General features: G+C 34.2%; 1 protein-coding gene across 1 annotated transcript; it reads right to left on the bottom strand.

Moving 5' to 3' along the window:
* Window positions 1-55,665: 55,665 nt before the first annotated feature.
* Window positions 55,666-60,311, bottom strand: LOC149802287 (uncharacterized). Its single transcript, XM_089954421.1, has 4 exons — window positions 60,037-60,311; window positions 58,634-59,039; window positions 56,733-57,833; window positions 55,666-56,512 (listed from the first exon to the last, which is right to left on the bottom strand). Exons 2-4 carry the CDS (start codon window positions 58,911-58,913, stop codon window positions 56,031-56,033), a joined length of 1,863 nt encoding a protein of 620 aa, XP_089810547.1. The 5' UTR covers window positions 58,914-59,039; window positions 60,037-60,311; the 3' UTR covers window positions 55,666-56,030.
* Between the last annotated feature and the right edge of the window lie 11,778 nt (window positions 60,312-72,089).

The raw sequence follows: 72,089 nt of genomic DNA, 5'->3' as shown, positions 1-72,089 counted from the left end.
AGGGAGTAAGTTGCTTTTAAGCTACATTTTCACACTAGTATTACAAACCCCTTATGTAGTCAGTTGGTATGTAAGATTGAACATTCATTTGTGTAAATACACTTGTCACACACTCTATGATGAAATCGCTGCCATTGATGGAAGATCCATTACTTTGGGTTTCTATAGACTGTTAATGACTTATTTTGCTTCACTTACTCTGATACTGTTATGTAAGGGCTCATCATGACCTGTATCATCTTGCAGGGCTTGACTTACTTCCTGCTTTATAAATGCATAAAGTATAAACGCATAAAGCGTTCGTCATAATTATTACTAACGTTTGGCTTGGGAATGTATTCAAAATATCTGACAAAGCCATTTCCAGTGCAATTGTTATCACTCATAGAAACTCCATCAATAGATATTTCCAGACAACAATTTCTAGTTTCACCTCTTTTAACATTGTTAATATTCCTGAAATGCTTCAAATCCCGTTTCTATGCTTTTCCAATTTCTTTATATACTTATCCCATTGCAGGATTATAGAGACTCTCTTCTTGGATGTATCTTCCCTGTAAGAATGATATTCACTACCCATTGGTCCTTCCAGATTTATTCAAATATGCCTTGCTTGTCTTTCAAGCCTATCTACTTCGTTCATTTCATCTGATCAATATGGTTTGCGTGATAATTGAATTTGGACTTTGGGAGCATAATGTCGATTGACTGCTGTATTGAAATAGTAATTAACCCATTTTATCAACATTGTCCGTAATAGTATCTCTATTCAATATTTTCACGTAGTGATCCGTTTATGTATGATAATTTCTCTACGTCTCGTAATCTCTTTTATTCAAAGCTATGCTATTTCTCTTCATGGGCTTTCTGAAGTCACTCCCACATGCAATTGGGTGAAGAGAAGTAAGTGTAGGTAGTTGGTCACATATTCGTGATCTTCGTGAACTGAAATACTGTGCGCACCATTCATCCTACTTATTCATCGATCCGAAAGTACCAAATCATCAATACATCACTTTCTCTGCCACGAATTTGTAACGGGACCAGTCCAAATTGTTGAATGTCTAGCACTTACTGGATTATTTATCTTAAGTACTCGTGAAATATAATATCCTTGACATTCCCAGTGAAAGACACGTTACCAAGCTGTGTGTACTAATTATGCAGATTTTCAATTATCTCAATTTGCGTCTTGTCACAATCTATGCCATAAAATATTGTCGACATATATACACAAAATTATATACAATTTGCTATCTGTAAAATTGAGTTACCTGCCTGTGACCTTGTCACTATTAATGTTATCTCAAAAGTTACCACATCTGATGAGAGAAATTTTGCAGAGGATTGCAACGCCTTCTTACCACATCTTTCAACCTACAATGAAAGGAAATATCCTCTGGCTGAGCACGGTAGTTGTTATCTTTGCGAATAGTATGCAAAACAGAAGTATGTGCTGAAATAGTCTATCTTCAATTATGCATGCAATATCAACGTCTCATTTATGCGGCTTTTGTATTAAGGCTAAAGGCAGGGAACATAATCCCTTCAACACTCCAACTCAGTGTATTAAGACTCATATGAACATGATACATATGCATCTTAATACTTATGCAAAGTGAAAGCAGGACAGAGATGACAAAACACATTAACTTATAAGAGAACAACAGGACAGATTTAAGAACAAACCAGCATCTCGCCTAGTCATGGAATATAACCAGTCTGAGACCGATCGCACTAGGGACATTTTCCCATACCACCACCTCACATCAACACCTCTTTGGTCATATTACATCGTTTTCAACGCTATGGCATTGTGAGATATATCCAGTCAGCTTGACTGATAGAAAATTATGTCTACTGTTGATAAAGTTTATGGAAATCGTATTCGTCCAAGAATCATCCTCTCAGTAAGAGATTTCACGCCGACTACGCCCAAATTAGAAATGTATATATCGAAACTAATTTTGTCAAATAAAGCTGAATAGTGGAAAATGACGAAAGGTCACATGACTAAACTTTAGAAGTGGTCTTCACGGTGAAATTAGTAGCAGGAGAAAGAAATATAATTGATGTTCAGACAGATTCTTTTAAATATGAATCTTCGATAACATAAAGGAAAACAAATTGAATCCATCAACCTATGGACAAGCGTAACACTATCTACGAATTACCATTACACCATAATTCCGCCAATAACAATCAGAATTTGCTATTCGGATTTACATGTTCATTGAATGATGTCATTTTCTACATTCGAATGTTTATCCTTACAGATCCCTGAATGTAATAGTGACGCGACTAGTTTGTTTTATCAGCAAACATTCACAGAAAATGATAACTACGATTCTTTTGAATGACTTCTGAAAAGTCATTGTTTTAAATTCTTCGATTGTGTCACTTTATTGTATAATACAGGATAAACGGAAAGAGTCCAATACATGGAATTTGTCTGTCAATTGGAGACAGGTTTTCAATTACCCCGTATAATCCAGTCATGAATATTGTGTGACGTACAAAACTTTTCGGCGAAGGTGTCACTAGAAAATAGTCAAATGGTACATTCTTTTGATAAAGATATCTTCACCCTTTGGAAATCTATTTAACAACTCTGGCATGTAATATTTGAATCTATCGCGTTGAAACTAGCTAGCGTTAGGAACGATCTTATGTGATCGAAATTATCTGCCAATATACATCTTTCAATTTTGTCTACTCCTACCGATCTTCCTAAGGTCTCTGCTTAGAATAGTATTCAGTCTGTTCATATATATATTGTAATAATTCTGGATAAAAAATAATAGACCTGAAATATTGATAATATCAAGAAAATATAATTACTTATTCCACGTAAAAGGCTTAAAAGAATTTTAAACATTTCTAACACTTAATATAGTTTCTGAAGTCTGCACCTGAGAAATGAGATAAACGCGACACAAGGGGTATTATTTACACTTTACTGGCACCCATATACTGAACTATGAAAAACGATACAGGTGACAGGTCAAACTTGCAAATAATTAATTTATTAAGTGTTGTGATTTCAAATTAGATTCAAAATTATCTCCTCGTGATGTTTCTGATGGTGTTGATGTCATTCCGTTGCAAACATATATATGTATATGTATATATATATATATATATATATATATATATATATATATATATATATATATATATATATATATATATATATATATAATATTGTCTGCTGGTGTGTGTGGGTGTGTGTTTGGACGAACAAATGCAAGATAACTAAATTAGATGGATAAATGAAGAATTTGGCTTCGAAGAAGCTACTACAGGTATCCTGACTAATATTCATGCCATAAAATACAAGTCATCCAAACGTTACAATTGACATTAATCTACCCCATCCGTCCTAGTTACTGACCTGTATGAGGGAAAGTCTCGGTTATTATTTGCTACATAACGGAAGCATATCTACAGGGTTGCCCTACACCGTAGATATCTTTATCCGTGTAGTTTCACAAAGTGGAGTAGTATAAAGTTCCGCAAATGCTAGGCAGGCTAAGGACCATGTAGGTATGGCTATCACTTGCATCATTCACCCTCTGACTCCCAAGGTGTGCAATCGGAAAGAATAATTGCAATACGACTGAAATAAATAAATTATTTATGCTCCCCGCGCGTCTCATTCGTGCAAAATACTCCTTGTTTTAGAACTGCAAGATAGGTAAAATTCAAAAGTATTAGTATTATACGCATTCTATCATTATTTTGTCCGCCGTAATTGATTATAACTTTCAAAGGAAATTATATTTCAACAATATTCTCCAGCACTCTGACGTCTGCTCATGGGAATCACTGGTATGATGGTGGGTGAAATTAATCAACCAAAGGGTGGGATGATTGAAAAATCAGCACGCTCCTGGCGCGATATAAAATAGAAGGCATATGTTTTGGAGCAGAAAACGTTTGACATCGGGCAGGGAAAGAAGAGTTTTGTCCAGGTATCACTTTTGAAGAACCCGAGAGAAAATCAAATAAGTCTAGTATGACACGGTTGCTGTTTATTACTTTTCTTGGCCTTGCTCTTGCAGACAATCTCTGTAAGAACAGCCTCTTCATGGAATGGAGAAGAGATCCCACAGACTGTTCCGTGTTTTACCTGTGTGTGGGAGACACTGCTATGAAGTATACATGTCCAGATGGAAAAGTAGCTGATGTCAAGGGCAAGGCGTGTGTTTCCAAGGGATCCATTCCTAATATATGTAAGTTATCACTTATTCCATAAGATCTAAATCCTTGGAAGAAAAGTTTTGTCCGTGTCAATGGTACAAAAATTCATAGCAATTATATTAATATTTCGTGCCACAGTTAATAAATATGTAGAAATATAAACAAACAAGGCAAAATAGCATATATCAATCTGCGGAAAAAATCATTTGCTACAATATGAAAATTATTCAGCACATATATAATTGATTCCAAATCATTAGGATCTTTAGCAGAAATGTTTGCAGTACATATATGTAGCATTCTATAAAAATGAAGATAATAATAACGATGATAACAATAAATCAATATCGATATCTATCCATCGCTCCAACATCCACTAGAATTGAATTTCCGAATCTTTGTCATTAAACAACATTGGAAGTAATTGATGTAGTATTACGAATGTATATGCCCCAAATGAAGACAAATGTCGGAGACAAAATATTTATATGTACAATATTAAGACGATGGGTTATAGAGTTGCTTTGCATACATAAATCATGAGCCTTTCTCACAAACATGCCTTGCTATTGTTCAACAGGTACAGAACTTGGATCCCAGTTGAAAGCAAGTGACCAAACGTTGGGATTAACAACTACATGTAAAATTGGCGAATCTGCAAGTCACCTTGGAAGCTGTGCTAAATTTCTGGAGTGCACAAAAGTAGAAAATGGATCACTTGTCATGCAAGAGCGCGAGTGTCCATATCCGCTTTTGTATGACGTTCATCAGGAAAATGCGTTAATTATCAACATGTTAATTGTGAAAACCGTCCTGAGCCCAAAGATCCCTGTAAGTATTTTTTAAAGCAATAGAAACGTTTAATCAAAATTTGAAATTCTACAAACTCATGTGCTAAGAAATTTTAATCCACTGGTTAAAGAAATTGTCACAGGCTTTAAAAATCTTCAAATTGTGCAGACAAATGTTTTAAAAATTCAAATCCTTTGGAGATGACAATTAGCTATAATTACAATAAAGGTGGTGGATAATTTTCATTTATTGGTGACTGGATAAATGGCAGCAGCGTTTGATATTTCGCATAAAGAAGGGGAAGGATATTTTGTGCCATGCTAAAGGTAATGGATAAATTTAACGTATGTTCATCGTGGCTTGAAATTATCATCAACACTACTGCATTTTCCACTCCTCCCAAATTAAATTATCCGATATCGTTAAAAATGTATACATCACAAACGTTGCATGGTCAATGAAATTGTATATCATGCAAAATGGATTACCCAAATGTTTTCTCGCTTCTGTATTGAACTCATGTCAATTTTAACAATATCTAAGCCATTTTAAAGATAAGATTCTAGACTAAAAGAATTTTAAATTTTTTTAATTCTTCTCTACCGAACACACACCGACATCAACAGTTATCACCCATACCACCACGACGTTCGAAGAAAAACCTTTTAAGTTTGAAAACTGTTTAGCACTGGTTCATTAATCTAGAACTGGAAATAAAATTGCTATGCAAGACTATACATGTACAAGTACATATATATATATATATATATATATATATATATATATATATATATATAGATAGATAGATAGATAGATAGATAGATATTTCTAACAACCTGTCGAACCTTTACTTTATAGGTGAACATGAGTCTAACCAATGCAGAAGCGTCATGTGCGTTCCATGTCACGTGCGATATCCCAGTTGTACCGACTTGCCTGATGGTAAGAATCCCTGGATTGGAAAAGAGTGGTCCCCATATTACATCGTTTGCCATCAGGGCCGTGTAACCTTCCAAGCACAATGTCCTCATGATGATACCGGCTACCAGATTTTCAACCCGTATAGTCGAGAATGTGTAGACTTTTATTTAAACAATCGTGCAAATTAATATTAGATTCAAATCCCATAATGTGATTACTTTATGTTTTACACTTAATATTTACTCGCCACATCTCCTTTCAGCATGAGATTGCATTCGTTTTCTGTCCTCAAAGTATTGTACCCATCTAATGTTGATATTTATTGTATTTAATTTAATATGCATTAATTTTATATCTGTCTGGTCTATTTCATTTCCATGAAATGTATTATGCATTAAAGTGATTTCACATGTATCATTGTTTTTCTGTCTTAAATATTGTTGGTTTTAACATTGTAAAATAAAATCAGATGCAAGATAATTTTTGAACAACACTTCCTTCCTTTTAGGAACTTGAGGGGCTATTTACTATATCTATCCAACTATCCATCTGATTACGTGATAGTCAATAATTTGAATAGTCATTAATTTGGACATGGATGTAAGATGTTGTTTAAATTACTATCAACTAGAGTTAAAGTCATATTTTTTAAGACTGGTAATTAAACGCATTCGATGTCACCTGTACATAACAAATGTCATATTTGGTTGAAATCCATAATCCTTGGTAAAGATGTAATGCAGAATCCAAAGTCATGAGGATGGACAATTAGTGGCCATACTATCTGTAAACGATGTTTTGGAAGACAAAGGTAGTTCAGAGTGGGATGAGTCAAACCTAGAGACTCTCAGGAGTTATCTCCCATGAACCATTCCTGTACTACAGCACTAGTGATAGATGTTTATAAAAGTAATAGCAGCAAAGAACAAAATTTTAACTAAATGCTTAAACGTTGAAATGACATACCTTTGGTTCTGTCTCTATTAGAAAGGATATGCAACTTTGAGATTTGTTCGGTAATTTGCATGCATGTTTCAGTTTAATAACTTAGAGGAGATACATCGTACAGGCGATTACCAGATACATTCTTACTAAAAGTCAGTAAGATTACACATACAAAACTTCTCACTTTCAGTGGGGTTTTCTGAATTGTTAGGTGAAACTCACAAAATACAGAATTAATGGAAACACTTGAATAACGAACTGAAGGAAATATATATAACCACCAAAAACAAACGCTTGCAGGTGTATACAAGATTAATTTGGATGTATGAACCACACGATTCAGTGCTTCTCTTTAGGATATATTGTTCAAAGACATAGACACTTTTCTATTTCTTATTTAATTTTCTTTACTTATGAAACGAGGACATACGTGCACGAAGCTATTGTTATTATATGAGCTTATCCGGGAAGGATGAGGGGTTGTGACCTCCGCCACTACAAAAAGCACAAACAAATACGCGCACAACAGTAAAGGCGTTTCCAGCGTAAGTTCTATTTACAGTTAGATGATTAACTGTTTGCCTTGCAACTCCTTGAACTGCAGGACCTTCTGGAAACATTCGCCCACTTTTCGCGCTTTGAGAATACCGTCTTACATACAACTTGCCTAATTATTTCCGTCCAATTAATATGATACTACAGAATATTACGTTGTTTCAGCGTGGTCAGTTTCTTCGTAAGTAGTAATGATTTTTCAAAACATTACATTCTGATTGACTGAAGATCTTAGTTTACTGGAGGAGGGTAGTTTTATCGATTATAGCTGTGAGTTTTAGTTGTCCTTTACACCAGCTGGTAACGTTTTACCTCAAGATCTTGTGGCTGCAGTTAAATAACGTTACATGTTGGCGCTGTGGAAAGTTTTCAGTCAAGACATCCCTGAAGGAGTTTCTCAAACTCGACATATAAGGACATGCACCATAAAAATGACGTATCAAGTTTATATAATTATCCCCACATCGAACACGCATACCGAGCTGTACTTGAAGAAGAACAGGACATAGTCTAGCAAGACAAGAAAATACCTTACTAAGATGTCCTACTTCAGCCAACCTTCATACTGGGGCAGGTGGCATAGCTAGTTTATCGAAGGGAATCTGTCAAAATCGGATTCATTAGGCATTAGAATTCTTCACGGGCTATTTTCAATACCAGTAATTGTAGACTTTATAATATATTTCCAATTTTGTTTATCTGGAATTTCCGATTTCTACAAATAATCAGTTACATACTAAAGGGATTTCAATGTTTCTAAGGTATCATATAGATTTGAAATTCAAAAATAGCTTCATTTGCATCCTTTAAAAATGAAGTGAATAAGGCAACGTTATACACATGTGTCTTATGTACATCATTACGCCTTAAACATAATCTCTGTAAACACATTAATTTCTCCTATCAGTCTTGATCTGCAAAGAAAGCCTAACCTAGCATTCCAGGGGCAACGACTGACCTTGAATGTGTTGGGAGCTCTCATTGTGAAATATTACACTCTAGTTCACTGCCATAAAACGCTCAAGGATATATTCACATTTATAGCAGCAACCAAAGGTTTAAAGCAATATATTATTTTATATTCTCATAAGTCTTGTACTTCATGCCGATTATTATAAAGCGTCACACTGTGACGCCATGCTGAAATCGACACCGGGTGATGAAGGTGTATGCGATATCTTTTACCATTTGCAGATTGTCAGGATAGGTAGACAGAAGTGAAATATCAACAGCTAGGTTGGATTTCCCAGAGCTATTGATCCAATCTTTGTTAGAAATCCACTATCATCTACATTGAGAATCAAGACATTAATAAATATGGTATACATCAATATCGTTAAAACGCTTCTTTGTCTCACTTTGTGTCCTGCCAATCAGAATAATGCCCATTGGTGAGTACTTGGCTCTCTAAATTCATGTACGTATTAACAAATATCCAAAATAATTTACCCGCAATTCCCAAAAGGTGAATAATATAAAAATTAATCCTTTGTGCCACACGGTATCGAACGCTTTTTATGTATCCCAAAAACAAGTAGTAAACAAGTGAACCCATACTTACGTCATATTGTAATTATTGCAACAGCACAAAACTCGCTGTTGTGTAACCTAAACCGTTTGGTAACCAGATTTCTGTGAAATAGGAATGTTAGAATTAATATCTTTGATCAATGTGATCAAACCGAAATGAATACTTATCTCAGGTGTTTTACATATATCATTTAGTAAAGTAACAAGCATGTAACTTTGGAGAGAGTAAGTTGCTTTTATGATATCTTTTCACACTACTAGTACAAACCTTTTATGCAGTCAGTTGGCACGTAAGATCGATCACTCATCATAGTAAATAAATTTGTCACACACTCTATGATGAAATCACTGCCATAGATAGAATGTCCATTGCTTGGGGTTTCTATAGACTGTTAATGACTTATTTTGCTTCACTTACTCTGAAACTATTATGTAAGGGCTCATGATGACCTGTATCATCTTGCAGGGCTTGACTTACTTCCTGCTTTATAAATGCATAAAGTGTTCGTCATAATTATAAGACGTTTTGCTTGGGAATGTATTCAAAATATCTGACAGAACCATTTCCAGTGGAAGTGTTATCGCTAACAGAACCTCCATCAATCGATATTTCTTTAAAGCAACTTGTATTTTAACATCAATTCACATTTTTTACATTCCTTAAAGGCTTCAAATCACGTTTCTATGCTTTTTCAATTTCTGTATATACTTCCATCATAAACATTTCCATTTTTATATTATGCAGGATTCAAAAGACTCTCATCTTAGATTTATCGTCCCTGTAAGATGATATTCACTACCCATTGGTCTTCCTAAAGTTAATCAAATGTGCCTCGTTTGTCTTTGAGCCTATCTGCTTCTTTAAGTTCATCTGTATGGCTTGGCGTGATAATTGAATTTGGACTTTGGGAGCGTAATGCTGGATTGTAGTAAAAAGCCACACATAAAATCTATCAACATTGTCTGAAATAATATCTCTTCTAAACATTTCAGGCGATCGCCCGTTTCCGTTTGATATTTTTTTCTACGTCGCGTTATCTCGTTTATTTCAAGCTATGTTATTTCTCTTCATAGGCTTTCTGAAGTCTTTCCTACATGTAATTTCGTAAAGAGAAGTAGGTATAGGGAGGTTGTAAGATCTCCCCTGATCTTCGTGATCTGAAATAATGTGCATACAGTTTCTGCTACTTATACGTTTATCCCAAAATACAAAATCATCAATCATCGTTTTCGATACCTTGGATATATAACGGATCCAGTCCAAATTGTTGAATGTCTAGTAATTGCGAGATTGTTATATCTTAAAAACTTGTGAAATATCATATTCTTTTCATCCCCAGTAAAAGACACGTTACCAAACTGTGTGAACTGATCATGCAAAGTTTTAATTATCTCAATTTATGTTCTCTAACATTCTATGCCGTACAATAGTGTCGACATATATACACAAAATTATATACATTTTGCTATCTTGAAAATTGAATCCTTTGCCTACAATACTGTTGCTGTTAGTGTTTTCTATAAAGATAGCACATCTGAGGAGAGAGGTTTGAAAGAAAATTGCAACGCTTTCTTTACCGCATGTTTCAACGTACAATTAAAGAAAATATCCCCTGGCTGAGTACTGTGCTTGTAATCTTTGCGAATAGAATCGCAAAACGGAAGTATGTGCTGAAATAGTTTGTGCTCAGTTGTGCATGCAGCATCAACGTCACATTTGTCCAAACTTGTGCAAAGGCATGGAACATAATTCCTTTAACATTCTAGCTCAGTGTATTAAGATTCATATGAACTTGATATATGTGCATCTTTTAATACCTATGCAAGATGAATGCATAACAGAGATGACAAAACACATTAACTTATAACAGTACAACAGGACACCTTTAAGAACAAACGACTATGTCGCCTAGTCATGGGTTATTACCAGTCTGAAACTTCTTTTACCTCTTTTTAGAGATTGGTTAAAACGATCACGTTAGGATTCATTCCCATACCACCACCTCACATCAACACCTTTTTAGTCATATTACATCAACTTCAACGGTTTAGCATTTTGTTTTCTATACAGTCAGATTGGCTGCTAGACAATTAGGTCTGCCGTGGATAAAGTTTATGCAACACGGCTCTATATCGTATTGTTCCCAGCATCTATCGAGTCGCTCACTAAGAGATATGACGCCATATCCGCCCACATAAAAGCCGTATCATATTAAAGATCAAATTAGAAATGTATATATTGAACCTAACTTGTCAAATAAAGTTGAATAGAGGAAACCAATAAAAGGTCTGATGACTTTTCGTCAAAAGTGGTCTTCAGGGTGAAAAATTAGTAACAAGAGAAAGATTGATAATCGAAGTTCAACTAGAATTGCTTAATATGAATCTTCCATAAAAAAATGAAATACAAATTTAATACATCAACCTACGGATAAGCGTAACACTATCTACGAATTACCATTACATTGTAATTAACATTCAGCTAATAACAATCAGAGTGCGTTATTCGGACTTACTTGTTCATTCCATGGATGATGTGATTTACCTCATTCGAATGTTTATCCTTACAAATCCCTAAATGTGTTCTATCAGCAAACATTCACAGTAAATGTTGCCTACCATTTATTTGAATGGTTTCTGAAAACTCATTTTAATAAATTCTTCAATTGTGCCACGTTAGTATATAATGAACAAAAATAGTCGAATACACTGAACTTTTCGGTTTATTGGAATCAGAGTAGCAATTAGCAATATAATTATTATTATGTTTATCCTTACAAATCCCTAAATGTGATAGTATTCTATCAGCAAACATTCACAGTAAATGTTGCCTACCATTTATTTGAATGGTTTCTAAAAACTCATTTTAATAAATTCTTCAATTGTGCCACGTTAGTATATAATGAACAAAAATAGTCGAATACACTGAACTTTTCGGTTTATTGGAATCAGTGTAGCAATTATCCAGAGCGATCCACTCATGAATATTGCGTCGAGTACAAAACCTTGGGCAGAAATGTCACTAGAAAATAAACAAACGGTACATTCTATTGATAGTCATATCTCTTTCTTTTCGAAATCTATTTAAATCGTCATCATGCAGTGATCTAGTCTATAGCGTGGAAATTTGCTTCAAGAACGAATTTATTTAATGAAACATTTTCTGCCAATGTATTTATCCTTCTAGTTATTTATAAATATTTATGCGTCTATAAAGTTTCTCCAGTCCTACCGATTTTCATAAGGCCTCTGCCTAGAACCCTATTCAGTCTGGTCATCAATATATTGCCATAATTCTGGAGAGAAAATAAATGTTATATAATATATACAATATGAAGGGAATATAATTAATTATGCATATTAAATATGCTTCAAATAATTCCCATCATTTCTAACACCTTATATAACTGACGACGTCTTCGCATGCAAAATGAGATAACTCCGCACAAAGTGCATTATTTACATTCTACTAGCACCCGTATGTTGAAGCATGAAAACCAATACAGGAGACAAGTACAGTTTGCAGCTAATTAATTAGTAAGTGTTGGTGTTTCAAATTAGACTATACAATCATATCCACGTGATGTTTTTGACGGTGCGGAAATCATTCCAGGCAGATAAACTCACACTGTTGCAAATATATAAATTATATTATGTTTTCTGCTGGTGTGTGTGTGTGTGTGTGTTTGTGTGTGTGTCTTTGTGGGGAGTGTGAGGTGAGGGATTGGTGTGGGTGAATAAAGACGAAATAAGTTACTTAGCTTCTAAGCGTTTCCTGGCTCATATGCATACGATGAAACGCAAGTCATTCAAGCGTTTTAGCTGACATTAATCATTCCCTTCCGTCCTTTTTACTGACCTGCATGAGGTAAAGTCTCGTCTATTATTTGCTACCCAACGGAAGCATATCTAGACGGTTAATCCACACCTTGGGTGACTTTAACCGTGTAGTTTCACAATGTGGCATTGTAAAATGTTCCCAAATGCTAGGCAGGCTAGTATCACATAAAATATGAATGCCACTTGCGTAATTCACGCTCGGACTCCGACGGTGTGCAGTTGGAAATAATAATTGCGATACGGAGACCCAAAGAAAGAAATCGTTTCTTCCTCCCTCACCTCTCCTTCGTGCAAAATTTTTCTTCTTTTAGAACTGCAAGACAGGTCAAATTCAAAAATATTACTATTATATGCATTCTCTGAAAATGTCAAATGTTGTAGTTGATTACAACTTTCAAAGGAAATGATATTTTAACAATATTCGTCAGCAGTCTGACGTCTGCAGATTGTAAATTATTGTAAATTCAAAGGAATCACTGGTATGCTTTGTGGTTGAAATTTTCAGCCAAGAGACGGGATGATTACAAAATCAGCCCGCTCCTGGCACTATATAAAGTAAGAAAACGCCAGATACACGGCATAGGTTTTGTACCACAGAACTCTAGACATCAGGCAAAGAAAGAAAAATCTTGTCTAGTTATCAGCTTTGAAGAACATGAGAGTAAACCTAATAAAACTATTATGATAAGGTTGTGTCTAACGTATCATATAGATTTGAAATTAAAATATATCTCACTTCCATCCGCTAAAAATGAAGTGAATAAAGCAACATTATACACATGTGTCGTATGTACATCATCAGGCCTTAATTATAATCTGTGTAAACACATCAATGACTCCTATCAATCTCGAACAGTACAGATGTCTAATCTAGTATTCAACGTACGGTGCGTGACCTTGAATGTGTTGCTAATCCGTGATAATGTTTCACAAATACCTCTGAGATTTTGTCATTGAAGGGAGGTCTCATTGTGAAACATTACACAGTAAAACACTGAAGTAAATATTCACATTTACGGCAACCAAAAACGTAAACCAATATACCATTTATATTTACATGTCTTGTATTTCAGGCCGAATATAACAACATGTTACATTGTGACACTAAGCTAAAATCAGCATTTCTTATTAAAGGTGTGTGCGATATCTTTTACCATTTGCAGATTGTTAGGATAGGTACACAGAAGTGAAATATCATCAACTAGGTTGGATTTCCCAGAGCTATTGATCCAATCTTTGTTAGAAATCAACTATTATCTACATTGAGAATCAAGTGATTAATAAATATTGTATACATCAAGATTGCAAAAACTCATCCTTTTCTCACTCCGTGGCCAACTGGAAACCAGTCTGAATAATGTACATTGATGAGGACTTTGCTGTCTAAATTAATTAATCCTTTGTGCCACAGGGTATTCAATGCCGTTTATGTATCGAGAAAACCAGTAGCAAACATGTGATTCCATGCCTATATTAAACTGTAATCATTGCTGGTGTGTAACCTAAACCGTTTGGTAACCACGTTTCTGTGAAATAGGAATGTTAGAATTAATATCTTTGATCCATAATTATTTCAGGTGTTTTACACATAACATGTAGTAAAGCAACAGTCATATAACTTTCGAGGGAGTAAGTTGCTTTTAAGCTACATTTTCACACTAGTATTACAAACCCCTTACGCAGTCAGTTGGTATGTAAGATTGAACATTCATTTGTGTAAATAAACTTGTCACACACTCTATGATGAAATCGCTGCCATAGATAGAAGATCCATTACTTTGGGTTTCTATAGACTGTTAATGACTTATTTTGCTTCACTTACTCTGATACTATTATGTAAGGGCTCATCATAACCTGTATCATCTTGCAGTGCTTGACTTACTTCCTGCTTTATAAATGCATAAAGTATAAATGCTTAAAGCGTTCGTCATAATTATTACTAACGTTTGGCTTGGGAATGTATTCAAAATATCTGACAAAGCCATTTCCAGTGCAATTGTTATCACTTATAGAAACTCCATCAACAGATACTTCCAGACAACAATTTCTAGTTTCACCTCTTTTAACATTGTTAATATTCCTGAAATGCTTCAAATCCCGTTTCTATGCTTTTCCAATTTCTTTATATACTTATCCCATTGCAGGATTATAGAGACTCTCTTCTTAGATGTATCTTCCTTGTAAGAATGATATTCACTACCCATTGGTCCTTCCAGATTTATTCAAATATGCCTTGCTTGTTTTTCAAGCCTATCTACTTCGTTCATTTCATCTGATCAATAGGGTTTGCGTGATAATTGAATTTGGACTTTGGGAGCATAATGTCGATTGACTGCTGTATTGCAGTAGTAATTAACATATTTATCAACATTGTCCGAAATAGTATCTCTATTCAATAATTTCACGTAGTGATTCGTTTGTGTATGATAATTTCTCTACGTCTCGTAATCTCTTTTATTCAAAGCTATGTTATCTCTCTTCATGGGATTTCTGAAGACACTGGCACATGCAATTGGATGAAGAGAAGTAAGTGTAGGTAGGTGGTCACATATTCGTGATCTTCGTGATCTGAAATACTGTGCGCACCATTCATCCTACTTATTCATCGATCCGAAAGTACCAAATCATCAATACATCACTTTCTCTGCCACGAATTTGTAACGGGACCAGTCCAAATTGTTGAATGTCTAGCACTTACTGGATTATTTATCTTAAGTACTCGTGAAATAACATATCCTTGACATTCCCAGTAAAAGACACGTTACCAAGCTGTGTGTACTAATTATGCAGATTTTCAATTATCTCAATTTGCGTCCTGTCACAATCTATGCCATAAAATATTGTCGACATATATACACAAAATTATATACAATTTGCTATCTGGAAAATTGAGTTACCTGCCTGTGACCTTGTCACTATTAATGTTATCTAAAAAGTTACCACATCTGATGAGAGACATTTTGCAGAGGATTGCAACGCCTTCTTACCACATCTTTCAACGTACAATGAAAGGAAATATCCTCTGGCTGAGCACGGTAGTTGTTATCTTTGCAAATAGTATGGCAAACCAGAAGTATGTGCTGAAATAGTCTATCTTTAATTATGCATGCAATATCAACGTCTCATTTATCCAGCTTTTGTATTAAGGCTAAAGGCAGGGAACATAATCCCTTCAACACTCCAACTCAGTGTATTAAGACTCATATGAACATGATACATATGTGTCTTAATACTTATGCAAAGTGAAAGCAGGACAGAGATGACAAAACACATTAACTTATAAGAGTACAACAGGACAGATTTAAGAACAAACCAGCATCTCGCCTAGTCATGGAATATAACCAGTCTGAGACCGATCTCACTAGGGACATTTTCCCATACCACCACCTCACATCAACACCTCTTTGGTCATATTACATCGTTTTCAACGCTATGTCATTGTGAGATATATCCAATCAGCTTGACTGATAGAAAATTATGTCTACTGTTGATAAAGTTTATGGAAATCGTATTCGTCCAAGAACCAGCCTCTCAGTAAGAGATTTCACGTAGACTCCGCCCAAAATAGAAATGTATGTGTCGAAACTAATTTTGTCAAATAAAGCTGAATAGTGGAAAATGACGAAAGGTCACATGACTGAACTTTAGATGTGGTCTTCACGGTGAAATTAGCAGCAGGAGAAAGAAATATAATTGATGTTCAGACACATTCTTTTAAATATGAATCTTCGATAACATAAAGGAAAACAAATTGAATCCATCAACCTATGGACAAGCGTAACACTATCTACGAATTACTATTACACCATAATTCCGCCAATATCAATCAGAATTTGCTATTCGGATTTACATGTTCATTGAATGATGTCATTTTCTACATTCGAATGTTTATCCTTACTGATCCCTGAATGTAATAGTGACGCGACTAGTTTGTTTTATCAGCAAACATTCACAGAAAATGATAACTACGATTCTTTTGAATGACTTCTGAAAAGTCATTGTTTTAAATTCTTCGATTGTGTCACTTTATTGTATAATACAGGATAAACGGAAAGAGTCCAATACATGGAATTTGTCTGTCAATTGGAGACAGGTTTTCAATTACCCCGTAAAATCCAGTAATGAATATTGTGTCACGTACAAAACTTTTCGGCGAAGGTGTCACTAGAAAATAGTCAAATGGTACATTCTTTTGATAAAGATATCTTCACCATTTGAAAATCTATTTAACAACTCTGGCATGTAATATTTGAATCTATCGCGTTGAAACTAGCTAGCGTTAGGAACGATCTTATGTGATCGAAATTATCTGCCAATATACATCTTTCAATTTTGTCCACTTCTACCGATCTTCCTAAGGCCTCTGCTTAGAATAGTATTCAGTCTGTTCATATATATATATATATTGTAATAATTCTGGATAAAAAATAATAGACGTGAAATATTGATAATATCAAGAAAATATAATTACTTATTCCACGTAAAAGGATTAAAAGAATTTTAAACATTTCTAACACTTAATATAGTTTATGAAGTCTGCACCTGAGAAATGAGATAAACTCGACACAAGGGGTATTATTTACACTTTACTGGCACCCATATACTGAACTATGAGAAACGATACAGGTGACAGGTCAAATTTGCAACTAATTAATTATTAAGTGTTGTGATTTCAAATTAGATTCAAAATGATCTCCTCGTGATGTTTCTGATGGTGTTGATATTATTCCGTTGTATATATATATATATATATATATATATATATATATATATATATATATATATATATATTATGATGTCTGCTGGTGTGTGTGGGGGTGTGTTTGGACGAACAAATGCAAGATAATTAACTTAGATGAATAAATGAAGAATTTGGCTTCGAAGAAGCTACTACAGGTATCCTGACTAATATTCATGCCATAAAATACAAGTCATCCAAACGTTACAATTGACATTAATCTACCCCTTCCGTCCTAGTTACTGACCTGTATGAGGGAAAGTCTCGGTTATTATTTGCTACATAACGGAAGCATATCTACAGGGTTGCCCTACACCGTAGATATCTTTATCCGCGTAGTTTCACAAAGTGGAGTAGTATAAAGTTCCGCAAATGCTAGGCAGGCTAAGGACCATGTAGGTATGACTATCACTTGCATCATTCACCCTCTGACTCCCAAGGTGTGCAATCGGAAAGAATAATTGCAATACGACTGAAATAAATAAATTATTTCTGCCCCCCTCGCGTCTCATTCGTGCAAAATACCCCTTGTTTTAGAACTGCAAGATAGGTAAAATACAAAAGTATTAGTATTATACGCATTCTATCAAAATTTTGTCCGCCGTAATTGGTTATAACTTTCAAAGGAAATTATATTTCAACAATATTCTCCAGCACTCTGACGTCTGCTCATGGGAATCACTGGTATGATGGTGGGTGAAATTAATCAGCCAAAGGGCGGAATGATTGAAAAATCAGCACGCTCCTGGCGCGATATAAAATAGAAGGCATATGTTTTGGAGCAGAAAACGTTTGACATCAGGCAGGGAAAGAAGAGTTTTGTCCAGGTATCACTTTTGAAGAACCCGAGAGAAAATCAAATAAGTCTAGTATGACACGGTTGCTGTTTATTACTTTTCTTGGCCTTGCTCTTGCAGACAATCTTTGTAAGAACAGCCTCTTCATGGAATGGAGAAGAGATCCCACAGACTGTTCCGTGTTTTACATGTGTGTGGGAGACACTCCTACGAAGTATACATGTCCAGATGGAAAAGTAGCTGATGTCAAGGGCAAGGCGTGTGTTCCCAAGGGATCCATTCCTAATATATGTAAGTTATCACTTATTCTATAAGATCTAAATCCTTGGAAGAAAAGTTTTGTCCGTGTCAATCGTACAAAAATTCATAGCAATTATATTGATATTTCGTGCCACAGTTAATAAATAAGTAGAAACATAAACAAAAAAGGCAAAATAGCATATATCAATCTGCGGAAAAATCATTTGCTACAATATGAAAATTATTCAGCACATATATAATTGATTCCAAATCATTAGGATCTTTAGCACAAATATTTGCAGTACATATATGTACCATTCTATAATAATGAATATAATAATAACGTTCATAACAATAAATCAATATCGATATCTATCCATCGCTCCAACTTCCACTTGAATTGAATTTTTCCGAATCTTTTTCATTAAACAATATTGGAAGTAATTGATCTAGTATTACGAAAGTATATGCCCCAAATGAAGACAAATGTCGGAGACAAAATATTTATATGTACAATATTATGACGATGGGTTATAGAGTTGCTTTGCATACATAAATCATGAGCCTTTCTCACAAACATGCCTTGCTATTGTTCAACAGGTACAGAACTTGGATCCCAGTTGAAAGCAAGTGACCAAACGTTGGGATTAACAACTACATGTAAAATTGGCGAATCTGCAAGTCACCTTGGAAGCTGTGCTAAATTTCTGGAGTGCACAAAAGTAGAAAATGGATCACTTGTCATGCAAGAGCGCGAGTGTCCATATCCGCTTTTGTATGACGTTGCATCAGGAAAATGCGTTAATTATCAACATGTTAATTGTGAAAACCGTCCTGAGCCCAAAGATCCATGTAAGTATTTTTAAAGCAATAGAAACGTTTAATCAAAATTTGAAATTCTACAAACTCGTGTGCTAAGAAATCTTAATCCACTGATTAGAGAAACTGTCACAGCCTTTAAAAATCTTCAAATTGTGCAGACAAATGTTTTAAAAATTCAAATCCTTTGGAGATGACAATTCACTATAATTAGAATAAAGGTGGTGGATAATTTTCATGGATTGGTGACTGGATAAATGGCAGTAGCGTTTGATTTTTCGCAAGAAGAAAGGGAAAGATATATTGTGCCATGCTAAAGGTAATGTATAAATTTAACGTATGTTCATCGTGGCTTGAAATTATCATCAACACTACTGCATTTTCCACTCCTCCCAAATTAAATTATCCGATATCGTTAAAAATGTATACATCACAGACGTTGCATGGTCAATGAAATTGTATATTATGCAAAATGGATTACCCAAATGTTTTCTCCTTTCTGTATTGAACTCATGTCAATTTTAACAATATCTAAACCATTTTAAGGAAAAGATTCTAGATTAAAAGAATTTTAAAAATGTTTTAATTCTTCTCTACCCAACACACACCGACGTCAACATTTATCACCCATACCACCACGACGTTCGAAGAAAAACCTTTTAAGTTTGAAAACTGTTTAGCACTGGTTCTTTAATCTAGGACTGGAAATAAAATTGCTATGCAAGACTATACCTGTACAAATACACAGGTTTCATTATTTATTTTTCCCTCAAAGTATCCTCTTGCAATATATATATATATATATATATATATATATATATATATATATATATATATATATATATATATATATATATATATATATATATATATATATATTAGTTTATATTTCTAACAACCTGTCGAACCTTTACTTTATAGGTGAATATGAGTCTAACCAATGCAGAAGCGTCATGTGCGTTCCATGTCACGTGCGATATCCCAGTTGTACCGACTTGCCTGATGGCAAGAATCCCTGGATTGGAAAAGAGTGGTCCCCATATTACATCGTTTGCCATCAGGGCCGTGTAACCTTCCAAGCACAATGTCCTCATGATGATACCCGCTACCAGATTTTCAACCCGTATAGTCGAGAATGTGTAGACTTTTATTTGAACAATCGTGCAAATTAATGTTAGATTCAAATCCCATAATGTGATTACTTTATGTTTTACACTTAATATTTACTCGCAACATCTCCTTTCAGCATGAGATTCCATTCGTTTTCTGTCCTCAAAGTATTGTACCCATCTAATGTTGATATTTATTGTATTTAATTTAATATGCATTGATTTTATATCTGTCTCGTCTATTTCATGTCCATGAAATGTATTATGCATTAAAGTGCTTTCACATGTATCATTGTTTTTCTGTCTTAAATATTGTTGGTTTTAACATTGTAAAATAAAATCATATGCAAGATAATTTTTGAACAACACTTCCTTCCATTTAGGAACTTGAGGAGCTATTTACTATATCTATCCAACTATCCATCTGATTACGTGATAGTCAATAATTTGAATAGTCATTAATTTGGACATGGATGTAAGATGTTGTTTAAATTACTATCAACTATAGTTAAAGTCATACTTTTCAAGACTGGTAATTAAACGCATTCGATGTCACCTGTACATAACAAATGTCATATTTGGTTGAAATCCATAATCCTTGGTAAAGATGTAATGCAGAATCCAAAGTCATGAGGATGGACAATTAGTGGCCATAATATCTATAAATGATGTTTTGGAAGACAAAGGTAGTTCAGAGTGGGATGAGTCAAACATACAGACTCTCAGGAGTTATCTCCCATGAACCATTCCTGTACTACAGCACTAGTGATAGATGTTTATAAAAGTAATAGCAGCAAAGAACAAAATTTTTACTAAATGCTTAAACGTTGAAATGACATACCTTTGGTTCTGTCTCTATTAGAAAGGATATGCAACTTTGAGATTTGTTCGGTAATTTGCATGCATGTTTCAGTTTTATAACTTAGAGGAGATACATCGTACAGGCGATTACCAGATACATTCTTACTAAAAGTCAGTAAGATTACACATACAAAACTTCTCACTTTCAGTTGGGTTTTCTGAATTGTTAGGTGAAACTCACAAAATACAGAATTAATGGAAACCCTTGAATAACTAACTGAAGGAAATATATATAACCACCAAAAACAAACGCTTGCAGGTGTATACAAGATTAATTTGGATGTATGAACCACACGATTCAGTGCTTCTCTTTAGGATATATTGTTCAAAGACATAGACACTTTTCTATTTCTTATTTAATTTTCTTTACTTATGAAACGAGGACATACGTGCACGAAGCTATTGTTATTATATGAGCTTATCCGGGAAGGATGAGGGGTTGTGACCTCCGCCACTACAAAAAGCACAAACAAATACGCGCACAACAGAAAAGGCGTTTCCAGCGTAAGTTCTATTTACAGTTAGATGATTAACTGTTTGCCTAGCAACTCCTTAAACTGCAGGACCTTCCGGAAACATTCGCCCACTTTTCGCGCTTTGAGAATACCGTCTTACATACAACTTGCCTAATTATTTCCGTCCAATTAATATGATATTACAGAATATTACGTTCTTTCAGCGTGGTCATTTTCTTCCAAGTAGTAATGATTTTTCAAAACATTACATTCTGATTGACTGAAGATCTTAGTTTACTGGAGGAGGGTAGTTTTATCCATTATCTTCTCTCCATTCGTGTCTCAAGAATGAGAGAAGGGTCCAATATTTTCTTTGCAGTCAAGTTTATTATCTCAATATCCTTCCGCAGAATATTACATGATATGATAAATAAATATAATAACCTACTTCATTACAATCATAATACTTATATAAGATTTTAATCAATAAAAATATATAAAACAGCCATAAGTATATGCAAGTACTGAAACATGTATCCAAACTGTGCAGCCTGATCTCATATGGAGAAGGTCAATAATGGGTTTTGCAAGCGAAATCCATAATGTTGAGCATACTGTTATATTGCTTTAGTTTGCATTGTCTATTAGTGTTTTATTGATCATATAGTATATGGGTTGTGTAAAGTTGTATTACAGGTATATCAACACCTAAAATGTTCGCAATTATTGGGAATAACACTTACGGTTATTCGAAGCATTATTCATTAGCTTCTATTATAGTAATTCTATGATTTTTTGGCATTTGATTTGCAATATCATAAGTTCTGTTTACATTTTCACTTTGTATTCTAGGGAAATAAATATTCTTTCTATTATTTCGTTTAAGACCATAGGGTAGTAATAATACAAATATGTATAGAGTTATATAGTACGACTATCATAAAACACTTCGTCTATGTTACAAAAGAAAATATTAGAATCAAATGATTACATGATATCCGCCATTACATTCTCCATGATCTGCAGAAGTTACCAGTTTCAAATCCTAGATTTATTGAAAACAGTTTCACATTGCGTCATGTTGCAGACTGGAAAAATAGCTGTGAGTTTTCGTTGTCCTTTACACCAGCTGGTAACCTTTTACCTCAAGATCTCGTGGTTGCAGTTAAATAACGTTACATGTTGGCACTGTGAAAAGTTTTCAGTCAAGACATCCCTGAAGGAGTTTCTCAAACTCGACATATAAGGACATGCACCATAAGTATGACGTATCAAGTTTATATAATTATCCCCACATCGAATACACATACCGAGCTGTACTTGAAGAAGAACAGGACATAGTCTAGCAAGACAAGAAAATACCTTACTGAGTTGTCCTACTTCAGCCAACCTTCATGCTGGGGCAGGTGGCATAGACTAGTTTATCGAAGGGAATCTGTCAAAATCGGATTCATTAGGCATTCGAATTCTTCACGGGCTATTTTCAATGCCAGTAATTGTAGACTTTATAATATATTCCCAATTTTGTTTATCTGGAATTTCCGATTTCTACAAATAATCAGTTACATACTAAAGGGATTTCAATGTTCCTGAGGTGTCATATAGATTTGAAATTCAAAAATAGCGATATCTTTTACCATTAGGATAGGTAGACAGAAGTGAAATATCATCAGCTAGGTTGGATTTCCCAGAGCTATTGATCCAATCTTTGTTAGAAATCCACTATTATCTACATTGAGAATCAAGACATTAATAAATATGGTATACATCAATATTGTGAAAACGCATCTTTGTCTCACTCTGTGTCCTACCAATCAGAATAATGACCATTGGTGAGTACTTGGCTCTCTAAATTCATGTACGTATTAACAAATATCCAAAATAATTTACCCGCAATTCCCAAAAGGTGAATAATATAAAAATTAATCCTTTGTGCCACACGGTATCGAACGCAGTTTATGTATCCCAAAAACAAGTAGTAAACAAGTGAACCCATGCTTACGTCATATTGTAATTATTGCAACAGCACAAAACTCGCTGTTGTGTAACCTAAACCGTTTGGTAACCAGATTTCTGTGAAATAGGAATGTTAGAATTAATATCTTTGATCCATGTGATCAAACCGAAATGAATACTTATCTCAGGTGTTTTACATATATCATTTAGTAAAGTAACAAGCATGTAACTTTGGAGAGAGTAAGTTGCTTTTATGCTATTTTTTCACACTACTATTACAAACCCTTTATGCAGTCAGATGGCACGCAAGATCTATCACTCATCAGAGTAAATAAATTTGTCACACACTCTATGATGAAATCATTGGCATAGATAGAATGTCCATTGCTTGGGGTTTCTATAGACTGTTAATGACTTATTTTGCTTCACTTATGTAAGGGCTCATCATGACCTGTATCATCTTGCAGGGCTTGACTTACTTCCTGCTTTATAAATGCATCAAGTGTTCGTCATAGTTATAAGACGTTTGGCTTGGGAATGTATTCAAAATATCTGACAGAACCATTTTCAGTGGAAGTGTTATCACTCACAGAGCCTCCATCAATCGATATTTCTGAAAACAACTTATATTTTCACCTATCTTCACATTTTGTACATTCCTGAAAGGCTTTAGATCACGTTTCTGTGCTTGTTCAATTTCTGTATATACTTCCCACATAAACATTTCCGTTTTTATATTATGCAGGATTCAAAAGACTCTCATCTTAGATTTATCGTCCCTGTAAGATGATATTCACTACCCATTGGTCTTCCTAAAGTTAATCAATTGTGCCTCATTTGTCTTTGATGCCTATCTGCTTCTTTAAGTTCATCTGATCTATATGGCTTGGCGTGATAATTGAATTTGGACTTTGGGAGCGTAATGCTGGATTGTAGTAAAAAGTCACACAAACATTGTCTGAAATAATATCTCCACTAAACATTTCAGGCTATCGCCCGTTTCCGTTTGATATTTTTTCTAGGTCGCGTTATCTCCTTTATTTCAAGCTATGTTATTTCTGTTCATAGGCTTTCTGAAGTCTTTCCTACATGTAATTTCGTGAAGAGAAATAGGTATAGGGATTTTGTAAGATGTCTCGTGACCTTCCTGATCTGAAACAATGTGCATACAGTTTCTGCTACTTATGCATTTATTCCAAAATACAAAATCATCAATCATCGTTTTCGATACCTTGGATATATAACGGATCCAGTCCAAATTGTTGAATGTCTAGTAACTGTGAGATTACTATATCTTAAAAACTTGTGAAATATCATATCCTTGTCATCTTCAGCAAAAGACACGTTACCAAACTGTGTGAACTGATCATGCAAAGTTTCAATTATCTCAATTTATGTTCTCTAACATTTTATGCCGTAAAATAGTGTCGACATATATACACAAATTTATATACATTTTGCTATCTTGAAAATTGAATTCTTTGCCTACAGTCCTGTTGCTGTTAGTGTTTTCTATAAAGATAGCACATCTGTTGAGAGAGGTTTGAAAGAAAATTGCAACGCTTCCTTTACCGCATGTTTCAACTTACAATTAAAGAAAATATCCCCTGGCAGAGTACTGTGCTTCTAATCGTTGCGAATAGAATCGCAAAACCGAAGTATGTGCTGAAATAGTCTATCTTCAATTATGCATGCAATATCAACGTCTCATTTATCCAGCTTTTGTATTAAGGCTAAAGGCAGGGAACATAATCCCTTCAACACTCCAGCTGAGTGTATTAAGACTCACATGAACTTGAGATATGTGCATCTTCATACCTATGCAAGGTGAATGTATGACAGAGATGACAAAACACATTAACTTATAACAGTACAACAGGACACCTTTAAGAACAAATGACTATGTCGCATAGTCATGGATTATTACCAGTCTGAAAATTATTTTACCTCTTTTTAGAGATTGTTAAAACGATCACGTTAGGATTCATTCCCATACCACCACCTCACATCAACACCTTTTTAGTCATATTACATCAACTTCAACGGTTTAGCATTTTGTCTTCTATACAGTCAGCTTGGCTGCTAGACAATTCGGTCTACTGTGGATAAAGTTTATGCAACACGGCTCTATATCGTATTGTTCAGAGCATCTATCGAGTCGCTCACTAAGAGATATGACGCCATATCCGCCCACATAAAAGTTGTAACATATTAAAGATCAAATTAGAAATGTATATATTGAACCTAACTTGTCAAATAAAGTTGAATAGAGGAAACCAATAAAAGGTAAGATGACTTTTCGTCAAAATTGGTCTTCAGGGTGAAACAATAGTAACAAGAGAAAGACTGATAATCGAAGTTCAACTAGAATTGCTTCATATGAATCTTCCATAACAAAATGAAATACAAATTTAATACATCAACCTACGGATAAGCGTAACACTATCTACGAATTACCATTACATTATAATTAGCATTCAGCTAATAACAATCAGAGTGCGCTATTCGGACTTACTTGTTCAATCGATGGATGATGTGATTTACCTCATTTGAATGTTTATCCTTACAAATCCCTGTATGTGATATTGTTCTATCAGCAAACATTCACCATAAATGTTGCCTACCATTTATTTGAATGGTTTCTAAAAACTCATTTTAATAAATTCTTCAATTGTGCCACGTTAGTATATAATGAACAAAAATAGTCGAATACACTGAATTTTTCGATTTATTGGAATCAGAGTAGCAATTATCCAGAGCGATCCACTCATGAATATTGCGTGGAGTACAAAACCTTGGGCAGAAATGTCACTAGAAAATAAACAAACGGTACATTCTATTGATAGTCATATCTCTTTCTTTTCGAAATTTATTTAAATCGTCATCATGCAGTGGTCGAGTCTATAGCGTGAAAATCTGCTTCAAGAACGAATTTATTTAATGAAACATTTTCTGCCAATGTATTTATCCTTCTAGTTATTTATAAATAGTTATGCATCTATAAAGTTTCTCCAGTCCTACCGATTTTCATAAGGCCTCTGCCTAGAACCTTATTCAGTCTGGTCATCAATATATTGTCATAATTCTGGAGAGAAAATAAATGTTATATAATATATACAATATGAAGGGAATATAATTAATTATGTATATTAAATATACTTAAAATAATTCCCATCATTTCTAACACCTTATATAACTGACGACGTCTTCGCATGCAAAATACGATAACTCCGCACAAAGCACAGCATTTACATTCTACTAGCACCTGTATGTTGAAACATAAAAAACAATACAGGTGACAAGTAATGTTTGCAAGTAATTAATTAGTAAGTGTTGATGTTTCAAATTAGACTATTAAATCATATCCACGTGATGTTTTTGACAGTGCGGAAATCATTCCATGTAGATAAACTCACACCGTTGCAATTATATAAATTATATTATTTTGTCTGCTGGTGTGTGTTTGTGTGTGTGTATGTGTGTGTGTGTATGTATGTATGTATGTATGCATGTATGCATGTATGTATGTATTTATGTATGTATGTATGTGTGTATGGGTGCGTGTTTGTGTGTGTGTGTGTGTGTGAGAGCGATTATGATTGCTATTATCTTCCACCTATTTTGGAAACGCTATTTAACGATCGATAATATGAATATTTCAAATAATTTTTATTCTGGCAACTATTACATTGAAATAAACAGGTTGGTAATTTTAAAAGAGAAATGCATATATATATATATATATATATATATATATATATATATATATATATATATATATATATATATATATATTAAAAACGCGTACACACACTCACACACACATATATATTAAAAATGCGTACACACACACTCAGACACACACACATATATATATTATAAACGCGTACACACACACTCACATACACACACACACATATATATATACATATATATATATATAGAGAGAGAGAGAGATAGATACACACACACTCACACAAACACACACACACACACACACACACACACACACACATATATATATATATATATATATATATATATAGACATAGATAGATAGATAGATAGATATAAATGTAGATAGATAGATAATGTAATTTTAAAGCGATGTACGAAAGTTTCAAGTTTGGTAAATCATAAAACACTTATTTTGTTTAAAATTTTATTTCCAGATGCCGTGCTCAGAGGAGGGCCCCACGAAAATGATCCAAATTGGGCTCCAGGTTTATTTAAGGCCGTTCCTGAATATAGGTAGTTATTGATATATAAACAGTCCAAACTATATATCCATATGCAGAATATAAAAAAACATGCCCACGAAACATCATCATATATGAACATGCATGCTTAGCAGGCTAATGCATGCATACAGATCAACACAACAATTACTATGCATAGGTGACCAATAGAGTTACGTTAATGCTGCTTCGTATTTTGCTTTGTTTTACATTATAAAGCTTGTTTGTTTAGTTGCCGTTTGGTGTCAAACGTTTCCTATGGACAGTTTGTGTTATCTGTGCATGCCAGCGGTCATCGAGGCGCTTCATTTTTAATAAACCCATAACTACTCAGCTAGCTTAAACTACTGTTCCACTATCTTACTGGATGCAGCTGAAACAATTGATCCAATCAGTATTATTGTTACATTTAAATAGGGTGCTTGTAGGAATAATGATAGCAGACGCTTCTGTAAACAACAAAACATGTTCCACGAAAGTTTCTCCTATTTCAAAATGTTAAGTAAACTATTCATTTCGATTCAATGCCGTTGGATACCCTACAAAACCGTTTCTTTAAAACAGGAAAAACACGTCATGTACCGAGTAATTTAGATTTTACTTCTGGTGATTTTTATTCCAATGCAGTACATTTGATTTCTAACAAATTGTATACCTCTGAAGCATTTTACGCTCAGTATTTCATATTGACTTAAAATAACATCAATAGTGAGAAACAAAAGACTTAGAATAGGAACGCAAATTGCTGCGAACATCTGAAATGAAGGAGGAAACTTCAATTGTTTTACAAGAAAATATGACGAATATTTGACCAAATTGATTAAATGTCCTTTGCCTTAAAATTTCAATCTCCATTCCAAGTCAGCATAATACATTGACTGGAACTTTTGTGATCAGGCAAACAATAACGAAAATATGTTATAATTCTACAGTTGACGCTTTCTTAAAACTCACTTCGAGTACTAAGATGAAAGATTTCATCATTTATTGAATCTCAACGTAGCATGCTCAGCTCCTGAAACGTAACAAAAGTCCAAGCCAAGGTTAACATGTCTCACTGAAATCAAGCGGCATATGGAAAATCTGGAATGATCATCAATAATCCGACAGAGCGTCTGCGTAAAGTGGATGCACATACATCTACAGCAATCCCTATATAGACCAAAATCTCTCAACTGGCCTTATAATGTTTTGCATAAATGATAAACATGCTGAAATGTCCGTTTCAGTGGATGATCTAATTCAAACCTATTGCACTCTCTGTTCCTCCATCTCTCCCTACCTACTTCCCTCTATCTCTCTTTTTTAATGGCAGATGTCTGCTTAGTGGTATGTAGTTGCTGCACAATCATATAACTAATTGTTATATTTTTATCTTCCTTACGATTGGATGGCTTTTGGGAGACAAAGATTGATGCCAGAAACTAGTCTGGTGAATTGTGTTGATAATGATAATTCCAGGAGACTAAATTCGCTTTGGTGATATATTGTAGAGGCAAAAATTAATATATGTCTGTCTGGATTTGTAAATGCTTAGAATGTTTGAAACCAATGTTTCAAGATTTCTTCCGATATGATGTGCATGATGGATTAAAAAAATACCCATATATCTTACACGTGTGTGCGTCTCATATTACATATTATCTCTCTCCGTCCACCTCTCATTTTCCTCTCCTTGAATGTGGATTTCCAACATTTGCTTTTGAAGAGGAAGCTTTATTAATTCCCATTCCATCAGTGTTTAGTTTGTAATATCTTTAATTCCCTATCAAATTCAGATAGAGACATACGATTCACACCGCAAATAAAATTTCCTTTCCCACCAAACGCTCAATGAAATGTTTTATTTCCTGCTTTGTTAAATATTCACTTGCTTCTTGAAGATCACACGTTCTGGCAAACTCAAGAAATTTGTCCTTTTCATAGACTTTAACCCCTTCTGGGTAGGATTTGAAACAAAGTTGTCGATATCAGATCATATTGTGAATGCTTGCTGGTTCCACTATAGATTTATCCAAGGTATAAAATTATAATCTTATCTAGGGACAATGACAATTGCAAATCGAATTCAATTTTAATTTTAGTGGCAATTTTTAATATCTCTGAAATGTTTAAAAGAAATTCATATCCAGGATTTCGACATGCAGGTTTACAAATATGTACCTATAAAGGAAGTGAAACTAAATCTTTAAGTAAACAATTTATTTTTCTACAATCAAAATCAAATTAATGATATTGAAATAACTTTTGATGCGGAGTATGTTGTCGAATATACATTCTTTTCTATTTTTGTAATTGTCTACCTTATTAATTCAGTGTTGTAGCTACCTGTTTGCTAGATTACTAATTATTTTTATTATTTATGCTAGCAATCGTTAAAAAGCATCTCTTAAATCTAAGGCGCGTTCCTGGTACTCACTCTTAAACACACACACACACCTTCGAGAAACAAACTGAAAATACGTATTGCTAGATGCATCCGACAGAAAAATATTTATGTTCAGCGGGTTTGAATCTACATGAAGGTGTCTGATTTAGTTAATCTGATATGAGTCAAAATGACTACTAAAGATAACTTAGATCGGTGTGCCAGATTGCACATTGCAGTCACCATTATGCCATCGTCATTTAAATGCCAATACATTTCCCGTTTGCATACCAATCTAAGATTCTTTGTCTAGTACATTGTCAAATTGTATAATTTGTTCCAAAGAGGAATGAGATATGTTCCGGTTGATTAGACCCTGATAAACCACATTTTATTCCTGCCATCCAACTTGTGCCATATTTCTTGTGGGTATGCTGGCAGAATGTCACTAGGAATAACTTGAAGTTCTGACAGGACACGTAAATGTTCCTCACTCTAAGTGAGAGAATGCATATCAAGCTGTCGATCTTTAATAACTTTATTACGAAAGATCATATTGATTTTTAATTTCATATTCTTAATCTGTCTAAAATGATTATGGAAGTCAATTGCTCCTAAATCAGCCTAACATCTACATAGTATAATAAAAGAAAGAAAACAACAAACCAAACAGAACAAACAAACAAAACAACCAGCACACAGATAATACAAACAAGACGATATCATTCTAAAGCAACATACTAATTTCCTCCCTTCTCTAAATTCTTTAGAAAACCCACAACTGGTCAGATAAAACAGGGTGTATTAGCTGTGCAAAGTGATGAAACTGACTTATTATAAGGAAATTGTATGTTTCAGTGGTGAAGTAATACATGAAGTTTGAAGCTGTCTCATAGCTGTTGCTCTGTTTGCTGGCTTTTGGTCATCCATAAATGCAATAAATCATAGGAAGCAAACAATGTTGAATTTTACACATGTGAAGTTTGTGTTTTATTTTGAATTGCCCAAATGTTTGAAAATAAGATTTTCTCTTAATCAGACTGCTATTTTAATTCTTAAGGTCTCACTGGATAGTTTCGTATTTTGCCTCCCACTCCCCTATTTTTTAAGGTAGAAAGCATGAGCCTATTTATCACAATCCAAGCATTTATAAATTCACACATAAGCTAAATATGTAATGTGGTTTAAGTTTACTTTGAGTTAGGCTTGGAAATTGATTGGATTGTTGGTGACTGTCTGTCACAGTTAGACAAGCATTGGAGATCAAATGCGTAACTTGGGCTGCAAATGAGCAGCCGACTTGGCTTACGTATATATGTGTGTTTGCTACAGAGGTAAATATCTAAAAATATAGATGGTTCATGGGTGATAAAAAGTATGCTAATTTGTTATAGTACTAGTGAACTTTATTCATGTATAAGGCACATGCTGAATCTTTTATCTGCCTTGTCACAGGAACGTATTCAAAATAGCTATTTCCTGGCAAAATTGAATGTAAAATTTAGGGGTTGGTGGCAGTGTTGGTTCAGTATAAAAGCCACCAGTTGCATCAGGAATTAACCTAATTGCCGCAATGAAAATCTCACATGCATGCGTTCTACAAAATGCATTAGTTTGTTTTTATTTGTATCTTCAGTGTACAATTATTCTCATTTTCCTGCATTATGTCATTGTCGTATGAATATTAACCAGATAAACTGCCCAGTGAGACTTATACAAGCCGTGTTAACCAACAAGGTCATGTCGGGTCAAAGTCATCTATATTGCCTGCCTTTACCATCCATAACCCACGTAAAGGTCCCCGTATTCAAACAGTGTGCGCAAATAAACAATGTTTTTGCATTAAACACTTTATTCGTATTGACAAGCGAGCTTGTATCTGCCGTAAATTATTTATTCTGATACATTCAACATCCTTATTCAAACATAATTTCTACCATAACTTTTTAATATGTTAATTTCTACTCACTTTGCTAACAGCTTCACACTGTATATCATTTTTAATATAAGTCTTCAAATGTTGTCGACTGTGAGATTTTGTCATATCTAATGCACTGAATGGATCTTTATAAAGAATGACTTGATTCCTTCGTACTCAGTACTGTATGTCCTTATCGTAGTCGTAGTTTCACAGTTTTCCAAAAATTGTTTTGAAGGATTTCAGACGGTGTATACAATTTCCCTTAGTAAATTCCTAGACTGTCATTTTTTCCATTTTCTGTTACTAACTATGATCACTCTAACAACGAGGTGAAACCAGCTTATTGATTATTTTTTTGTAAGGTGTATTCAATTATAAATGGTAATGTATTGATATTTGTTTGAATTAAGCTTTGTTTCGTGCGTTCATACATATCAATGACTGTCATGTAAATTTGTTCCTTAATTACTATATCTTTTTAATAGATTTATCATATTTGATTAATTTTCATCAGTCTTGCCTCTAATCTTTTAGTAGATACCTGTAACGTTTTAGTCGGTCTCCCCATTGTGCTATTGTTAGAACATATATTAATGTTTTTAAAGTGTTGCAGTCAATACTAGCATTCTAAAAGAATGTCCTCAAGAGGTGATTTTAACTGTATTAGGTTGACAATTGAAGTCTGATTAACTTAATTTAAATACAGGCGACAGCTGTAGTTTTGTGCAATTGGTGATAAATCAATACCTGTTTTCCGAAACATGTATATCTGTAAAATTGTAATCTTTATTTTTCGGTAAAATAAGACAACTTTTGTTGACATAAATGTCATCATTATAAAACTCTGTGTAAACCGTGATATTGTTGTAATACAGTACTGAGACAGGTTCATGTTTCATCTGAAGTATTACGATATTTGTTGATGTAAATTCTTGCAACATCACACAAATGCACTAACAAACTATAACTCTCAAAGACTATGTGTGTTCATTTCTGATCTTTAAGACCGCCCCAGTGGTTTAAGTGTTTAGGGCGTCCGCCTCAGATACGAGATGTCAGGAGTTTGAACCCCGACAAAGTCAAGCCAAACATTTATAAAAAATGGTACTAGCAGCTGCTTCACGTGGCACTCAGCGTTAGGAGATTAGGGTTAGGACTGGTCGACCTAATGTCATGAAAATGTAACTGGCGGGAAACGATGCTACATGTCTGCGACAAGATGTCCCAGTGCTAGACATCATTATAAATTGTTGCACTGTACACAACGTATCTATATGACTAAAATGATTGTCAAAGCTACGTTGACAATCATCACATACACTCACATAAAAAACACACACACACATTGATATTTAAGTTCAAATATTTTGCTAATCTTAAACTTGTGCTTTTATTGTTTAAATGTCTGACTAAACGAAACGTCGGGTCACTGTTTTTCATAATCTTTTTGATTCTGTAAATTTTAAGATATAATACAAATTATTTTAACGTTATAAGAATGATCTAAAGTGGTTGGGTCAGTGAGCAGTCTTGATTTTTCATGGGTAACGCATCTGATCTGATTTAAGCTGGCTGAACGGTTCTGCTTATGAATGCTAAAGACAGCAGCAAGCATATTACGTTACAGGGCCATAGAGGGGTGACCGGGTGTTTTATTTCGTTTTTCGTTAAATATGTTTGGTCCAGAAATGTTCTCGTATTTGGTTATGTTATTTATAATTTCAAAATATGTGATTGCTCCAGCTAATCATTATCGAGAGATCAAACATTTTACCTTGCTTTAAAAAACATTATATCTCTGAATATCCAATAGAGTGTTATGGTCCTTTGCAAGGTGTATATACAGTCTAGTTGTAAATATCGAGTTGAGAAAAGCGATGAATCAGATCAAGAAAACTATTTAGTTACAGAAAAATAGTACAATACGACAAGTATACAGTAGGGATAATTAATTTACAAGTGAGAAGAAATAAAACCACATGAAGGAAACATTCAATGAGACACGAATAGCTATTACACATCAATTTCCGTGATGCGCTTTACTTATTAGTTACCTGTGTTGTTGTAGACCCATACATTCTGACAAACATTGATCTCTACTGACCAGCACTTACATATGGTACACTCCTATCATCTTCTGTCAAACAGCCATACCAACACCTACTGATCAATATATAATTTACTGTCCGTTATTCAACTTTGCTAGCTAATACAAACTCCTAATCACTGAACGAACTGAAAAGGTAGGATGTATAGGTAGAAGAGGGTTAAATATAAATAAGAACCCTATAATAAAAATCTAAGACCACTCAACCTTACATAACTCCTCTAAACATAAAAGAAAAAGACCTACATACAAAGAAGCTCCGATAGCCAAATAGATCCATAGTGGAAGGTAAGGTAAGCATGGTATGAATCATTTTATATCAGAGAAACATACTATCAGACGTATATGATCTCACAAATTGAAATTAGGGAAGGGTAGGGAAGGATTTATATCGAAGATAAAACTAAAGACAAATGCATGCACTGGCAAACAAAATACAACCCGTATCATCTAACTTCATACAAACATACATTCAAAATAATTTTTAAATGGTGCAGGGTATCTGATGTGATTGATCCTTACAAACCAAATATTATTTTAATTTATTCAACATTGGAGTTAAAGAAACTTTTCATTTGCATGTGTTTGAAACACTTTCAATGTCAGTCTGTCAGTCTGTTCACCTTATATTACAAATCAACTGTTTTCGTTTGTCCATATAAATATATTCCGGTTTTCTCATTTTGGATAAAAATGAAGACGTTTATAAAAGCAAATGTGGATTGCATTAATAAAATGTAACTGCGTGGTTTCAATTTAGATTTACTTGATATTTTTTCTAACCCTTTAGAATATATGCAAGTTCCGTTCGCTTTCCACGACACACTATTCATTCCAGCATTCAATATTATATCTAAATAATAATATATGGTAAAAATTTAAATCATGTTTACATTCACTTGTATTATGTATCTTTTTGTTCCATGTGGAGCGTCATTAACTTTAGGCAACCAACATCTTCGTTCACTTGTAACGATCTATAAGATATCAAACCATCGAGGACCTTTATAAGTGTTTTAGTTTTTCCTTTGCACAATTCATGATAAACAACATTCCGTCTGACGACAACGCTGGATGCAGTTTTCCGGACGTGATGAACTGTCTTGCTTCAAACAAAATTTTACTATTTTGTATTCAACATCTTCACGATACTGAAAGCTCGATTCCATTTCTTACTTTCATTAAAGCATTCGCGAGCTGTTAAGACTTTGTATCTGGTAGTATTCATTGCAAATTTGACTATTATTTACAGGGTCATTCAGTGCTTATGTTTCTATGATGATTCGTATATCATTGTCTCTTTCGATCAATGTACGTTTAGACACTTTGTAATGTCTTACGCAATGTTCTTCTTTATTTAGTAATATAGGTTCAAAGACGAATAATGATTTAGGTTTCATTACGATTTTAGGTATTTATGTATACTTACTGCAGTGGACAAATCATAGACAATCAATCCGTGCATAAATTAAGAACTGATTTTGTAGACCGCTCGACAATAGGTCAAAAATTCCGTTGCATCTGGTTTCCAAATGGGAAGTAATACCGCTAGTGTTCGCCTTAATGCTTTCGCAACGTATGGATATACATTCAGCATGGAAATGGGTTGTTCTCAGATGCTACCAATGGCTGGTATTACAGAACCTTCTCTGGATTTATGTTAGATTCGTAAAACTTTTACATTTGTTTTTACTCCAAGATTAATTTAAATTTAAATGTCTGACACGTTCACATGTTTTATCTACATTACCGACTGTGATGTATTATATCGTTTGTATATTTTATTAAGTTTTAAACGTTTAAGCTAACATAGATCTAAGAAAAGAAACTTGTTGAGTCAGTTGTAAATAGTAACGAGATATTTCTGATATTATCGATAGAGGAGCATACTGCCTAAGTGGCAAACACGATGAAGATAAAGATTTCATGCAAAATAGACGACATATTGAAATTTGCTTTCATTTGTTCATATGTTAAGCAAGTGTATGTTGATAACAAAAATAATCAAAGCGACAATGTGATCGAAAGAAATAAAACATATCAACACCAACAAAACTGGTTAAATTAATTTGAAGATTATTGGAATTAGGTTAACTACATTATATACATTTTTGTACATTTATAACCATTACAGCGCGAACGATGATAGTTTACATCATTAGTGCGTTTGTTGTAATTACAATTATGCTGAATAGTGTATGTAAATCTTCCAACGCGTTATATTTGATACGTAGTAACTATCATGATTCTCTATTATTATATTCACAATGAAAACAGATGTAATAATACCAAAGTTAAATATTATTAATGACTGATATATATATACATATATAACTTTTCTAAAACTTCTAGTTGGTACAAAACATGACGGTAGGTTTTGAGGGACTTAGTGCATGAGGAATACACGAAAGATTGTATCGCGTTAATAGGCTCTGTATCATCAGCCCCTCTGCTAAAATAAAGTATAGTGAATTTGTACTACTCTGGTACAATGGATAAAATAATATAGTTCTTTAAAAATAAATATTTACCATGACTGTATACACGAATCAAACTTAAAATAAATACCCAAGAATTGTATTCAAAGAAATCTATTATATATGTAGACTAATTTGAGCTTTTGCAATTTAGAACTTGGTGCAGTTAGCGTAATGGCGAAGTAATAATATTTGATGTTATGAGAGGAATCTTGTTTTCCTAAATGTTAAGGACATAATTACCAAACTAATTATATGTATTTTAAAATTTATAACAAAATAAATAAGTCTAGGTTATTACATATGTCTTTGAAAATGTGTCATATAAAACGTAAAGGTCTAACAAATAATAGAGAAGATGTGTGCATAATAATAATGTATAAATACATATCATCTCACGAGATGTGATATAATATTTTGCATTCATATATATTTCTAGTATCATACATGAAATTCATAAAATAAGTATGATATCAGACCGTGGGTATAGAATACTGCAAGTTGATAAAAAAAACTAAACATATATTTTAGTTTAGATGAAATGTATTAAATTTGTATTTAAAACCAGCAATAGTTGTACACTTGAGTTTTGTGTTTTGGGATCATTATCTGATTTGTAGTAGAACGGAATGCGATGTGTTTACGAACTTTGGATACTGAATGAAATGAATGCCGATAATCTGTTGCCATGTTGTTTTCGACGGTGGAGAAAAGGATTAATTTTGTGCAGTTTACACTATCATCAAATTCTCCACCTTGACTTTTCCAAACAAAGCGTCATCGGGTGTTCTAAACGTTTCATGCACAAGAGTTATATTTTGTTCCAAGTGTTCATTGTATTTTAACAGATACAATTATCAAAGCCACAGAACGTTGAGAAAAGAATCAAAATGAGCAACATGAACAAATTATATTGAGCATTAACTGATTTTAGTGTTAATAGATGATTAATTAGTTTCTAATGAAAATCTTGAAACAAAAGATTGCTACGTCATGAGTTTATATGTTTACATCATTGTATAATATCATCAACTGTGACTCCATCATAGTTGTGACGAGTGACACGTTCTAATTTATCACAAACATATTATGTTACATTAGCCTTTTCATTTCAATTGTGGGAATTAGCAAAACCACGCATTTTAGACAATTTAGGCATATAACTTTATTTGTAAACCAAATTGAAGTTTTGAATTTTAATACAGCGGCTATGTCCAAAAAAAGCCTAATACCTTTGGTCAGTGGTGCCTTAATGTATATTGAATGCAGAGATTGAAACCAAAACGAATCAGGCGCTGATCACTAGCACTATTCAGGCTAAACGTTGATACGATCAGTAAACACCTCTCTCAAAATGGTGGTGCATGACCTAGAGGAATTCAACTTCAGATTCCGCACCGGGTTCAAAAAGGCACAAGATCGCACCTGCTGGTGCCTACATGTGATTACAACAATGCTTCCTTGGTTGGCATGCCTAAGATGAAGAAGATTAGTGTCAAGTTTACTTCCATTTCATCAAAATTTGTACTTACTGTTTTTGAGTCGCTATGTGATGAGCATACAAAAACATATTAGCACGATTTGATAATGTGGGGAGGTCGTTGATAAACCGTAAAATGAAAGCTGGTCCCAAAAAAGACCCTGTAGGAACTCACACAGTAACACGCAAAGGATGACTTGAAGTGTCATTAATACAAATGTGCTGATATTTTTTATTTAACAAGATAAAGAAATACATTTTTAAATTGGAGCATCCATTAGGTCCCAATTTCTGTAAACGAATATTTCGTTTGACCAAGTGTAATGACTTTTATAAATTTTACAGCAACACCCCGGTAAGATTCACTTGATGTATTTAAGAAAACCAAGAATTTGTACTATTTCATTGAACCGTATGTCAAAATTGGAATGGAATGTTCTAAATCTGAGTTTGGGGTAACATATTACATACTGATTAAACCAAATAATACTGGGTATGGACAAGTGATTCAAGCAATTTTCACAGCAAGACAAGATTTCTGGAGAATAACCAGCTCTAATATCATTGTTCATACAACTGGCAGTCATTCAATGGATATGGTGATCAGTAATGTCGCATAATTTTGCACTGATTCCATCTCAGCCGAAATCCGTTTACAAAAGTCGGAATCTAAATGTGCTGTTGTTGGTGGTGATGGTGTGGGGTTTGACGCGATTTTTCAGTACACGATAGGCTATACATGGCGGACAGTATTAATGGTGGAAGAAGAAACCGGGAAAACCCCAGAAAGAACCACCGACCCACGATAAGCTACTGGCTAAGCTTTCTCACATACCAACATTGACCGAATCCAAGACTCGAACGGACGCAGAAAGAGGTGAGATGGCAGTGATCCGTAACGGAGAGCGCTTTAGACCACTCCGCCACTCTGGGCCCTGGAATCTAAATATGCTTGATAAATATAGGGGCATTAGTCTGTACCAGTCCTAAACAGATTACGTATTTCTATTTTAAATGTAAGACTTCCTAAACAAGAGAATGGTATTCTTAGGGATGAACAATCTGGATTTTGAAGTGGATATTCCACTATATATAACATAATTACCTTTAACACATTGCCACATAAGTGTTTGAAGAAATAATGAAGTAGCTTATTATGAAAAAAACTTTGACCACAGTGATCAGAACTTACTTAATCATAAATTATTATTGAAAAGTATAGCAGTAAAATTCTTAGGATACGGAAAGCGAAATATAAATATAAAATGCCAAAGCTTGTGTGAAAACGCCAAAAGCCTGGACATACCCATTTAGCTGCCCGGCTCTTGTAAGTCAAGGATGTATTTTATCACCTAATTTATGAGATTTTCCTCCATCAGTTATACTGGCCGCCTATTTTGTGCTGAAAAATAGCGTTAAACCCCATAACAACAACAACATTATTCGACCCTAAAATGTATTATTACAAACATTCTGTATACAAAAGTTTAAAATGGAAATGAATATAAAAACAATATTTCACTTTTTTATTTCAATTGTATTATGATAGTAGAACATTGTCGCTTTGCGTATGAAGAACGAGGCTTCTTACATATTCGGCTTCAGCGTGGCTATTTATCAATTAAATGTACAGGAAAAAAAACTGACAGTCGCGTTGGATTGGTAAAATTTCACGATGTGAAGCGAGGCCTTTTCATCTCTGATTCATTGCGTGATATGTACACAGTAAATTGCAATACATAACCTTAATGTTCAGATCATTGTTTACGACCAGCAAAATGTACAGCGCAGAAAAGGATCAACGATTATTCAGTATGACTTATTTTATCATACTTACTTTACCTCCTATTCTGCATTGTGCTGTTGACCTTACAGCTTCGATTGAAGATTCTAAAATGAATAAGATTTTAGAGGACCCTTATTGCAACAGAATTCAACAGCTTCAAAAATTAAATTTCTTTGTGTGCTTTTATAACAAAACCAAACATTGAATGTAGATGTCAAAAATTCATGATAATAGTTTTGATAATCAGCCAAAAAGACTTGTATCACTCCATGTGAAACCATTCACCCTCATATATATCAATCTCAGTTAATAAAGTGATATATTTGTAAAATGTACACGATACCAGTCGAATACGTTTTTTTTATTTTTAAAGATTCAACAACCTCATTTCATGAAACATTTAATAAGACTTTCCCTAACATATACATGAAAGAATGTAAAGTTGGACAAATGAAAATTCGTTGGGAAAACAAGAAACAAATATGAAAGGCTGCAATCTCGTTTAAGGTTTGCTACTCAAAGATCTAAAGATATAACATTACCACGGGATTGCCTTTTGCAGCATAAATGTGAAAAGATATATTGATATCACTAAATGGCTGCATAATGTGAACGATATACACTGTGCTACACTCGAAGAACACAGTTAAGGCAAATCTGAAAGATCTGATATATTAATAAATTTAACTTAATCCCATAGTTTTTTACCAATTGAACGCTTTATTACCAACAATCAAACCACACAAAAAACGCTTTTATACTTTCATCTACTAATATGCCTATAATATACGAGATACAATCACCGTCAACATCAGCTGGTGTATTTCTGATTGATTTTCTTCCGGACAAGAATATTTATTTTAATTGCTCCAGTACCAAATGACCTACAAGCGTATTGCTTTTTCTTAAAAGGCGAAATTACAACGCAATCAAAGCAACCATATTTTTTCTCATAAAATGTCCACAAAAGACACACACACACACACACACACACACACACACACATATATATATATATATATATATATATATATATATATATATATATATATATATATATATATATATATATATATATATGGCATAGCATCGCCGTTTTTATTTACTTATTTGTTCCTGCTTTCATCTACAGTATACTTCGAGTTGGGATTACATTATCGTGAAGGGTAACGATGAAACAGGAATCGATACCAGAGTATATTTTAATTCAGGTATAATGGATACATATCAAGTAACATACCCTGTTTCAAAATATCAGAAGGTACTTTAACGCGTTTATATGTAATATACCGACTCATTTTGTTTCGTAGCTGTGTCAGAATCAGGTCCAATGACACCCACATAGGTCCTATATTACATATTCTCTTGCAAATATGCAGCACACATACAAATCGGTACGCATGCGCCAAAGCAAGGAAATTATTACAGTTTCTGAATGCGACTTCAACGTAGAGAATTTCAATTGGTTAATGGTTTAATATTGAATTTATCAAAGGATCTGAATAATGACCAGCTTTTGCTTGCCCTTTCCTTCCAAAGAAATAGAAGATTTGACACAGACAATGTACTTTTTCAACATTGGCTTTCTGGTGGAAACTAATGGACAGTAATATGATGTCATGTATTTTACTCAGTTAGGTTAGACATGACATGCATTATACATAGATTTTGATGAGGAAATTTGCAATGGCTCCACTGAAAGTGTGTCATTTCAACTACTAAGCATTCCGGTGTTACATAATCGTGTGAACGGATATATTAATAGGCTGACAGTTCGGAACAATCAAATTGACACAATATATATAAAATCTACTATGTAACAAATGTAACTAATATATACATTTTTGTTACGTGTTTATTTATCCGAATGAGCTTTATTTCCTTGCAAAATCCTAAAAATGTTGTTGCGTCGTTTCCTATATTTGGATATATGTTAATTTGATCCTACTTACTATCAGAATTAATTAAATGCTGAGTGATTGTATGTGTTCCATAAAATGTATGCTCTCTACAATGTTTATATAGTAGCAACGGTATCAAGTTAGCAAAGTAGTATATCGTTTTGAGATATATCCTGAATTATATATATATATATATATATATATATATATATATATATATATATATATATATATATATATATATATAGATATATATATAGATATATATATATATATATATATATACAGATATATATATATATATATAGTCACACCTCTGAGCAATACAATCTGCCTAATGAACAAACTCAAATATTTCCAAAAGTTTAAAACTGATCTTTGTACATCAGTCAAGTATACATGCAATATCATTCTAAAAATGTAGGTTCTCTAAAGACATACATACACGTACTGACAAGCACGCAGGTAGACACAAAGAATCAAAGAGATAAATGTATTATTGAACATATATATTTCTCTTTAAACTGAATTTTTTGAATGCACGTGTTGTCCGGTAAATTAAATATGCCTCAAGATTGATGTATAATGTACTATCCTCTGTACAGTTACGTGCATCTGGCTCTCCGTTATATTTCGTCGTCCAAAGGTCAGTGGACCGAGCATTAAGTTAGTGTATGCCGTGTTTTGTTTGCTTTGTTTTCAATATTTCCACTCATCGTAATTGCTTAAGGGATAAAACTCCGTCCATTCTTAAGGCCCGTCGTCCATACGCACGTCCATGAACAAACCCGAAACCCCATACAACGATTTGTTTTATCGTTGCTAAATTTATTTTAAACCCCTTTTTTTGCTTAAGCCCGAGGAATTAAATCGAATGCACACTAACCTCCTATTTCGTAAATTTTAGCACTTCATCGGTATCAAATCAGCAACCAAATGACTTGTAAACATTGTTCGCATTGTTGCCGTTTGATAGGCATTTGCACGGCGTGTTTGCAATCAGGCATTTTAATGCTTATTAACCGAAATCTACTTTCAAATTTAAACTTTACTAGATCGTATATTCAGTCATTGGCATATTTTGATCTTTTAGGGTTATGATCATTGAATTTCTTTGAACCTAACAACTTTCAAACGGTGCAGTCTGTAGCCATGATATGTCTTACATTTAGTCAAATTATCTGTAAAGCTCCTTCTTAGAATAGTTGCGAATAATTTCGAGATTAGTAATTTTAAGTCGTAGGTCATGATCGACGTATGACGTGCTGGCACAACAAATATTCAGACATTATCGTTTTTGATTAATATAATAAAATACTATGAAGATTAATACATAGGATGTCCTATCAGTCCGATTATCTGACAAATGTGTATCATTGTATACAAATATATGCCCTCCATCGATCTAAAATACATCAATAAGATATAAATAATTAACAATGACATTTTCAATAATTCCAACCAAATTTACAATGAATTTGTAATTGAACACGATCCTGGCTACATTGATGCATGTTACCGAGTTACTGCACCTACATTACTTAGCACACTCAGATGATGCAAGCAGTTAACATATTAACTTTGGGAACACTATTTAAAGACATTGATTACTAAGTTAACTTGTAGACTAAGATGTAAATAAAGCTAAGGTACCAGATGTTTGATGTCACCAACAGTAAGAGAAAAGAAAGCAAGCAAATACTGAGACAAATGCATCACGTTAGTTTGTAGTTTAGCTGTATGATTTTTGTTTAATGTACTTTACTTAAGTTATACGTTTTATTTTCGTCCAAGCCTTTTCCGTGTACAAAGATAAATTTTAATTCCTGTTTGAGGCGGCGTCATCATTCAAAGTATCGAAGTTTGAGTGTATGCTCTATGTGAATCGGATGATGGCTATTGAGATAACAAAGCTCGATGTCGCCATGCACCGAATATCAAAAGCAATTCGTACATGTCAACAATTGCATGAGCATAATGCACGATAAGCATATACTTTTATCGAATAAGTAACATATTTTCTTATATATTAATACCGACACCAACATGTGTCTTTCTGTCTGTGTCCCGTTCTACTGGAAAACAAGTAATCACAGGTTCTAAAATAGATGCTTCCCTATATTCTGTTTTGTTCTTCATTTTAAATGTTATTTTCGAACTTTCTTTTAAACTCGTGCATATCAAGTTTTAAATTTTTCTTTTTATGTTGAATCATTCCTTTATGACTCCAGTCATACGACAGGCAATTAAGCCCCTACATATATATAGCGAAACCTTTCATGATTCATGACCAGAGTTCTGAAAATAAAAGTCATAGTTGTAAACGGATACACATTTTACGGAAGGAGATAAAAGGGCCATTGTATAAATAAAGAATAACATAAAATAAGTATAATATATGTTCTATCGTTTAATACTTTGTATCGTACATCATCACATAGATCAATAAAGAGCGTGTATACGCTTCTGTTAGTTCATTGTATGTTTTATATTATGACTTATTTACAAAGTTCTTTAGTTTAAATATTCTATACAAACACCAGTTTTAAGAGAACATGACTTTTGTATAGATCCTTTTATACTACTCCGTTTCGAAACACTGCGCGTGTTATGTTGTGGCAATGGATTTGATTTTAGACAAAAGTAATAACAAGCTCTGAATTTTGTTCGAATCAATTGGATACATCACCTTAAAACAGTGTTTCCCAAAGATATAGCATCGCGTATCACATTTTGGGACATCAGTCGTACCTCTTCTCCCTATGCCGTGGTGTTTCATTTTTAGTACGAGTTTTAGTGATTTATTTTCTGTCACGTACCACTTGAAAGTCTTTCGAGTGCCACATATGGTATGCGTACTGCAAGTTGGCAAACACTCTTAAAATATTAATTAACATTCAAAAAAATAAGCACTTTTGGAAATGTCGCCTTCATGATTATTCGCTGACAGTGAGAGAAAAAAAACCTTACACACGGTTCAATTTTTGAATAAACACGTGCGTATCTTGCATTAAAATGTGCAAATAGTACTACTTGGTAATATATAATATTTGTACGAAATTCTGTATGTGAATAAGTACGGAAGGTAATATATAATGAGAGCAAATGTTAGGGCGACACATATTTTTTAACCCTAATGCTGCTGTCGACATAAAGACTACTCAGCGACAGTGTGTTGTCACCCGTAATGACGGTTGCGCTGTAACACACAAACACATAATTACATATATACATATATAAAGAGAAACATCATGTTTCGGCAGCCTTATTTCGTTTCATAATTGCTTCCAATGGGGGACAAATGCAGTGGGTGAATAGAACACATTTGACAGCTGTTGATAGGAGTTACAATGTATGGCACAGCCGTTAGTTTGCCTGGCATCGCAAAAGACAGAAGAGTATTTTGTTGAACAAAACTTATGAAACTAACCTGTCGTAAAACTGATATGTGCGAGCATCAGACTAGATGTCAGCACCTGTTTGGTATTTAATGGGACCCAAATTACTCTCTAGTCGTAAAATTAATTTAGACAATGTCGTGTCTGAAGAAAATCAAATTATAGGTTATATATGCTAGGAGTGGTTATTCTTGTGAAGATCTTTGTATCATAGCCGCTAAAATTTAGCAGTGACAGTAAACATATTACGTATTAATTACTATAAATGTTATAGGCTGCGTGAAGTAAATTATCAAACGTATTGCCATGTAGTAATGCGATGGCCTGTGAGACAGACTTTGACGTTGATGAATTAGCGACTCCATGTAAGACAGTTGCGAAACTGAGTCAAAATGCTCAAGGAACAGCATTATAGAACAATTAGGTGTGGCATGAAGTTGCTATCTCCAGAAGATTGATCGTCTGGGTAAATCATCTGTTGACAAATTTGAGAGGTGCTTGCAAGAAGATCTGTAAAAAATATCATGATCCTATAGATACATGAGTGGCAGATGAACGTGGGCACCTTGCAAGATAATCATACAACCAAGCAGGATGATGTTGATGCATTTAGAACATCAATTTGTCCTTCGATGATAGCTTATTCAAGAAGTTGCTTTCTGGATAGATAATCAACACATAAGGAAAACCCACCATTTAATGAATGGATCAAGGTACCATTTATATTGCATTTATTTTCATGTTTCTTGAACCGGGTGTCAGCAAATTACATCCATTCAACAATATATGTTCTTTTATACATTTGCTTCTTCAGTACATATTTAGTTTTCGAATTGTTGATTATTGTTCTATTTGCTTACATATATAATTAAAGGCATATTTCCGTTAATTGTCTTAGAATCACTTGTGATACTTGTCGGGCGAGTCCATGTCTCAACTCTTCCAACTTTAATCACTGGGGACAGAGCAGTAAATCTTGGTACCGAAGTATTGCTGAGATAATGAGGTCTTGTGCATCAAAGGATAATCAAAGAGTTTGGAAAGCAGGTCGAATTTGGCACTAATCTTTAAATAATGTATATGTTTACATGGTATGCGATTACTTACGAAGTTGTATAATTGATGTTAAGCGGCTGACTAATCGATTTCTGGAATCAGGTCCGGACAAACCGTGCTTGTTTTGTTAGTTTTGGTGCTCAGATACAACGAGAGGATTAGAATCGAGTGAATAGAGTATAAGCGATTGTGCATAATCAGTTACCAATAAGCCATGAGTATGCAATGACCCTATATAATAGAGCTTGTTCCAGAGGGAGACTGTATTTAACAAGAGTGTATTCCCTATTTAGAGACCACCTAGCTGATTATGCCACTAGACCATTGTCCTACATTGAAAATATGTTTAAAAAACTGAATTCCATTCATTTCCAATGAGCTTAACACAGCTTTCAATGAAGAAAACATGTCTGACGGAACATGGTGGTGGTGGTATTGATTAATATTAGTGGCTAAACCTTATTTGTGGCAATCTCAGACTGAACTCATAAAATATAAATTCAGAATATGATTTAAAGTATTCCTCTCTCTAGAGAGAGAGAGTAGTTTGAAACAACCTGTGCATAGCTTTGTCATTTGGCATTCATCGCATACCAATATTTGCAGCTCACAAAATATTTTAAATGACCTTTGTTGACATTGTTGGAGCAAAACGTACATATGCAATATTTAACATATCTGGTCTATTACATTAGTTGAAGAAGAAAATGATCACGTTTCGAATTAAAGATTGAACTAGGAAAAATAGTTTCAAAAAAAAAACCATCATAGAATAATTTCGGAACAATATCTGCATACCTTTGTCTTTTGATATGTTTCGCAAGAAGTTTTGTTTTAAATTTGAAAACATTTTAAATGCCCTGTGTTGAACTTGTAACAACAACAAAGTACATATCCCGTATTTTATGCGGTCCTTTACTTTTTATATAAGTTAAAACTGTTTCAAACAAAAGAAAACACGTCGAACGGGAATACCTTTTTTGTACTGATGGCATATTTCACTGAAGTAGATAGTCTGATATACAGAGAGCACTTTTGAACAATGCACCTGTATAGATAGGTCGTTAAAAGCTATACCGAATGTAATTATTCTTTTGTCTCAAAATAATTTGGGTCATATTTGTTCAAAAGTTCAGGGACCAAAGAGCTTTCATAAATTAGAGTCTTTAATTTTTCTTTACTCCATCAATATCTCACATTTAAATGTGCGTTTGTGTGGAGTTGATTCTGCTCAGAAGAGTTGACTTGCTGTCTTCAATTAGTGGATTACCATAGAAAGCTTTACATTTCAACAAATGTATGCCCACACAATCATTGCATGACCCCTAATATACCGAACATGATTCTAAGTCATTATCTCTCCGATACGGATTATTTCATTTCGGCTGAGGACAGTTTCTTACTGCCATCTGCGACGGGAAAAAATATTTCCTAGTGTTTCTGCAGAAACACTGCTCAAAGACATGTATCACATTCGTCGGTGCATAACACAAATTCCTTGCACAAATATGGTTGACGTACAACAGAGTCGGATGTCAGTCTAACTTTCAAAGCTTGAAAGGCATGCTCACATGCATTCGTCCGGATAACTTTGTTCGGGGCAAGAACGGACAACGGTCCCACAATCGTGCTGAAATTGGGCACACAACCTCCTCTCAATCGCATAAATGACCTTACCTCGGTCTTTGTAGTGGTGCGTGCCGCGCTTCGCAGTTGCTCTTTCTCTTCCTCGTCTGACTCTAATGAGAATGATTCTGGTGCATCAGGAACCGGCAGTCCTTCTCCGTGAAATACCGGTCGTATATCTGACGGAATGTTTAGACAATTCACGGTCCATGTTTTCTTCGTCTGACACACCTTTACCAACTGGAGGTACCATGCAGAAGTAAGAATTCCTGATATGACATGTTGGCTCTCTCCTAATCATTGGCACTACAAAAGCATAGACTTTCGTCACCTGTTCAACCACGGGCCAAGATTTGTTGCGCAGGTGTTGCAGCTTATGTGCTGGTCCCACCTCTTTTCCTGATCACTAATTTTGCAGCCAAAATGAAAGTGATAGACTTTTTTGACCTGAGAAATTTTTCTGCGCTTTTGCGATGCAAAAGTCACTTCACCACAAACATATCAAATGTTATCTGCATAGTTCACAGACTGACAAATAAGAGAACACGTCGCTGTAGTCTTTCTAGAGCTGATATAGGGCAATTTGTTTAGAAATTACATGATGCAGTTCATATCATGTATGACGCAATACCGGCTTCAGAATGCATTATTCAGTGGTTTGCCTAAAAAGCTAGCATTGTCCAAACCAAAACATAGATTTATTCACAGATCCAGTCAAGGATGTCTCTGAGCCATTTCTGGCCTAAATTGAGATCCGTTTCCTTTATAACTAACTTATCGTAAGCCGTCTCGAAGTCAAGAGTCGTATATACTGACCCAGTAGCATATCTTAAAAATTAGAACCAATCAAAATATTTAAGCATCGCGTTCTTTTTCAGTGATCCAGAATGAGTAAATTTGCATACATTTATTTCGGAAGCATTTTGGCTGTAGACCAGTGCAATATATTCGCGCACAAAGAAATATTCTCCTTGAAATATATTCATCAAGAGAAAATAGAGAGACCAGTCTTCACATATTATATTTTAGCAAGCATGGTAGGATCATGAAATACAGCGGTAGACAGATAGAGCCACGGAGAGCTCCTCACAGGTTCGCGTACAGTTGTTAAATTGATAAGCAAGCGTATGATGTACAGAAAAGTAATGGGGTATATAAGAGCTGCACCTATATCATCTACCAAAATACAAAACACCTATTCAGATACTACTCAGGTAATCTCATTTGTCCGGATCTAAAATGAGCCAGTGTTCATGCAGTGGTTGTGTTATAATACAAATAGCTCACAAAAGCCTTATCTTCTATTCCTCTAAATCTATTAGTTGTGATGTCCCAACATAGAATCGACATATAATTGAAATTTAATGAAATAGTTTTTAAACTTTCTTCGTGGTGGAAACATATTCATTCCCCGCCGTGGGAATTAATTATTGATCAGAAACAGATGATAGTTTAATTAGTAGGGAAATAGTTTCATAGTAGAAAAGCTATCTGAATTAGCTAGAATATAACATACTACAATTCATTAACTGTTGTGCATTACAGTTTCTGAGCTACATAGATTATCTTTGTCTGATTAGGCATGGCTTTCAATGAAGTTGTCTGCGATCTTGTTTAGAAAAGTACTGTCAATAGAAGAATACCAATTTTTGGATTCATGATGCGCACTGCAAATAAACAACACGTAGTTTCTTTATAAAATCGTGTTTCCTGTATTTTATGGTTTAACGCAATCATGTTCAGCTTATTCCAGGGCGCCGGCCGAACGAGAATTTTTAACGGAACATGATTGATGTAAATGTGAGGGATAAAACCAGGTCGCAGGCAAGAAGATACCCACTGGACTGTAGATTGCACATACCAGGTTTCCCTAGATATATAGCTGGACATTAAAAAAAAACAAGCATTAAAGGAATACGTTTCATAGATAAGCATAATGTTGATTTGAATAATTATTGAACTTTTAGGTTTGAGGAGCACCAGCGAAAATGTAGTAGGCAGTGTGTTCAGGGCTGTACAGTGCACACTTGACACTAAAGATTATTTCGCTAGTGTTAAATGGGGTGTATATTTGCAACGGTTGTCACTCTGTCCACAGCGATGGACACATTCCCTGAATAATGTATAAGAATTCTTTATTTGAACATATTGGAGAACTATCCGGAAGTGAACTCTCTGGTCAATATTCAGAGGACAATTAAGCAGCGGCAAAATGACCAACAGCCAAACCCTAACCTGATCATTAGATATCGTAGACCTCAAAGTTATTGGCAATATATCGTAAACAATTAAATTTTGAGAAAAAATACGCCTAGTAAAATCCATTACTCAGAACATATTCCTATATAGCTGCATAATTTTAAATGTTTAACTTAGATTAGCATTCTAAATGTATTGTTCTGAATGTATCATGTTTTTATTTGTCTTCAAAGGGCTGATTATATTTGTTCCTATTTGGAAATATGCCTGAATATTACTGAGTTTAATTCTTCAAGTACATTTGTATGCGTGGCTGTCACCGCCCAAATTTACACGAACGAAATGTCATATCCACTGCAATAATCTAAACTACAATGTGGACTAATACATTTGCATTTGAAATGACATAGTATGAAACAAAATGATTCGGAGAAACAAAACGATACGAAGAATTCTAGTTCAAATGTTAATGATATCATAATAAAAGATGTTTCAGTATTACACTTTATTTAATGTGAAATAAAATTAAATACAGCAAATTTTGATAATTCACTATGTATCTTAAACAGACTTCTTTACAGTAGTTACTGTAGTGCTTGTTCGAAGTTCATAACATATGTAACACGTCGGTCGAATTTCTCGTCGTTTTAAATGTATAACTTTCGAAATATCTACAACTAGTTAGCCATTTTAATCCAAGACTGCATCTTTAGCACAATCGTGTTTTTTCTGTTTTTTTTTTTTTGTTGGTTTATCTGACTACCATCCCTTCTGAAAATTCCATATTTAATGTTACTTATAATGCAGTGTTCTTGGCCGAAACGAAAGATTTTCAATAACTTACATTTATCGTGCTGAAGGTGTTCAACAGTACGAAGCTTACCCCAGACAAAACATAGATACTATTCCTAACTTTCCTTTGTTTAAAATTTGTATACACAACTTTCCTTTGTTTTAAGATCTTTTTTTTTACAAATATTACATTATTTCATTACTTACAAAAATCGAACATTTCTAAAGTAATGTTCTTTATCTCTTAATCAGTGTTTACTATCCATGGCGAACCTTCGTATGAATTCCTAAGCAGGACATATCATAAGTTAATTGGAAGTGACCGATCTCCAGGACATTACTACTGTACACCTTATACGTTGATAAGATATTGTTCTAAAAACGCATTCAGTCGTGTAATTCTTCATTTATGTTAGGTCGAGAAATAACCTTGGAAGTATTTTAATCACAAAATATAAATTACATAAATTTGACGATTCGCCTCGGTGGTGATGCTTCACATATAATGCGACGGCTTTGTATCTTGTTGCAAAATTGGGTCATGTAAGCAATACTAGTTTAAAATATATTTCTCAATGGCGGCGAAATACATCCGAGGTTTGTTCTGGAACCATCATAAAATGCTGCAGATGTTCTGATTGCCTACGCCCCTGTTGAGAGTTTCCATGGCACACTATATACAGAACAATTATGAATGTAACAATCCTTACCACAACCCACATTAAGTCAGGGGACAAAGGAATAACTGTAAGTTGTTTAAAGAATTTACTTTATCATAAAATAATTTAGAACATGTTCAGAGAGTAGACCAGCTTTATTTGTATGAGCTTGAAAGGTCATGCTGTTAAGAAGCTTTCTGTCCAGTTTGATCCAAATTCTATTTTGAAATTTTTTGGTTTGGGACAAGTCATTCAAAAGTATGTCAAGTTCGTATTTGACAGTGGGCTGGCATTATTTGTACAAATTTGATAAGACGTACTTATAACCAGACAGTGTCAACCAAATTTGATCAAATTATGTTCATCTAGTTTTGAAAAGAAGCCGTGCTAGGAATTTTCAAGATTAGTAACGGGTGCCATAATTGATGCGATCTCGGCATAATTTGTAAAATTTTAGAGGCCTTTATTTCAGCAAATTTCCGGATCCCTGTGACAAATTTCTTTGAAATTGGATTTTGAGATGTTCCAACAGAATTGTAGAAGGACGAAAAATTTGTTTTAATTTTTTTTTTGTATTTATGGCATATCGGCATAATTTGTAAAGGCTTTAAAGGTCTTCATGCCTCGGTGCTTTCTGCTAACTTTGAATAAATGATGATCTCTTCCAATTTTATTCATGTATTCTACTTATTAAACTCCATGTACTTCCAACCGGGTTTGGGAACTATAACCTCAAAAATTATTTGACAAATTATCGATGTTTTGTAACTTTTACTTGAAATTGGTAATCATCGTGCGAAAAAATTTCCAAAATTACGTCCATGCCAAGTCGTTCTGACTTTTCCCCTATTGATTATTTGTGAGGACAATTCACTGTTGGAATTATTCTCTCTGGAATGCCATACTTACCAGCTGATGGGCAATTTAAAAATACATTCGACTTAATGTTAAAAACATCCGAAATGGTGAATATATTTTTGACCATATTCACATCCACTTGGAACAGTTTAAAATCATTTTCATAGGGAGTGAACCTAAGACACGATTTTCTTGTTCGTGTTGATTCCATTTTGAGCTTCATCACTATTTCTTGAACTCTGCCATTTGCCAACAATAGGGAACTAAATTTTTTCAATCTCAATGACCGAGTCTTCCTCTGACTACCTCGATTATTTTAAATCATAGCGCTGATTATTCTCACACTGATACTAAACATATCCTGAATCAAACTATAAAGTGTTTTTTATACAGATCGACGATTTTGTGTACTTTTTCTTCTTTTCCACGTTCCTGGATATTTTATTTTATAGTTGATCTGATGTTGAAGATTTATAATACATTATTTTGTGTATGGTTTGGAATACTTATCATTAGATCTGCTCAGATGTATCATATTGTTAAGGGAGAGAATCCTTGATAAATATTTAACTGGTGCTCCAAACCGATTGGCTTTATTTATATAAAAGCAATATAACTATTGACATGAAATGGTCTTTACTTCAACCATCCTGCGATTCTTATTCATCTATGCATATATGGCTTTAATATTACGTAAGCATTGTCAAACATTGAGAAGATAGATCAGAAGCAATTTGATCAGATTCTGAATACCACTTCCAAACGATAAATAACACAGGAAAAAGTATTTATCAAACCACATCCGGCTGACCAATTCCGCTTTATGGATGAATACATTCCGTTGACATCAAGTGGGTAATTTTGACCATTAATAACACACTCGTTATTCTTATGCTTATTATATGTTTTAATTTTCTTTAAAACAATTCGTGTGTCATAGAAATATAATTTTGTTAATTGTGAATCTAATTTTGTACACAAACGAAATAGATTAGAGGGTAAAGAGAAGGGGAATGAAGGAGACAGAAAATTCTAGTAGCCTCTATACACAACAAAGTATAGTTCCCTGGAGAAATAAGACCTTTAGAAATATTGGTTTATATAAGGTTTCTTAAGCTGAAAACAAAACCCCATCCAGCATATAAAGTAATGTTTTTAAGATTTATTTTTCATCTGAAGCCAATTGCTGATTTAGTGATCACTGGCCTGCTTTTACCCCTTAGTAGTTGGAATTTCCCAGCCTTTTACCCCTTTGTAGTTGGAAATTTACGGCTGGTTAAAAAGAGACAAATCCAACCACGGTCTTGAGATGTAACAGGAAGGTTTTAGTTTTGTTTATATATCCAATGACTTTTATTTTATTATGAAATATGCATATTATTGAGAAGATTTTACATTGATTGTCTAAGTTCCTACCAACTTTAGAAACATTTTGTATAACCTGATGTATTGTTATGTTTTCAAAACAACTATGTTATCAATAATATATACCCAGGATTTTGCGTATGTGCCTTTGAATCCAATGCATGCGGACCCAATGTTACCGACACACTGACTGGAAATGAACGTACCCTTGGGTGATTCGGTATAGCCCCAAGATATGACAACATAATATCAAAACTAAGTTAAAGGTTTCCGAGTTTAGTAACGGTTGTAACTTAAAATGTAGGATGTTTTCAAGGAATCACATCATATCTATTTTACAAATATAGAAAGTTTCTTTAGCCTTTTATTTGTTTGCACCTTAAAACCATTTGGTAATAATTAAATATATTAAAAACATATATCGAAATACTACATGTAGTTATATGTAAGTACTTAGACGAAGAAAACACGGACGTATTAACAAAAAGATCAGCCAAGAAGAGAAATGCATAAACTTTATTTGAATTTTGTATATGAGAACTTTCTTTTTCTACATTTCGACGAATTTACGCAAATATGAATACGTGATGATAATTCACTAAGGATGAATAAAGTATGGAATCTGTACAAATACGGATAATATTTGATCCACAATTATAATGTATCCCTATAAATAGTGGGGGCCCCGAGTGGCCGAGTGGTCTAAAGTGCTCACCGTTACGGATCACTGCTATCTCACCTCTCTCGGCTTGGGTTCGAGTCTCCGGTTCGGCCAATGTGGTTATGTGAGAAAGGTTTCCAGTAGTTTCTCGTGGGCCGGTGGTTTTATCCGGTGTTTTCCTGGGTTATAACTGGCCGCCATGTATTGCCTATCTTTTGCCGAAAATGGCGTTAAACCCTAACACAACAAAAACAACAACTCAAATAGTGATACTTATAAATAGCAAAAAGAACGGAACATAACATTTTGCGTCCAGTTGACGACCACATAGTATCCTCAGTCACATCGTTCTGTCGGATAAACGAGGAGCCACAACGCATGACCCGCCCCTCACGATCAAACAAATAATCTCGCAAGAACCCCCTGTTCGCAGCAGGCCATTTGGTCCCAACTTTGGTCCCTTAACTCCAGACAACGAACATATATGTCCGTGCCAACGTCATTCCTGACAGCAACACACAGGTTTTTTAAAAACTCATCAATGACGACGACTTTTGTTACGACTGTGGTTTTAAACCAAGTAACAAAAGGTGAAAGGCAACATGTTTTGTAAAATTCAATAAATAATTTATTTCCCTGACATAAAATGGGAAATATTAAAAATAACTTGCAGTATTATAAATTAAATCCCAAATAGTCCTAAAAGTTATATCACAAGTTCAAAACTATAGAGCATTCCAAATGATTTCCAGTGATGTTCCGAATGAGGTCAAAATATATTGCTCAGATGTGCTAATAGCCGTGACTAGTATTGATATGTTGACGTCTTAATCTATCACAGTGATATAATACCGACTGTCTTTAAGTGATTGCAAAGTAATTCCCAGATAGTGAATTTATCCATAAGTCTATGAGCACTTTGTAATTCCAATAGTTGAAATGAATATATTATCATATAATAATTGGTCCGGACAATATGACTGACTGTACATCAAATTTATTTTCTCAATAGTTTTTACTACCTTGCATAAACAGTAAGATATAATAATAGAGTCAGGATAAGAGTCATAAGGTATTCCATGATTATACTATCATGTAAACAAGGTCAGGTTCTTTTGTTACCAATCATTCAGAAATTAGGTAAAGCTGAATTGTCGAGGTGAACAAGACCGCACAAACCTATTTACCTTAATTATAAGGACAACCCGCTATCACTAAGCTATGTAATGTTTACAAAAATGACCTTTCCTTCCTACAATAACGAAACACATTATACTAACAAATAAAATGTTTATTTTTGTATATTTTGTGCTAGAATTTTTTCAACCGGTTCCCAGGCTACATTAATAAACACTAACGTTAATCGATACAGGAATACTATGCATCAGTTTCCATCAGTTCTTGAGGAAAGACCTTTAAACTCCCATTTACTAACCCAAGAGCTCTTAGGACCCTCTCTATTGGTGTCACCACACACCTGTAATCTGAGAGACATCCTATTGCCAAACCAACGCATGTAAGATGGTTTTCTCCGTCTACCATGAAAACTCCTGCGCCGGAGTCTCCTAGCTCAAAGAAAACCTCTCTAACGGGATCAAATTGTATCAAATCTTTCATAATCACGGATTTGCCAGGATCGCTTGTCAAAGACGGCAGAGTAAGTTGTGCATCTTCTCTCATCAAAGATTTCGAGGCTTTGTCTGACTCGTGCATCTTCACCCAACATATTGTAGTTGCTAGGGTGCCCTTTCTGAGACCGGTTGAAGCACCACACTTTATTATTCTTGTACCACAGTCAGCAAACGTAAGATGGGCTTTGAAGGATCCATCCTCATAAACAGGAAGGTCAGTGCCAAAACCTGCAAAATAGTTGCGTGATTTAATATGTGAGAATTCATAAATTCATTTTACATTAATATAATACTAACAAAAGTTTTCGTTGGAATTTGCAAATAAACGTATTTGCATGGAACATTCAAATTGTAGATTATAATGCATGTAAATACAATGGCGAGTTTTGATATTATTTAAATTGACTCAGCAACATTTGAAATTGTCTGAAAACTCAGCAAATATTACCTGCATCAGAGAGTTGTGATTGATCTATCCAAGCAAATGTTTCCTTGTAGGGAGTTCTGTTAGTTATTTTAATAAGGGCAGCATCAACAGCTCCAAATTTTTCCTTCGACACAGGATCCTCCCAGTCTCCACTGAACGTTATATCTTTGATGAACCCACACACTCTATCTATCTCATTGTCTTTGTTAGACATATAGTCTATATTTGATGGTTGCACTACTTCATGATTTTTAAGCTGTGAGACATCAGTTTGGGTAGATAAATCGCCAAGAACATGAGCGCAAGTTAGAAAGCCAATGCTGTCATCGTCGATACGTACAAAAGGCCCAAGTGTTCCCTTCAGAGGACAATTAGCTCGGCCAATACTACAACCCATTCTGAGAACCTCGCTTACTGCGTCTCCTTTTCGAGGTAAACTTCGTTGTGGATCTGACTTGAAAGCATAGAAAAAGAAATAACCCTCTCGGATATCCACGTCAATTTTTTGGTCACCTACGTCAAGGGAACGAGGGAATTGGCTCTCTCCGAATGGAATTATGCCTTTCACTCTACAGTACAAAACGATGCATATTTTCGGAGATAATTTGCGTCCATGGTCGGATGCAATTATAGCACTTGAACTTATTGCCTCTAAATTGCTGTGTTTGGAGAAGAGTTCATCACCATGTTTCTTGATTGCATTATTGATGAGAGTTGTATCTTCTTCAGAGAGTTTTGCTCTCCTGTTTTCAGGAGATGTCTGAGCGATCACGGATTCCCTATCAATTCTGTCGAACTCTCTGTACTTCACGTCAAATCCGAGAAAACTTGGAAATTTTGGGACCAAAGATCCTGAATGAAGGCATACCAATACCATTTTACCAGAGGTTCTTTCGGTACCAGCCCAAGTTGAGATGATGCTTTGTCCGTATTCGTCTGACAGCTTTTTTGATACTGTGTTAAGCAAAATTCTTTGTTTCTCCTTATTCAACCGCAGATCTGAACTAAATAGCTCTTTTGCAAAATCTGTCATTGGTTCTGCTGCTCGTATATTCTTTTGCATGTCTGATATTCTTTGTTCTGTAATATCATTTGACAGGTCCATTTCTTTCTGAGTGAAGTCTTTTCCAATATTATGATATGGAAGAAAATAAAAATTCGATTACGTTTGTGAGCGAAAAGTACAGTGTTCACATAGAAATGTATCAAGTCTTCGACTTACGCATGCGTGGTAAATTTTATGGCAGAAACTTACAAAACGTTTGATAAATAAATGATTAATATTGTGATGCAATTTAATTAAATTATACATTGTAAACAAGCTGTAGCTTTTCAGTCTTGGGTATTGCATTATCGCAAGCAATCATAATTGCTTTCTCTGAAAATGAACCAGCCTTACGTTACGATGCTTGAAAAGATACGATAGTATTTTTACGACAATGCTGTTACCTTGCTAAAGGACGCTTCTAAAAATATAAGCATTCCAAATAATTATGCCATGCTAGAAAACATGAATAAAGCCAATCCTTATTTTGTTTCTTTCTCCCTTACTTGCTTTTATTCAACATTATAAACATTCAAATTGTTTCGGTCTTATAATTTCATTTTATTATATAATATTACTATTATTAAACGTTACTCCGCTGAATGGTTTCTCGATGCGAAACTCTTTCTCTGATATTTAATAATAATGCTTCTACTTGCATTTTCTAGTTTCGAAGAAACGTTTCAGCTCTCGTTTGTTCGTAGAAAGTGCCCCTGCCCCCGCGAAGTCTGCGAAAGTAAAGAGTACTCAATAAAAAAGTAGGTTTTACAGAACATGAGTAAAACAGAGGTATGATATTTGCTCACATCCAAGATTTTAGCATTTGGGAAGAAAGACTGTTCCTATTGATCATCAGCAAAAGCTACAAAAGGCCCACCTGGACATGGAGCTCCTAGCTCTCTCTCTGAAAACGCATCCTCACTGGGGTGACTTGATTGTTTCGCAGTTATTGGCCATGTTTGTTTTGGACATGTTTGTCCTTGCTTTATTTCTGTTAGATTCTGTAGTTTTTCTAGGATGTGCTGAAGTTGTCCATTCCGCATGGCCTCATTAAATTTTTGTTTGAAATCAGGGGGAATCTTTCTGAATTGAAAGACTATTGACCCAATCTTGACATTCTCCACTTCAACTCCCAATAGATTCTCTATGTCTGTCATGACGTCTTGGCCTATTATATCGCAGGTCCGCCTCCATACAATTGTCTTTATTCGCTTCTGAAGATGTGCCAGAAGAATCTTTTTGGTTTTTAAACTGAATGGTCATTTCAATTGTGTCCTGTTCACCTAAACAGGAGGAAGGAGAACAACATTACTTTATTATAAACCATTTTTAAGGAGAATATGAAAATCTTTTAGCCTGTGAGTCAGCTTGGAAATTAAATCATATATTTTTCTGAAATAATAACGCGGGAGAAAATGTATATACCAATCTAATATGTAAGCATATTGGCCGTAATATGCAGAACGCATCACAATGTTTTCTTTTGCTCCTCATTTCTTCTTTTATTTCAGACTATAAATGCCAGAATCAAGTTAAAAGTTAAAATGAATCTGTTTTATCTGGACTGACTTTTGGAATTCTGTCATGCATATAGAGCGAAATTGGTTGTAATGGCATAATTGACGCCTCTCCATGTATGGCTGCTAAACGCCATTACGCGTATTCCATCCCACGTTTTGTCACATACGATTTTCAGAAACAGTGCGACATTTAATTTCATGATTTATAGATAAATCGGACTAGGAGTCCCATATTTCATCAACACTTGTCCCTAGAAGTTTATCTTTAACTCTATCAGGACAATGAATTTTAAGATTGGAATATTTTTAAATCATATTAATTTATGTTGGTAGCATTATCAGACATATGGAATGTATTCAGTTTCCAGACTTAACATTGGCAACTGTACAGTTTTTTGATATACATATAAGTTCTTTGTCTCCACGTAGCTGAGGCAAAACTGAGAATTTTAAACAACATATATGAATATATATGTAGTGAGAACAACTTTAAACAGTGTTGCAAAAGACAAACATAAAATAAAATCAATCCTCTAGAATTAATATTTGTATTCGTATAACATATATTGCAGCAAAGAGATGCACATATATTAGTCGTGTATAAAGCTAACGATGATTCTTAATATCTGTGTCTCAGATTTTGTTTACACAGTATATCATTAGAGAGTTAAATAGTGTTTCGTCTGCATGTTAAGGAACACCTGTTTAAATAAACTAAAAATAATGTCATTGATTATAATCTTCGATGAATCTCCTTTACCTCTTGAAAATGTTATGGCAGCCATATCATTTTCTGTGCTCATGTTGGAAATATCTAGTAGAGTTGAATTGTCAGAAATATAACCTAATGGGTTCCCTTCCACGGCCGATACTCTTTTCCACAACAAATTCTTGTGTTGTGATACAAATGATGTTTTTGATCCACCACTTTCTATTTGTCGATCGGTGCTATATGCAGATCCTTGCGTCGGCTTATTCAATTGCATCTCTTCAGTATTATCCGTTCCGCTTATGTTCTGATCTTCATCCATACTGGCGTATCTTTTTTTTTGGTGAAGGCTGTGTAACATACAAATATAAGCTTATATGTCAGTAATTAGTATTTCTTGATTTTGTGCAATGATTTTATTTAATTACATTTTTAACCAGAAGACTTCAGCTACTATTATCTCACGATTACACTTAATTATCCCGGTTCACATTTCTAAAACAATTGTACACAGTTACAGTCAATCTTCAATCATAGTACAAGGCCCGATGTCTTATCTTTAAAGGTTTACAAGGCATTGTGCAGAATGATATAACTGATATTTTTTTGATAATTGTTCCCGAAAATGTGTATTAAGGGAACTAGTTCACATGTACTGAGATTTATTGCATGAATTGTTTCAAAATGCATAACATTCAAGGGAAATTGTATCATTCATTTTGAAACTAAATTATATTAAGTAGTCATGGGCGAATCATATCGAATCGACTGTTTTGTACGGATATCCAAGCTGGATGGAGCATCTCGATTTCGGTGAAAGTTTGTCTTGTCATGGAGTGAAATCGTGAAGAGCGCTTCTTGTATAAAATATTAAATAGTTATCCTGGAAAACAAATATTATACTAAATGATTCTAGGTGACTGTAAAACAATAACATGAAATAAGTTTGACTTGACCATATAGCTGTTTTCCTAATGTCAGATCTTCATAGTTTAATAAAAATGTATTATGGAAACTAGATATAATCAATTATAAACCTATATTTGAGATGCATATTGTTTCGAACATTAAATCATCATTGTTAACTTTCGCACCATCCAAAAGTTGTCTGAAATTTACGGGAAAATAAGTAATTGTAATCCGCGAAACATTGCAAAATTTGCACTTGCGTGCTTGTGCTTTTCTTTACATCAATTATGCATACTCAGTTAACACCATTAATATGATACAAAGTGTATATGAAGGTTGCAGGAACACAATGTGTTCCACGAATAGAATGAATAGCAATACTACTAATTACGTTATAATTTCAGAATGTTAAATCTCAACATATGCTTATTTGTTGTTGTCACTAGCACAAAATCCATGGTACAAGACTACACGCTTATTTTCTTTATTTCGAAAAAAGTGTATCCATGATTTCCCACTAGGACTTTCAGACACTTACGTTCAAGATGTAATATTGAATTAAGAAAAGTGAGAGTCGCTTCCAGAAAAATAAGCCTCGAGTTATAAAAATCGAGAATGAGTACCAAAAAAGGAGATTATCGAGTAGGCATTGCATTAAAAATGACATGAAATAAAACCATACGAATACTACAGTGTACATGCCTAAGAGACTAGATATAGCGCACACACTTATCTGCTGTTTTTAATTAGTAGCTAATTATGTTGATGTGCCATAGAACACCAAACGAAACCATTTCCATTACAATTGTTTAATTAAAAAGTAAATACGTAAATTTAAAGAGTTGATATGTCAATTCCTTGCAAAGTAAGCAGATGTCATTAGAGAATCACAAAAATCATTTCTATGCAAAGCACCATTATGTTGCCTTCATTAAAATAAAACTTCCTAGGCTTTGAACTTCCATATTACCCCCTCCGCCTCCTCAACCCTGCTGAACCTAAATGTTCTTCTCATCACCCATTTGTTGGCATATTTAATTTTAGAATCCATCCCAAATGGGCCTAGGAATACCTTGAACTTGTAAATTGCCGCAATATTTTACCTCGATAAGCAAGAGAGAATACATACCAAGCTGTAAATAATTGTCCAATTGCCAATTTTATTTTATAACATCAAACTGATTTAAAAATTCCATCTCACTATCTTTCTAAAATGATTACAGAAGGATTAAGGCCTCTAAATCAGTCTATAATTTAAGTATTTGTTTTCATGATTTAGCAGCGTGTTACATTCTATGCGGATTTTAATTCTTTAGAAGACGCCAAACTATGTACAAATAAAATAACTACTCAGATACAGAAATAATATTGAATATATTGAGGATATTTGTAAGAAAAGCTTATTATAGGGAAGGTTATACGTAGCACATTTTAGGATCGAGTTCCTCGCAAAACAAACAAACTGATTGCTGAACTTGTAAATTTCAAATATATCCTTTTTGAAGACACTTTTGTGCGGTACAGCTAAACACAAACCACTCGAAGTACACCAGTTATATTTAGTAGACATGCTGTTATGCATTTATACAAGGTACAACATGGTTTGATAGGCACAAAAAACCCACTTTTTAAAACGTATATTTATCTCGGAACCTCAGAACTAACATTTGTGTGGAATGAGGATATACATAGCATATGAGGTTAATTGTATGATGTTTAATTACAGACTTGGACATATTTCACAGTAGATGGAAAAATATTTTTACGAGAAGAAAGTAGCTATCATTCTTCACCATTTCGATAGTTTTCAACCGTTTTCAGATAATATATCATGACGTAAAGTAGCAACTTGAAAGAAACATTCCGGCAAGTTCACCAAATTATGTTAGCAAAACATAAAAGAGAACAATAACTACGTAACATCGCTTCGGCACCGTTATCGTAGCACCGTGTGCTTAACTGTCAAAAGAAAGGAAACTAATGATGCAAGATAATAATAGGACGATCGGTTTAGGGATGTTCAGCACTGTTGCTTTTACTTTCAGCTCTTCGTGATGCGAATATATATATATATATATATATATATATATATATATATATATATATATATATATATATATATATATATATATATATATTACAGCTTATTTTAATTGTTTTATTCTTGGGGACGCACGCAGACCAGAACATATAAAACTGCATATGTGTTAGATGGTAACGGAGAGTATTTTCTGTCAAAAATGAAAGGTGTTTTCGGCTGTGACGCTTGTGTTTGAGGACCTCAAATGTGAAAACATGTGTGATTTGATTTAGTAGACGGCTATTTCATAACAAAATTAAGAGTTAATTTTACACTGTTTTATTGTATCATGCGTACATTATAGCAATGCATGAGCAAGATTTGTATTGTTCTGAATATTCTCAGAGTTACTTATGGAGTAGTTACTTTATAATATACACAACATTTATAATTCCTTAGGTTTAGTGAAACAGAACTTTGACACTTATCTGTTATTTCAGAGTGTTTAATTATTTCAGTTATTGTCAAGCACGGACTCAACGTAGGAAAGCATATGTCGTAGCTTAATTTTGTTTATTTCATTAATCTTTCTGAAATCCACATCCTTACATTAAGAACTGTGCTATACATCCCTTTGAGTGTATATGTGTAAGTAACATAAGATGGTAATTTTTTTTGTTTTTTTAAACATTCATATTGTTCTGCTAGTTATATCATTTTAGTTGTATATGTTATGTCTTTACATATGTGTATAGTTTCTTGCACAGATCAAATTTGCTTTAAGTAATTTACTTTAGTGTTGTGGTTATGGATACAATGTATATAAAATAACTTCTGACATTTTCTGCACTTTGTTTAGAGTTAGACTTTTCAGCCAGATATATTTCGGCATTAATTTGAAAGCATACGTGGTCGCAAGTTTAGTTTTAATAATTAATGTTTATGATTTGCTTTAAATTGTGACCCAAATAGTGATCTATACTGAAAAGTTCAGACATCCACACATGGGAAATAAAAACAACATACTTCAAAAAGATCTTTTTTAATCTACGCTTTGTAGCTGTACAGTTGACATACATAACGCTAAACTGTATTAAATCTAGCTAGCGAGACAATAATAGGAAGAATAATTGTTTTGTTTACTTAATGAGATATGCGAGTTAGAGTGGATTCTATGTGGAACACAACAAAATATAAAAAAAATAGTTGTGTTTTGTTTTGATATATAACATTGGTATTCCAACGTCACAGTAGTTATAGTTTTGTGTATTTCAACTTATACAAAATTGATGACATACAAATATATATATATATATATATATATATATATATATATATATATATATATATATATATATATATATATATATATATATACATATGTAGATAGATACATAGATAGATAGAAATACAGATATGTATGTGAAGAGACAGGGAAATGCTCGAAAAATACGTCCTGCATTCAGATACATCCTATTCCTTCTATGCCATTATTCACAGGTTCAGGATTAAAATTTTACAAAGGAAGCATAGCAAATAATAATAATAATAATAATAATAATAATAATAATAATAATAATAATAAAAATATAATAATAATAATAATAATAATAATAATAATAATAATAATACAGTGTAGCCTGATTATAACTTGTTAGATATATACAACTTTGGGATATGGTTATGTACTATTGCAAGTTTTCTGGCTAAGATAAATATATTTCTTTTGTATCACCTGGCCTTAAAGCCAGAATAATCATGCAGCATTGCCAAACCAGACTTGAAATGTAGAGAATATGAAGGAAGAACCTTTCATATGAATGGCTGCGCATGTTCCATCTCTACACATGGATACAATAGTTCCCATTCATGTTCGAAAAGAGTTGGTAAATGGGTTCAGTGATGTGCAGAGGCTGTTCATATTACTTATTACATTATATTCAGAACAATTTTTCATTATCATATTTCTTCAAAATAAGCCTGTATAGTGGCAAGCTTAACTGTTATTTAAACCAGGCGAGCAGTATCAGAATATCTTAGACCTCATTAAAAAATATATCGTTGACGTGGGCAACAAAACATATTATCTAGAATTATACCATATACATCATGTGTATCTCTGTAGATTATGTATCAGGTAACAGTGCATTGCTACACAATAAGTGATCGTATATTACTGCATAACTCTGAAGAGCATAATGCACACGTGTACAACGTCTTCTCTATGGAACAGTTTTTGAGTTACTTAACAAATAAGACAACTTCATATAATTAGGTTAAACCACCTGCAGGCAAGGGAGAATTATAATTTTAGATTAAACTATCGAAGATCAAAGTGTTTGCGAATTTCTCAGTGTATGGGTGTGGGGGGAGGTGTGGGTGTGTACAGCTTGTGGCTGACTTGTTAGTACCAAGATCAAGCAGTCATACGTTTGTACAGGAAAGAAACGCTACAATCATTTTTGTCGACTTCTCAGGACATCAGACAGTATATTTCATAACAAAGAACATATTTACACGCGTGACCATAAATACAACCAAAGTCATATATACAAAAATATTAATCTGCAGTTTAAAGATCACATGTATTATTTTGCTATGCCTTTGAGTAGATTGTCCAAAAAGTTCAGACTGATAGAAATAGCTAAAGGCTATTTTCAATAATTGTTTAATAAAGAAGCAAATCAACTAAATAGTGACTCAAAAACTCTGAAATAACCAATGATATTCCTTCCTATGTGTCCATATTAATTAGAGAATATACTGAAATAAAATATTTTATTCAGATTTTATGATAGCTAACGAGTCAAAATCAATTTTCCATGGTAAATAGTGAAATTGTGTTATTTAGATATTAAAAGACGCTTTAATTTTTTTCCAGTCATATTGCTGAAATTTCTGCATTGTGGCCGTGTATGGTGATATCTAGCACTGGGGCAGACATGTACCATCATGTACCACCCAGTCACATTATCCTGACACCAGGCCGACCAGTCCTAACATGAACCTCTTAATGATAAACCCCAAGCGAGGCAGTTGCTAGAACATTTTTATAAGTCTTTGGTATCACTCGGTCGCTTGAACCACTTAGCCACCAGAGCGGTAAATGGTAAATAATGCTAATAATGGTGTTTATTGCGATTGTCATTTGTGAATATAAATTTTATTTATATATGGTCATCGTTGCATTCCCCCGATAAAATATTTAAGGAAATTAGTTAATTTTGTTTTACGTATATTGCATATATTAACAGACTAAACCGTCACTCGTTCGTTCTTGTGTTTTTTTTCAGTTCTCAGTATAACGCACTTTGAATATATAAAACATATTCCTACAGCACCATCTGCGACAATTATCAAATGATATATGAGTTGCAGATTTCCAAGGCAATATCAGGATTAATTTCTCTCTTAAATAGATCTTTCGACTTTTTCAACTTTTCTGCATGGCTTTTTAATTCATTTTGAACGTTGTCTGGCTATCTTCGAGGTCCAGGCATTTTCTGTTCTTAGCGAAATGGCGTTCTCAATTTAACTTTCACTTTCTTCCATTTGTATTACATAGGAATGACAATTAACCTAAAGTGTTTTTCAAGTGATTTCACGTTACCTTCAATTTATGTTCAGGCCATCTTCATCGAAACATTGACAAAATTTAAAACCAGTGAATAAAAATTAGTTTGTAATTAAAATAGCCCTTTTTGAACCATATGATTTCATCTAATTATATTCGTTTGTTTAAAGATCTTGTCTGATAAAATGTTATGATCCATGCTGCAAGATAATAGAAAGGGTTAATTGCATTGCACAAATGTATTTTTAAATCTGGCGTCCAAGATTTAAAATGTTACATATAATATTATAATTCGTAATATCGCAAGGGGAATTTGTAACCGTGGTCTCAGAAAAGGCACAAACCTTCTATCTCTATGATTGTGATTTGGCTGAACACGTCCATGAATATACAATTTGTGCTGCACTGATACAAACACAAAATCGCTCTACATTGCAATCGGGAACAAGTGCGTAAAAGCGAATTTAAACCTTTCGCGTCAGCCTGCGTGGGCTATAGTCACAGATGCGCACGTGTGCGAAAGCGCATCGGTGGGGAAAATTTGTGGGATTTAGAACGGGGTTTTCCATCAACAAAGCCGAGATAATTTCGTTATAAGAATTTCCTCCGGAGCAGTCGCTTTGAATCGTGAAACAACTTCATGCAACATGAGAGAAAATTTATCCATAGGCCACGCGAGCTGAAATTACACGTCCTGTTGCTGAGGACTAAAATGTCACCTTATCTCAACTAGTACTACTGCATAGAATGTTGAGTATCGTCCTCAAATAATCAAAGTTCCAGAGTTGTGATCCTCAAGTTAAATGGGTCACGACTACAAGCATATACAACGTAGGCAGAGACAATGTGAAGCGTCTCTCGAATATGTGTCCATATTACCGCATGTGGGTGAAAAGGCATTGCTCATCAAAATCAAGGTGGACATACTTCACAATGTGGAATTTATCATGACTCGTTATTTGTTGAAAATGAGGCACTGTATTATTTATAACCTCACAGCCTTGGTTTTATAGTCGTGCCCTTGTGTTCTTGAACCTTAAAGACACTGAGAATTAATGATAAGGTCAACAAAGGTTATACAAAGATCGTCCATAACCTTGAGACATTCTCCAGAACAGGGTCAACATAGATGCTTTCCAGATGCTTGGAATTTCACCTTGATATTTCCCCGCACAAGCCTTTCCATGGTCCAAGCTATATTCCAACATCAGCGTGGATTTCAGAGTGGTCAGAGAAAAAAAGATGGAAATCACGCATACCAACCTCGAAGATATTGACAGTACCTAGGCGAACTTAAGTTTAGTAAAACTGAATTTACAATGATGGTTACTGAAATCGGTAAATTTGAACGATTCCACCCGGATGTCACTCTTAAAGTGTTTGTTCGGAACAAAGACCCGCAGCCCATTAGACTATACACCGAGACAATAGAAGTTTCAACGTCTTTATGTTTCAAACCTTATTTATTATTCTTTGGAAAATTTATGGCACAGTGGTGCGGTATCATTATGTGTGAATTTACTCCAAATGGTGTATTGGCACAGCAAGCACAGGAGAAAAAGGTTACCATGCATGCATATATTCAGTACATAACAGTTCCTTGAATACCATGACTTTTACTGTGTGTTAATTTCCGAAAGCCGCTGAGTGCGATAATTCCAGATCAAGGCAAGAGTCCTTCCAAATTCCCCACGGTATATCAGAGAATATTATGTACGACTTTCCATGCCTGAATGTTCCAGTGGACACCATCATGCGGTTCACTGAAATATAACGCATGTTGCTGAACAAGTCCCGTGTGAGGTTGCTACACTATTGTGACATGTGATAAGGAAAATGAGCATCCAACGTTGAACCTTGGCAAAGACTCATAAGAGATATACATAATGTCGTGTCAGGTCAGAACAATATGGATATGACAACAGCTCTCCTCCCACACAGACATTATCATGATGATCCCTTCCATACCGACGGTTCTGAAACCTCCAAACTTTGGAATTGGTGCCATTGTACAAGAAGCACTGTCGTGTTTCATAACCTGCGGAGGGAATGTAGTGCTATCCTTAATCTAATTACCTTTACATAATCACTTGACGAACAACGTAATCAGATTTTACAAACTAGACTAGAACTGATATAAAGACAACAATCGTCTATGTTATACGTTCACTAGGGTTTAAGTTTTATGGGACAAATACTTTCAAGGCAGCTTATTTCCTCCGTACAACTGTACTGATATCTTGTAATTAATAAATATCATTGATTAACTTCTGAAGTAATTCGTCAAAAGCAGATAACATTGTATGGTTGCAGCGGTAAAAACACAATACTGAATTAGAGTTGAAAGTAGCTTCATTTCAATTTCCAAGTAAGGACAAATTTCACTTTTTGAAATCTGTATTATGGAAACGTGGTCGCGAGGCATTTAACGTTTTCTTCAAGTGTCTGGACTAAGTGAAAAAGAGAAAGAAATCCAAGTGATTACCTTGATTGTGGTTGATCACATTTTGTATTCGTTCAACCAGAGAGAGGAAGGTCAATAGAGGGGAAATCCCGTGCGAGATAGTTTCCTGCGATATTTAATTGCAAAGAGGATTGTTTGAAACTTTAATCAAAGAAAACAAAACAACGGGGAAACACAGACAGTTTTCTGACACTTAGCAGTTGGTTGTAATTTCTGGCCACTAGGTCATGAAATGATCGGAAATCGAATTTTAATCGGGCTGCGGTATGATACAAATCTCACTCAGGAGGCATCCGTTAGTCAGGCTAGAAAAAAGTGAGGCTGTTAAAAAAAACAACAATCAATTGTACTAGGAACGTGAGAAAGAGTGACTGTAATTGATGCAAATTCGTCTTCGCTGAAATATGGGCAGCAAATACATAAAATCCCAAACGTTCAGTAGAAAAGACTGTATGAGATGTGGAAACAAAGTTAATCATCCTGAGGACCAACGTTCAGCAAAAGAAGTAGAACGCTATGAGTGGAAAAAAGAGGAGATTGTGCAACTGCTGTCGAAATAAGCAGTTCGCACAATTGAATCGTGATCGGAAACTGAATTTCTAGAGCCTATTGTCACGTGTTTAGGCTCTTATAAACAGTAACAAGAAAAAGGTGAAGACAACAAACCTTGTAAAATTTAACCAAAAAATGTTTCCTTAGAAAAACAAGGTAAAGATGACGAAAAGAACTTACGGTTTTAAGAATCAAATCCAAAAATAACCCAAGAATAATCCAAGAATTAAAAATTAGGAGTCCTAGTAATAAAACGTTCTAATGAATTTGAGATCGACTCTCGACGGAAACCCACAATAATGGGCGATGACGTATACTGTAGTCAGTATAGCATTGACGTGTCAACAATTCTTTGTTGTACCCCAAAAAATAACATTCCGGTGTTTGAATTCCGAATAAAAGTTCAATAAATCTCTTTGTTCAGGAATTTTGCATGAGCACTTAAATATTTCCAGGAAAAAGAATTCGTCTCCTAGAATGCAAAATAATTTGAAGAAAAATCAAAATTTAACTCCAACTGGTCACAACATAAAAAAACACCACCTTGACATCGAAGTGTTTAAAGCCGAACTAAAGTTATATCTCAATACAACACTATTATATCTAACAACTGCGCAATTCTGGTAAAACCAGAATTTCGAAATAGAGGCTATCCACATCTGTAAAATCAGGTACACCCAGTACAGCCACGATTCCACCCTATAAAACCACACTAAGAAGAATAAAAGAATAAAAGTGAAGTTGTTTGCTCCAACACTACTGATTCTGAATCAAGGTCAGGAACTAGGTCATCTTTTAGATACAAAGTTCTATTATTAGGTGTTTACAAAAAAAAAACAGTTAGGACAAGCTAATTTCTGTAAATGTCAAATTCAAGTAAACAAAAATCCATTAGTAAAACATGTAATGTGATTAAAAATGTAAAACTAACAATCAAATAATTAAATCAAATCAAATATAAATTAAATCAAATATACAAAACACTATCAGCACCAAGAACGGGTCAACTGTGGATAACACCGTGTTCGGGAAAACAATGGAGAACCTGCGGAACCTTGTAGTCGTACAAACACTGGCATGAAACACGGGTCTGCTCTTTTCTCAGAAAGATTTTGCAAAGCGTTACATAACTCGGTGGTTATAAATGTGCGAGTGTGTGTGAGTTTGATTTGTAACGTAGTTTCAACATTTTTCAGTCATATCGCTACAATGTCTACAGTGTGGAAGTTGATAGTGATTTCTAGCACTGGGGCATCAAGCCACACACATGTATCATTATGTCTCGCCCAGTCACATTATCCTGACACCAGGCCGAATAGTCCAAACACTATCCTCTTAATGCTGAGCATCCCATCTTTACTTTGTTTTACCACTATGCCGCCTGAGCAGTTTAGTGGTTAGAAACTAAATAACAGAAAAAAGACAAACTGACAAGATTGGTAAAATTGACAAATATATTTATAAAGACTACAAAGTGAAACTTTAAGAGAAACTTACATTATTGTGAATTTAATCCCAAATCACAAATAATCCTAAACGTTCTATCATAGAGTTCAAAAGTATAGAGTGTTGTGAATGAATTCGTGTATTGAATGTGCTGATGTGGCAAAAGACCTAAATATGTTCATGTACCAACAGTTTTCATATATCACAATATCTTAAAGTTTTGAAAGTATTATCTAATAATCCGAAACAGCATATCAGTCTACAATACAAATGAGCACTTGATAATCCCAATCAATAATTTAAATAAATGATTCCTCTCAAATTAAATCTGATCACACCAGTACATGATTATGTAGACTGAAATTCGATGACACTTGTCACCGTCATCAGTTACAGATGCGAGGTTGTGGCTCTTTCCAGTAATAGGCTGTTGCTGGAGGAAACGGATGGTTTAGTTAGGATGAATGACGCGCCTGTAGAAAACTCGTTCTGGTTTTTTAAAACTCGCAATTCCACAGTATACTTAAAACTAATGTCATGGATTTAATTCATTCTGAACAGTCGCACGATAATGATGCCATGGCATTTGCAGAGGACATGTTCGGCTGGCTGAATGGATAGTAAAATCGATATAAATTTGCCGCTTGTGGACCAATATTTGCGAGAGAATTGTGTTACCTGAACCCTGTATGCGCTCATATTTACTGGACACGAGGGCAAGATGTAAATCGAATATTGGGACAACTCTGATGTCAATACCAGCTCGAAGCCAGCCTTGAATCGTTGTACTGGCACAAACAAACGCCAAATGACAGACTACAAAATCAGGTGTATAAACTCAGAAAGATTGTTTCTTAGAGCAGATGTTCCTAATCGAATTGGAGAACCAACGGCGACTCTACGCACAGGTACTGAACAAGAGCCCTAGCGATCCAAATCAAGTAGCTAATTTCATTCAATAAGAAGCCAGTAAATAGGTTATCTGAGTATATCGATCTGTTTATGAGCTCATGGTATTGCAGGACCTATTTTCGTTTGCACAGTCAATGTATACGTTCATGGGCGTGTGCAGCGAGGTTGAGGTTGAAGGGGATAGGAGGGACAGTGACTTACCAGTGACATTTATGTTGTGGGAAAAA

The sequence above is a fragment of the Sinohyriopsis cumingii genome, chromosome 4, assembly GCF_028554795.1.
Source record: "Sinohyriopsis cumingii isolate HCF-2022 chromosome 4, ASM2855479v2, whole genome shotgun sequence".
Lineage (NCBI taxonomy): Eukaryota > Metazoa > Mollusca > Bivalvia > Unionida > Unionidae > Sinohyriopsis > Sinohyriopsis cumingii.
Note: the sequence above shows the minus strand (reverse complement) of the source record. Positions and strands in the feature narration are given on the sequence as shown.

Bases quoted from the DNA above. Each gene is read 5' to 3' on its own strand.
- LOC149802287 (XM_089954421.1), bottom strand. From the start codon at position 58,913: ATGACAGACATAGAGAATCTATTGGGAGTTGAAGTGGAGAATGTCAAG. The intron at 57,834-58,633 runs GTGGGCCTTTTG...ATATTGGAAAAG, and splicing joins GCTAGGAGCTCCATGTCCAG to ACTTCACTCAGAAAGAAATG. The intron at 56,513-56,732 runs GTAATATTTGCT...ACTATTTTGCAG, and splicing joins ATCACAACTCTCTGATGCAG to GTTTTGGCACTGACCTTCCT.